Source organism: Oreochromis aureus, linkage group 4 (genome assembly GCF_013358895.1).
Source record: "Oreochromis aureus strain Israel breed Guangdong linkage group 4, ZZ_aureus, whole genome shotgun sequence".
Taxonomy (NCBI): Eukaryota; Metazoa; Chordata; class Actinopteri; order Cichliformes; family Cichlidae; genus Oreochromis; species Oreochromis aureus.
In genome coordinates, this window is record NC_052945.1 from 27,159,004 (window position 1) to 27,231,092 (window position 72,089).

Genomic DNA, 72,089 nt, shown 5'->3' on the forward strand with positions numbered 1-72,089 from the left:
CTGCCTAATAACAAATACACATGCAATGAAAATCAGCTTGTTATCTCTCATCAGTGTTAAAATAGTGTAAATTTAACAGACACTTGTTATCAGATGCTGAATTTATCCAATGCTGACAATTAACTCTCTAGGTTGCAGGACAACAGTTTAACTTTTGTGGGAAAAAAAGGATTCTGGTTTGACCAACCAGTGATCAGACAATAAATTTAGTTGTTAATATAGTAAATTGGGAGATGCTTTCTGCCTGATTGATGCAGCACAAGTAATTTACTGTATGAGGGAAATTCTATTTTTGTGATAATATTTTGAACATGCATTTCTGTTGTCCTGTCAACTTAGTGGGTTAATAGCTGATATGCAAATTAGTTGATGGTTCTTAGATTAATGAAAGGTGACTGAATTCTAGCACGAGTGAATGGGATGTGTTGGAGTTTGTTAGAGTGGAGACTCTAAAACACTGAGTTTCCTGTTGTGATGTGTGAGTGAATCCTGCACCCAGATACACAACTCTGAATACATGAGAACAAACTTCTTTTGCGAAATGCATGACAACATGTCACATGTTTTATGATGACGGGGAAAAAGGAAAACTAAATAAAATTTGTGGCCTAAATGAGTAAAAAGTACAGTCCTGGGGATTAAAATTCATAGCTAATGAGACATGAGGCTTATGTTGTGTGTTGTGCGGCTGATGGTTGGTTTGGAGTTTATCTAGCTGATGATTTTTTTTGTTGTGAAGTTGAGCCTGCCAATTAGTATGATGGTATGATAAATCATGCTAATGGTATGATTTACCCTCCTGAGATGAGGAGCATGTGTCATGACTTAATGAGGCCTTTTTATTTTGATACTTTCACAGTGCACTGAAAGTTTTGTTTGATGATCTCTGTTTGAGCAGATCTGCACGATTAGAACTGAAGCGCTATACGACACGTCGAGAAAATTGTTGCAAGTGAGTTTCTCCAAAAGATTACAATGGGCTCTGGAGAAAGCCACTTATATGGGACAATTAGAAAATAGGTCCCTACCCAAAAAAGGATTAAGCGAGATAATCCAATATAAAGTTCTTCTTTTCTTTTTGAAATGACGTCATTTTGCTGAGAAGTGGAAATGAAAATGCGACGATAATTTCCACTATCAGCAAAGAAAGAATGAATGAATGCATGAATGAATGAGTGAGAGAAAATAAAACTGACTGACTGGTAAAAGCGGACAGAAGCTGACAGACTGACTGACATCACTGTGCGAAGTTAACCCCCACCTGACAAAGGTGCAGATGAATCTATGTGTGTTTCTTTTTACAGGAGCGGAAAGATGACAACAACATCGAGGTTGCATGACGATTTAACTTTTTAAATGCCACTCTCTGTGTCTGTGCATCTACCAGGGGTGTTATTCACTACCTTGTGTTGCTCACAGAGGTGACTGTGAGAAAGTGTGTATACACCTGCGCAGCGCTAACTTTTCTACAGCATTACAGTTCTTCATGTGATTTGATCATGTGATTTATACCAGGATAGCTGGTTGATGTTTTTCTACTACAGGATTTCTGGGTTTATGTGTGAAGAAAACTGTGTTTACAGGTTATGAGTCAGTGATGCTGTTACACTGTGTTGTTGGGGAAATGTGAAGGTTACTTTGACGATATGAATAATATGTGAGAAATTTCCTGTGTTGAAACTAGTGTCACTTCTTTCCACAGCTATGGATGGCTAACTTTATGGTCTTTTTATAGCACCTCTGGAACCCTGTCAATTTGTGCCTGACCTCCAGGATTGTCCATGTGTGTTGTTGATGTTTGTTTTTCTAAGAGTGCATGTAGAGCAGCGGTCCCCAACCTTTTTTGCGCCACGGACCGGTTTATGCCCGACAATATTTTCACGGACCGGCCTTTAAGGTGTCGCGGATAAATACAACAAAATAAAACTAGTACCGGTACCGAAAAAAACAAGATTTATTCATAACACACGTGAAAAGACCCAGGAAAACTGAGTTAACGATAAAAACGATAACAAAATAACCCTGAAAACCGATAAAAACCCTGAAGACCATACATTTCACATCTGAGCCTCAACTCTCGCGGCCCGGTACCAAACGACTCACGGACCGGTACCGGTCCGAGGCCCGGGGGTTGGGGACCGCTGATGTAGAGGATTCAGCAGAAACGGACAAGTAACATGAGAAAGCAAATAAGAGATGCAGTGTTTGTGGAATAGTTTGATATGGGGCTCATTAGCTGGCCACTACTGAGCTCCTAGTGTTAAATACATGGAGTGACTTTGCTTAAGGGAAGTCACCGATTACATTAATGTTAACTGAGTACATGGGATGAGCCATGTCTGGGGCAAATTATGCCAATAATTGTAGTTTACTGATTTGAGAAAACCTGCACATAATACTTGTCCTGCTGATGCTGAGTGCTTTATTACTCTTATAATACATTTGGTTATAAGTGTGAAGTTTAATTTCACTTCCAGATCTTGTTTTCCAGGCCATGATGGTGTGTATGATGGCTCCAGGCGGAGCCAGATGTGAAGCAAACTTATTATGCAAAACACACTAACAGCTTTTACTGCAGGGTTATAGGTCCGGGGTGGTGCTGCTCCAGAGGGGGAGACGCCCTGATGTTGCCTGGGACATGATCTAGCTAACCTTTTTCTTTCAGACAGGAATCTAGGTTTGATGAGTTGACTCATGGGAGTGTCCATGCGTCAAGAGGAGGGGTCCAGGATTACATGAAACTATGTTTTCTAAACTATGTTTTTATGATTTTTGTGTGATTAACAGTTAGTCAACAGGTATTAAACCTATGCAAGTGGTGCATCTGTGTTCAGATGAGGCTTTGATGGCCTATAAGTGAAGCTCACTGAACTAAGGAGTGTGGTTTGATGATGATTGACATGCTTTCCAGATATAAGTTTTTCCTCCTAGCAAGGAAATACAGGTGCAGCAGTTAAAGTATTGCTGAAAGGAATCTCCTGAGAAATCTTCAGAGGCCCAGTGAGAAGCGAGAACCATTCCAGGCATAGCTGACAGTCCAGGCAGTGGTTGAGGTCAAAGGTCGAGCTGTTTGGGGCCCATCATGAGATCAGATTTCGGAGCCACAGCAAGGACCACGAAGCTGCGTTGGAATGAGAGCTGTGCCAAGGGGGCTTTCCAGAGGCCAACAGAGGAGATTGTGGACGACAGACGGGCACCTGAAGGATGAGGGGAGCGTGCCAAGCTCCAAAAGTGACAACGCAGGGGGAGTCCAGGATGGCATCATGATTCTGTGAAAAGCACAGGAGCCAGAAGCTATGGTGGTGATGACAGCAGTTTCCTATGAACATCACCTAATGCTGTGTCACTGTACTGTGCATACGATGACACTCTGAAGACTGCTGGGATCATAACAGCAGTAAGATAACTGGATCCGACACCCTTTCCACAGAGGGTTTTCTTGCAGAGGATGGACAATGGAGGAGTTATAAATATCCCCCACAGTACAGAGGCCTGAAGTGAGGTGATGGGGGTTGGCAGACGCCATAAAACTAGAGTGCTGAAGAGGTCTGCAGCTTTCAAGATAGCTGAGACCCATGTTGACAAACGGCAAACTCAACTGGTATGTTTGAATGTCTATTCTACATACATTTGGACTCTGGTCCTATGAACAGTGATGGAAACAACTGGAAGAGACATTTATGACGTCCTGCAGAACTTAAACCACTCTGCAGAGAGACATGTGATTTACATGTCTTGTGGAGGAGCACAACCAAGCTGGAGTGATCTTGAAAATGTTAATTTCTCTTTTGACCATTAACAATTCATTTGTTTGCTTGTAGGATGCAGGTTACCATTGAATGAGATTAATGAGAACTTGGATAACTGCTAATATATTTGTCAAACTGTGTACGTTTACATATGCTGAGTATAAAAATGGTTGCATTGACACTGTCAGGCATGAGGTGATCATAACTGGGTACTTTTCTAGCATAATTGCCAAAAGGGGGGAAATGTTAGATTTGTATTGTGATTGTCATTTATGCTTAGAAATATTTACTCATATATGCTTAGAAGTATATAATCATTTGTAGATTGAAAGAATGTCTCATCCTAGGAGGTCTGTAACAACTCTGTGTAGCATGAAGAGGGGAGTGTGTTCACTCCTCTTCAGAGTGTTCTGGCATAGATCACACACCTCCTAGGAGAGGTTGTATCTTCTCTTGCTGATATATGGTATAGCAAACACACGTATATCTGGTTAAGTATAAGAGCCTTTTGTTCAGATGTACCGCTAGACTCCTGGCACCAGCTTTGGGGAGTCTTCCTGGGGTTACATCTTGACCCCATACACACACAGATACTCACACACACACACACACACACACACACACACACAAGGTATTCTTTGTTCACATGCATACCTATATAAGATGTCATATGTTAATGAACCTATGCATATTCATGTAACCACAATAAAAGGAATGCTATGGGGAACCTGGCTGAGAGTCTGACGGAGGTCAAGTGGGTGGAACGACACTTGGCTCCAGGCAGGCCTCCCTCATGCATGAGTACTACAAAGAACTTTGCCTACTTGTGTCTTGTTTTTGCTGTGTAGCAAATTGTCCTGAACGTTCCAGCGAATAGGTTTATGCTACAAACCTATCATGAACAGTTTCAGTTTTACACATTTTTAGTTTGCTGAAAATCACAAGAGCTGTTTTACCTTGATTACTCACAAAAGAACTTTAAAACATAATGTTAGTGATTTAAACATTAAATGTGCGTGACAGAATGGTATATATATTTCTGCTTTGGTCACATAAATGCTCACACATGAGAGAAACAATCATTTTGAGAATATAATGAGAATTAAAACCAAATATATTATTGTGAACATTAATGAATAGTTTTCTGTTTTATTTTTAACGAGAAATTACAATATTTTTCTTTTTTATAGTTTCATGAAACATTTCTTTCGATAATGTGTTTATGTGTGTGTTCTATTCTAATTTTATTTAGATGTAAGGTGTAAGGTGTAGCAAATGAATATTTTATGTTTCTTTACGTTTCTGATTTGACATACGAACTTTAACTTCATTTAAATCATCACAGCATGTTTTAGCTTTTACTCAAATCTTAGTTTATTTTAACTATTGAACTAAGATGAGAATGTTTTTAAACAATGTTGTTTCTATTATTTATGGAATTGTTAATCAATGACAATAAAAAAGTGGAATTTGACCTCATGTTATTAATGATACGAGTTATAATAAAATTAACATTTCTCTTCAGTAGAGTATCATTTCCTGTTCCTGTTACAACACACAATGGTGTTTTTATGTAGCCTATCTGTTTAGTCAATTTAATTAAAAACTTACAGATGACTTCTGATTTTATAGGGTAATCTTAACATAAATATCAATACCACTGATATTTTTGGATACTTTTTCTTCTTTCTGAGGTAACTTAAATGATTACTTCCTCCAAACCATAATTTTAGACCATTAATTAATACTTCAATCTTAAATATGACGAACATATGTCTATTAATTGGCTATGTTCTAGGCTTTGGAGAGTTCATTAGTGGATAAGTGGATACATCTGAGATGACCGATTGTCCTCTGATATATAGGCTGCTGGCATCAGTCTCTCTCTCTCTCTCTGCATACTCTACAGACTTCACTGACCTACATAGTTATGGTTATTTTACTTTTGTTAAATAAACACTTTGCTAAAATATGATATGTGGCCACCTCCTTTTTGTCCCTCCCATGCTCTGGCAGTACAGATTCAAAATTGCCACTGTCAGCCAACTCTAAGCCGCTGGGGGGAGTCCTCCTTCTTATGGGGTGTATCTACTTTCGCCCCTTTTAGTCAATTGCAGTGTCACCAGGAGATGGTGCTTTCTTCAAAAAAACTTTGACTTTGATAGTTAGCTGTCGAAGTTCATCTTAGTATTATTTCATCATGGTAATGGAAGTAATCATCAGAGCTTCAAAATGGCTGGTGGTGGGGGTGTCAGCGGCTCAAATCTGGAATCCAGTTAACACCAGTCAGGGCCTTCATGGATCACATAACGACTAAACAAGCTGTTGTATTTGTTTTATTGGGGTTTCTTAAATTTTTTGAGTGTTTTGGGGTTTTTCTTTCTGTTACTTGTGTTCTCCAGGGCCCCGTTAACGTTGGTGGACGGTCTAGGTTCACGAGGGCCAGTTGAACAAATAAAAGGGTTACAAGTGATTTAAAAGTGACTGTAGTATGTTTCTGTCAAACCAGGTTGCTTTGGAATAGGGGCACCCGAGTTGTCTGGTTGGGTACGGGTATGTGGGGCTAGGCTGAGTTAATGTTCGACAGCATAGTGCACTCCGGGCAGCCGTTGTTCGCAGGTTCAAGCCCTGGAGCCCTCCCCTACTGCACCAGCAACAGCCAGACAGCTAAAACCATTCTTACAGTAGTAAGTATCCAGGTCAACTGTACTAGGGGGGGTCACAGACCCAGATCCCACTACCCCCTGGTCGTTCAAGGCAGCCTGTGCACTTCTATACCCCTACATAACAGGGCTAGTAGCCCCTCACACTAGGTTTAAAAAGGGGAAGAAAGTGAGCCTCTAAAGCACTTTCAATTGTTGAGATTTGTTTATTATCTGTAAAATTGGTTGAGACTGTTAAGTCTTGGTGTAAAACAGAAAAGGGGAAATTCAAGCTTTTGCTCCCTGTATTTAATTTTTTGGAAGTTTGAACATGCAAAGTTTTCACATTTTTTTTATTTTCTGTTGTTTTGAAATGGAGCCTGTGTAAAGGGGCATCTTTACACAGCCTGCTCCTGGGGTCTTGCCTGGCGTGATAGACCCCAGGCTCTATTGATCTTGTACTTAGGCTACGTTCACACTGCAGGTCTTAATGCTCAATTCCGATTGTTTGATCAAATCCGATTTTTTTGTCTGCTTGTTCACACTACAAATAAAATGTGACAGCAAACGCGCTCTAGTGTGAACCCTCAAAGCGGCCCGCATGCGCAAAAGAAGACGTCACACACAACGCGCTCTGTTTAGACCCAGACCAAAAAGTATTGTTTGACTGATGGCCCTTAATATAAAGACTTGTTTAGGACTTTACGTTTCCCAATTTTGCTTTAAGTTATAAAGTTATTTTGTTATTTACATATGGCCTAATAATTATCCTTATTACTGTTTTAGAGGAGCGGTGCTTCAAAGGATATTTGCAGATTTCTGTCAGAATCTGCAGATTATACAGTACAAATAAAATGTTCACGTTTCTCCAACGCTGTCTTCCCAACAGTTTCACTGGATGGCCAGGAAGCGTTCACGATGTCTTCTCCGGCGCTGATAATTGGCGTCTGTCTTGTGTTAGTGACATAAAAGATGGATTTAATGCGACATGACCGTTCAAACAGCAGTCACTTTCTAAAACATCAGATATGTATCGGATTCAGTACCACATACGAAAGCGACCCAGGTCGGATTTGAAAATATCGAATTTGTGCTGTTCACACTGTCATGCCATGATCGGATATGGGTCGCATAGGGTCAAAAAAGTCGGATTTGATGCGCTTTCGCCTGCAATGTGAACGTAGCCTTAGAGCTTGTTCCTGTGCTCCCTTGATTAGTGCCTTTGTTCTGTCTTTCAGTCCAGCTTTGTCCAGCCACTGGTAGGATGTCTGTACGTCAGCCACTTTCTCTATCTGCCAATGGTACATACCGGCCGATCCTTTCTATGATGGTTCCTCTTCTTGCTCCTCTTCTTTCTCGTGTGTCTGCTATCTAAGGTATTCACTAAGCACGTGGTCGGTTGTGGCGAACTTTCTCATATACTCATGGATGTTTTTTGTCTCCTCCTGGCCTGTGGTTCTGACTCTCACCAGTCCCCGGCCTCCTTCCTTTTGCTTAGCGTGCAATCTCAAAGTGCTGGATTTGGGGTGAACGCTGACCCTGTTGGATTCCCAGGTAATTTTAGCTGTCCGGTTGTCCGGGGATGGATCATGGGGGTGGTAGCCTAAGCAGAGGAGCCCAGACTTCCCTCTCCTGAGCCACCTCCTCCAGCTTGGAACACCAAGCTTGTCTGGGGGAACACCAAGGTGATCCCAGGCCAGGTGAGAGAGATATCTCCAGCGTGTCCTAGGCCTGCCCAGGGTGGGACACATGAGCGTCTGATAAATATCACCTTTTTGCGCCCCCCATATAACTCACTGAACTTAAAACAGTTTTCAAGTGCTAATGTTTGTTTTTATGTTAAAGGAAAAACACGAAAGCACTTAAAAACATTAATCATTAATGCGGCTACCCCTTCGGCGCCAGCTGTGGGCTCAAGGCTGGAGCTGAACAAAAACTCCCTGATAACGACTGTGTTGAGTCTGTTCCTTCCCATTCCCTACAAGGCCACCTGGGTTGGCTGGAAGACTGTGTACTTAGCCTGGCGGGGCGAAGGACACTGTCTCAACTGAACTATGGACACACACACACATACATATACTGATACTGATAAGCACTCACTGACGCATCACCCTCCCTATCCAACGCCACCTCCAACGCTTACCTCCCCCACGATGTGGACATCGGGTCAGCTGGAGGCGCAGTCGAAGATTGCAGCGGTCCCAGATCAGATGTACACACTGGAACACTTTCCCATGTTGCTTGTCTGTGTTTATTGTGTTATGGTGTGTTGATATCTGTGCATTCCTGTATTATCCTTTTGTGTTACACTTTTCGATGTTTTTTTCCTCGCTACCTGGCCTGACCTGTCTCCCCAATGTGATGTTTGTATTGGTTGTACGGTCGGCAAGGTCTGTCATCTCGGTTGTGGGCAAAAGACCTGCAACTGACAAATAAAGGCTATCTCGTCTCATCTCATTATCATCCTAGGAATCGGCAAGTGTTTTCATTCACTAGAGGGCACCAAATAGCTATAAAGATCTCTGCAGTCCATTTCTAAATACAAGCAAACCAAAATCCAAGATCATCTAAAATTATAATGCTGTAACTATTTATGACTTTTCTTTTTTCTTCTTTTCTTTCTCTTTTTTTTGTATTTTAATCAGAGGTTAAAAATATTGATGATTAAATTTTCCTTATGTGTTGACTGTTGTATTATTTGTACGTGTCATAAAAGTTTCATGCTACACCCTTTCAGGTTGCCACTGGATTTCTTAGGATCAAAATGAACTGAATAAAAACAAACAAACATAAAACAAAACAAACTAAAAACCCTACTCCGTCATTTGACTGAAGACAATCATAAAGGGTATTCACTGTATACTCATGATATACTTACATTTACTTTAAAATAAAGGAGTCTGAGTAAAAAAAAGTCTTCTTTTTTTCTTTTTGTCATTATGTCACTATATTTCTGGTACCTGAAATTCACACGGAAAAAATGTCTAAAATAATCTTTTTACCTCTTGAGTTTTACGAGAGATGGTGAATGTCACTAGGCCTTTAGGTTACATTTTACAGTTACATTCTTTGTGGCATATTTCATTTTGGGAATTATTTTTCATCATTACTGTAAGAATGAAATGCAGAAAAATGAACAATGGAAGAGAACAATGATAGTAATAGCATACCATCTTGAAAAGATGTAAAGTATAAAGCCAAGTCTGTTTCACTGATGACAAATAACAAAGGTAATCAACTGCTAAAATAAAATCTTCCTAATAATTTTCAGTCAAAATAAAAATGATCCTATATGTATTCCCCTTTCTTGCATGACATGACTCTGCAGTCCACTTGTGGGAGAGAACAGCTGACAAGGTAACAGCATTCATTTATGTGTTGACCCATTCATTGTATATATTGTATCAGTGGAGTGTGGCCACTTTTACAGAAAGGGAAGCAGAGACGATTCTCATCCTCATCCCCCCAAAATGCACAAACAAACAAAAACACATTGCTCCACTATTTACCCATTAAACATGATAAACTGAATCTGAATAAAACATACCATTTATACTGTCTGTCTGCACTCTGCATAGACATGATAATAGCATCATAATAACATCATAATCTTAAATCATCATTCATGCAACATGATCTGACTGCTCAACACATGGTGTGTCAAAGTTCTTTAGTAATTTTATTCTGTGTAATATGTTGGCTGTATAAAAGCATGCTGATAACAATACAGTTATTTGTAATCTTTACAACATAATACTTTGATCAGGGTAAAATAAATTTATTAGTACGTGGGTGTAGAAAAGCTTTTACTTGGCATAAAATCCAAAAATGTATCAAATGAATGAAGAAATTTTCTGACCTCACTGCATTTATTTTGATTTTTTAAGTGGCCGTGTATTGATCTGCTTTGACTCCAAGCTTTGAGTTCAGTAGTTGAATTTTGCTCATTATTATATTTATTGCATAATCTGCACTTTATTCTTGTACTTTAGATTTTCATATTGTAGCCTTATTTTTCTTGCTGCGTTGTACCGTTTGTACCGGTTCTCAGCCCTTTGGTTTCCCATACTACATTTTGACTTGTTCAGCTTCTGTCTTTTACTGTAATTTATATTTGCTGTTGTAATTGAAATAAAGGTCAGTTTTCTTTTGTGTTAGTTCTTATCTGAGTCTACATCTGGGTGCACTTCACTCCATGACAGGGCAGTGCTAACAGTTTCATTACCAGTATCATTACCAGTAAGCCCAACCCAAAATTTTCCCGTAAGTGACAAGGTTTCAAAGCGCCACATTTTTTTCTTTTGTTACCTTTGTGGGAGGGATTGGTCAGGGGCAGAAATATAGTGCGACATATTATCATCCTCTGATCTTACTCTAAATATCTCAGGGGTACTAGGAGGATTTCTGACAGGGCAGCCGTATCTACACAGAAATGGTGAGTTGATCAAGCAACAAATTTCTGTCATTGTAATGGTAGCCGTAAAAGAGTGTCATGCTGACAAGAACATGATCATTTTTATTAAAGCTTTATGAGAGACTGAACACGTAGTCAGCTGGAAAATCAGAGAATGTGCAACAAACAAACTAATCAAAACAAGGAATTTTGCTCTGTGCATTTTTAAGTCATCAAGGCTTCAAGAACTTCATGACTGGAAGTCAGGCTTGCTGAGAAACTGTCTCTGTGTTTCATTGCAGACATGTCATAGGAAAGGCACTAAAAATGGACTTTGTTCAGTCCATTTAATTTGTTGTTGCATAGCAACAGGAAGAATAGAGAATTTTATCTACTGACACACTGATACTTCCCCGATCAGTTTGTTATTATGGTATAAAGATTAAAAAACTTTATTCTTATCAACTTTATTCATCTTTTATAGCCACGATAAGAGACAGCGAATCTTTAAAATTTACCAGTAAACGTCTGTTGTGCAATTGGGTCATCCTAAGAAGTGAGAAAAGGAAAAAGTTGGCATGTTTGCAAACTACTATACTTGCAACAGTTCACTTTTAATAAAGTTCTTAATTTGTAAAACAAACAAACAAAAATATGTTTGTATTTTAATCATTTTACAAAAAAATCTTTCTATGTGATTTCATCTTTCTTTTTTCTTTCTTTCTTTTTAAATTACTTTGTCCTGTGACCATAATGGTAATAAAGCCGCTGGATGGAAGATAATAAAGTTAATGCAGCACCTGGAGGTGGAAAATATTCCAAAACCAACTGAACTACATCTGTGAAAGATAACAAAGGTAGTCTAACATTTTAACATAATATGAAAGGTTTGCCAAACAGATATTGTTGGCTGATCCTATGTTTTTCATCCAAGTGAGAATTTGTTGTATATTTTTTTCTGCCTTGTTGTATATTTTTCTCTGCCTCCTTCCCTTTGATACCATATGTTTGTTTTATCTAGCTCTGTATGTAATACTGCAGTAGTGCAAGTGTTTTCTGAAATGGGGTATTGGTGCATGGTTGCTCTTTACGTGGTTTCAGGTATGACCACTCTTTTAGTTGGAATCCCAGTAATGAAGTTTGCTACTCAGTGAGCAATAAAACTACAAGAAGACAGAGAGAAACTATGTCTGCATCAACTGCAGTTAGTAACAAAGGTAATATTTGTAATAATATAACAATTGTTTTTCTCTGATAGTGTCATTTTAATTCTGTAGTGTAAGTTCTTCTTTTGTTTGTTTCAGTGCTGCCTGACCTCACGTTTGTGCTAACCGGTGAGCGAAATGCCATTGACTTTGGACCGAGAAACATTTTATTTGACCATGATGAAGAAAGAAATGCCGAACAGTTTTCATCCAAACTATATGATTTGTGTGGCCGGCACATCTCAGTCATCAACATTCTTGGTCTGCAAGATATTGACAAAATCCCTTTAAACCAGGGAATTCATGCCTTTATCTTACTGGTACCATATGGTCGGCATAGCAGCCATTACACCTCAGGGGTTCAGTGGCTTGAAAAAGCTTTTGGGAAAGGATCTCTTCCTTATGTAATGACAGTTGTGACTCGGTGGCTGGGTGAAAAATGTGAAAGTGCACTGGCAGACCTGAAAGCTAACAGCAGATTTAGTGAAAAAAGATGCCACACGTGCACAAGAGGCATGACGGATGCCAACGAGATAATAGATCTCTTAGAGAAAATAGATGTCATGGTCTCTGAAAACAACCCCCACTGCTACAGCAGACTCATGCACGAGGAACATGAAGAGCTGGACCAAAAAGAAGAAATGGTCAAGAGAGGTGAGATTTTAATATGTGGCGGATTGATTTTGACACTTTATGAAAGTTTAGGTTCAAAGGGTTTGTATTTTTGTTTTTAATTATCTGAACATTTGGATGTTGTAAAGTTCAAAAGTTTGACTTTACAGCAAACTTTACCACAGCTGTCAATCAAAGCAGCCAACAGAGCATGGCTGCTTTTAGGGCCAGGGCCAGTATTGCAGATAACAATACCGATACTGTTACTTTCAACCTATAAAGGCAGCTTATGTAGAAGAGAGCAGTGTGTCATGGTTTATGACACGAATAATTGCACGTTTTCAAATTCTGAATCAATTTTAATGACCTCTAAATCACTGTGCCGGCTGCCCCAGAACCGGAGAGGCCCAATAGGTCTAGGATGGCTCGACTGATGTCAGTCAAGCTCCCTTGTAAGGCTGGCAGCAGGCTCAGAGCTGCTGTCTGCACCTCTCCTGACAGCAGTAGCCCTGACCAGCCTCTCCAGCACCCGGGTTTGGCATTTGGCCTGGTCCTAAAGCCTGGCATCTGCACTTCTTGCGCAGCTGCATGCTCCCTGTGCGCTGAGGCCATCTCTGCAACCACTTAAGTCTGCGTGGTCAGCACGTCCAACATTGCAAGCTGGGTTTTGGCACCACTTGTAAACCCCAGTCACTTGCAACACTCAGTACGCTTGTAAAGACCTTTAATTACTCCTGTGATGAACAGACAGCTTTCCAGTTGTCACCACACCACACCCCTTCTTCCTGGAACCAGCGGCACTGAAAAGGGAAGCTGCACCTCCCCTGCCAGCCTACCTGGCCCTTCCCCTCAAGTCTGCTGCCTGCTGCTCCCCTGCAGAGGAGCCAAAGACCACACCTCAGCCACAGACTTCTCACAGAATTATGTTTGAATTATAATTCATGTACAACAACTTATGTATTTGCCATTAACACACAGTTATTAATAGGTTATCGAGGTAACTTTCCATTTGCAAGTAAAGCTCTGACCTCGCTCTGACCTCATCTGCCAGCCTGTCCATCCCCACTGTGAACCAGAAGTGGCTCAGAGTGAATTTCACTCCTACTGCAAACTTTACCACTGTCTCCCTGTCCTCGTAGATGTACTGCAGCAGCCATTGTTTACATCCACAAAGAAATAGTGCAACTGCGTCTGACCTTCTCAACACACTCTTTACTTTTTGTCAGTACTTTAACATCGCTATCTTTCATCATACTAAACTGCTGTAACTCCTTCCTTTCCTTCCTCTCCAAACTGTATGTAATTACAGGATACTTACACCTTATTCGCAGGTCTTACAGTGTAATTGTTTCATTGTTTCCTGCAAAAACCTGACTTGTTGCCCACAAATTGCATCTACTACAGGGTACTTTTGCCTTTTTCTAAGGCCTATTATAGAGTGTTGTGAAATGTGTAAACAAATGGTGAAGCAAACTACTTTAGGCAGTTTGGGCCAAACCATTTCTACCAAAAAACTGAGAAGCATTGATCTGAGCTGATATTTGACGGTTTGGTTGATTTGCGAGGCTGCTCCTTTGTATTACAGTAAACTTTTAGTCATACTTTTTAGGAGTTATTGTGTTGTACTATACTTTGTTCCATATATTTCATGGTTTAAAGTAAAGAATTAAAGACAAAACCTTCAATGAGCAGGCACAGCACTATGCAAAAGTATTGAAACTGCTATCACTTCCTTCTATTTTGCTTTCAAGGAGTCAGACTTTTCTGAGATTTCTGATGGTCTTTCAAAGTTTTCTGTGCACACTGCCTGCTTCTTCACTCATTTTTAATCTTGTCTTATTTTTAAGGCATTTAACACTGGCCTATGAATCCTCAAAGCATAAAACCTCACCTAACTCATGGGATGAACCAGAGCGGTATCTGCATATAACAGACAAATAATTATTTTTAAATGATACTTTGTTACTAGCAGCTTTTTGTAAAAACTCCAGTTGTTCATATTTTTTTATTTTTTAATTGATAAAATTCCGAAGTTAACACAGTTTAATAGGCATAAAATAATATTTTTCCACCAACAAAGTGAGTCTAAAACATCTCTTCCAATGGTGTGCTGTGTGTCCTTATAAATTCTCAAGCATTTTCATCCTTGTTTCAATAAATTGTTGCAACTATTTTCCATTTTCCTAGCAAAATGGAAAGAAATTAATATGGCTCAACATCTTTGCACAGTACAGTATATACAAACGTTTGAGCAGTACTAAAAAAATTTCCATGATGTAGAAATACTGAATATTCAGGCCCCGTGTTATCTTAGTGACCTCCTAGTATTGTATCACCTCATTAGAGCCCTTTGCTCTGAGACTGTTGCCTTACTTGTTGTTCCTAGAGTATTTAAAAGTAAAATAGGAGGCTGTGTCTTCAGCTTTCAGGCCTCTTCTGTGGAACCAGCTTCCAGTTTAGATTTGGGAGACAGACCCTATCTCTACTTTTAAGATTAAGCTTAAAACTTTCCTTTTTGATAAAGCATACAGTTAGGGCTGGACCAGGTGACCCTGAATGCTCCCTTAGTCCCTTACGCTGCTGGGGGATTCCCATGATGTACTGACTTTTTTTTCTTCAGTCACCTTTTTCACCCACTATGTATTCATACACCTCTCTGCATTGAATTGTTAGTTATTATTAATCTCTGGCTGTCTTCCACAGTGGGTCTTTTGCCCTCTCTTTCTCCCCTTACTTGGTCGCTGCAGATGGCTGTCCTCACTGAGCCTGGTTTTGCTGGAGGTTTCTTCCTGTTAAAATGAGTTTTTCCTTCCCACTGTTGCCAAAGTGCTTGCTTATAGGGGTCATATGATTGTTACGGTGTTCTTTGTTTTGTTTGTATGATTGTAGGACTCTTACCTTACAATATAAACCACCTTGAATCAACTCTTGTTGTAATTTGGTGCTATATAAATAAAACTGAATTGAATGGAAAGGTGTATTTCTGCTAATCTGTTAAATCGTTGCTATTCTGCAGGTACCCTCAGAATGAATAAGAGTGGAAACAAGAATAAGGTCAGAAACTCACATTCATTGTACAAGGTCTTCAAGAAACTATTTATTGTTCTTTACAAACAGTAAATACAAACACTGATTTATCTACAGGATCTATTAGATGTTTCTGAAGAAATCTACACAATGAAACACAGTCAACGAGAAGATGAAAGACTACTCAGAAGACTCAACCTTCAAGACAAACATCAGCAGAAGATGTCAACAGCAGACTTTCTTAAAATAGGTCCTCCTGTGAAACAGGGCCGTGACACGTCTGAGAAAGATTTAGCTCTTACTTTTCTTAATAGGTTGTTGATGTTAGACTATAGAGCTAGATACATTCCTGTAAGACAAGACAATCCTGCTGTGGGAGATTCACAGTCTGTACAAATGTCTGACATTGAAGACACAGATGATGATGACTTCGATGCTCTATTTAGTGAAAGTGTAGACTCTGATGAATCAAAACAGTTTCATTTGCATCCAATGGATGTTCAGATGGCAGTGTTTCACTGCTCAGACAGTTTTCTGAAGCAGAACCTGGTTACAAAGCTATCACAGTGTCAGTACGCCTTACCTTTGCTTGTCCCTGACCCAGTAACAAAGGATGATGAGTGTCCTTTGTGGACATTCAGGCAGATACAAAAAACATGGAAGAAAACTCAAATCAAGGATAATTCACATGCCATGACCATGAAGACTATGCCCATTTGCAAAGCTGAGACACCCATGGTGTTTTTCTTCCGCCTGGGTTCACTTCCAATGTCGAAATCTCAGCTCATGAACACTTTGATCAATGACCGTCACAGCACCTTCTTCCACAGGAACTGCCCAGGTAGCACCAAATCTCGCCATCTGATGGATGGTGTGGCAGAGATTGCCTGGTACTGTCCAGCCGGAAAACCCAATGACTCCTTTACAGACTGCATTGCCTTTTGTAATCTTCATGGTGATGCTCTGTCATTTGAAAAACAGCGTGAGATACTGACAGAAAAATCATCAGTCACTGTTGTTCTTGTGCCGACTCTGGAAAAAGGCCAGAAAAGTACTGCAGTAATCCAAGACCTTTTCAAGTTACCAAAGTGGCTCATTATTCTCGTTGCTGATAATGATTGTGGTGCACTTCAAGTGAAAAAGAGAAAATACAAAATGGGTCTGAAAGACAGAAGTCAGTCAGATGTTTCTGAAGAACTGAAAGGAATTATCAGAAAGATTTTACACGAACCTGATAATACATCCTTCCAGCTTGAATCCATGGCCAAAGTCCCTGGAGTCAGTGTGGATGAAGATGATGAAGTCTGTCAAAAAGGGAAATCAGCTGCACTGAAAACAGTTAATATGCTTCAAGGGATGGAAATTTCAAAGATCAAAGATACGTTTCTACCTTGTCAAGGCGATCTGTGGCACAAGTGGTGCAGAATAAATAAAGAGCTGTATAACCTTAAAGGAAAAACCGAGCAGGAAAAAAGTCAGAAAGAACAGCAGCTGATGCAAATAAGACAAAATCAGCGCAAAGCTTCATGTAGTGAACTGATGAAGTCATTCACAGAAAGCCTCTTGTCTTTGCCATCAAAACAGAAGGAGTACTTCCTGAAATGGACTCAGATCTTAATAGATGCACTATCCACAGACGATCTCTCTTCAATTCTCCAAAGCTATGATGAAAAGTGGACTGAGGTCTTGACTCTGAAGAAGAAACACGACAAATCTGATCTGTTAACAAGCAAACAAACTGAGCTTGAACAAATATCCAAAACACTGCAGTCTGCAACCTTTGGCTTGGAGCACATCTTCAGAGAAATGGGACAGATCTATGAAGCCCATAGAGCAGTACAAGCAGAGAGTAAACACACTGAGTGGGTTAAATACCCTGAACTGGCTGCAGATCTGATGATTTCAGGACACCCAGTGGAGCTGATGGATGGTGATGCAGGTCATGTGCCTCTAACATGGATCTCTAGTTTTTTAGATAAAGTCATTGAGAAACTAGGTGACCAGAGAGTTTTTGTGTTGTCAGTTTTGGGCGTACAAAGCAGTGGAAAATCAACAATGCTGAATGCCATGTTTGGACTGAAGTTTGCAGTGAGTGCAGGCAGATGCACCAAAGGTGCCTTCATGCAGCTGGTCAAAGTGTCAGAGGAAATCAAGAAAGACTTCAAGTTTGAATATGTTCTAGTGGTGGACACTGAAGGACTACGGGCTCTTGAGCTGGAAAGTAATACTACTCTTCATCACGACAATGAATTGGCAACATTTACGGTTGGTCTGGGAAACATGACACTGATCAACATCTTTGGTGAGAATCCAGCTGACATGCAGGATGTCCTGCAGATTGTTGTTCAGGCTTTCATGAGGATGAAGAAAGTTAAGCTTTCCCCAAGTTGTGTGTTTGTTCACCAGAATGTGACAGATATCGCAGCTGCTGAGAAAAACATGGATGGGAAAAGACGCCTGCAAGAAAAACTGGACCAGATGGCTCAGCTAGCTGCTAAAGAGGAGCTGTGTGATGCTGAGTGCTTCAGTGATGTCATTGCCTTTGATGTGCAAAAAGATGTGAAATACTTTGCTCAGTTATGGGAGGGAAGTCCACCGATGGCTCCTCCAAATCCAGGCTACAGCGAGAGCATCCAAGAGCTGAAGAACCTCATCATGTCTAAGGCTAAACAGTCCAATGGGATTACTATCTCACATTTCAAAATCAAAATTCATGACTTGTGGAATGCCCTGATGAATGAACACTTTGTTTTCAACTTCAAAAACTCACTAGAAATTGCAATTTACAGAAAACTTGAGGTTGAGTATGGAAACTGGACCTGGGCCCTGAGGAGCAACATGCTGACTATTGAAAACCAGCTTCATACCAAAATTGAAAATGGAGAACTTGACAAAATTGAACGCAGTGATCTTTTTAAAGAGATGAGCAAATCATATGAAGCAATTAAAAGTGACTTGGTGACATACTTTGAGGATGATGGAGACAAAGAAATATTGGTTCAGTGGAGAGGCCAATTTGAAAACAAAATAAAGGAGTTCCAAGAGGAACTGGTGAGAGGAGCGATAAAAAAAGTGGATGAAATTATTCAGCAGAAGAAAGCTTGTAAAAAGCTGGATGATAAGAAAAAAGACTTTGAGAACAAACTGCTGCTAAAGAGCAAAGAGCTCGCTCATCAGTTAAAAGACAAAGCAAAAGATGAAGAGGAACTTCAAAAACAGTTTAACAGTTTTTGGAGTGATTGGGTTGAAAAATTAACCGCAGATATACAACCCATTGAGAACATTAATCTGGAAGACGATCAAGCAAATATTCTTAATAACCTTGGTTTTGAATGGGCTCTTATACTTAGCTGCAAAAGCAATGACAAATACAAAACCATATCCAACGTTGGTGATTATTCTGAATATATTTTGTTCAGCAAGCAGCAAGACACAAAAGAGAAAATGAAAGTCAAAAAACTACTTAAATATTTTGAAGATTGTGCTACAAAAGAATCTTTTCAATTTGAAGATAAACAATTAATCAGAGCCCTCATAAGAAATGTTGAAAAACAATCACTTGATATAATCAAGAGCAAACCTGTAATGACAAGAGGCTACAGTCCGACTTACTTACAAGAAGTGGCCAAAAATGTTCAGGAGAAAGTGACAGAGTTCAAATCAAACAAGAAATATGATTTCAAACAGGAGTTCACAGTTGATCTCTTACTGTATGTGTTTGACAGGGCAGCCGTTTGGCTTTCACAGTCTCACAAAAAATATAAAATGAGCAATGATGCACTCACTTACTTGGAAAGCAAGAAAACACAATACTACAGCATTTTCAGAAGCTTATGCAATGGAAACTCATCTGCTGTTGTGTTTGGAGAAATGATCTGTGAAAAACTGAAGGTTTCTATTGTTGAAGCGGTCTGCAACAAGACTGCCATTGATCTTGCTGGAGAGATGAGGTGCACTTTCCCAGCATTCAATGGGAACAGACTGAACTTAGAGAAACATTTGTTGAAGTCACTTGCAGAGAAAGAGGACTTCGATGCTTTCATCACCTACATCCAAAATCCGAGGAAGCAAGTCGAGGCTTTTATTGAAGAGAAAGTAAATGAACATATGTCAGGAGAACACAAAAATAAAGCACTCAAAATACTCAGGAAAAATGCAGGCAACATGGATGAGTTTGCCTATCAAGCTTTATTTGATGCAACAAATAACGTCAAAACACAAAGAGGAGACATCGACATGTGGGTAGAGGAATTTTCCAGTTTCCTTAAAGATAAACTGACTCTTGAATCTATCTCTTGTCAAAACTTCAGGGACATAAACAATTTTGAATTTCTTAAAGAAGAGATTGAGAAAGGTCTCATATCCATCACAGAGGAGATGAATCGGCTTTCCTTGGATAAGATGAAGGAATTCAGACTGAGACCTGATCAAATCCTCATTGATCAGCTGTGTAACTGCTGCTGGGAAACCTGCCCGTTCTGTGCAGCTGTTTGTACCAACACTGTTAAAGATCACAGTCCTGAAGACCACAGCGTCCCCTTTCATCGATCTTTTGCAGTTAAGGGCGCACAGTATCATAACAGTGAGGAAATGTGTATTGAGTTCTGCACAACAAAGGTTGCAAGTGATGGAAATTTTTATGCTGGAAAAAATACAACAAAACTAATTCCTTTTAAACAGTATCGGAGTGCTGGACCACCATATGCAAACTGGAGCATAACTTCAGATGAGTCTAAGCTGAAGTACTGGAAATGGTTTGTGTGGCAATTTCAGGAGGAACTGGAAAACCACTATGCTTTAAAATTCACAGGACGTGGTGAGATTCCCAGCGAGTGGAAGACACACACTAAAGAAGCTGCTATTCAAAGTCTGGATGAAATGTTCAGTACACACTATGAGTAAATTAGCGCTGTTCCAACTCTGCTGAAAATTACAGCAGCTGTGTTCATGCGACATTTTTGAAACTTAAACTGTATAAAATGACAGTTACATAATCTTACTGATTTAAATTTATAATGTGGGCAGTGAATAGGTGATTAGACCGGTACACAGAAACCTGCTTTACTGAAAGGAATGCTTATACAGACCAAGACGGTCATTTGGAGAATTTACAGTAGAAGAGAAATAAAGGTAAATGTATCAAGGTTACTATTAAAAGACGATATCACTGACAAAGGATTTCTGGAAGAGGAAACAGTTTTCATAAAGGAGAATTTAGTTTATTGATTATATTTAAAGAAAAGTGACAATTACGTGTTTGAATGATTTTATATTTTATGATATGAAGCATCGTTAATATAGAAAAGAGCTGCTATGTGATGTATTTGGTCAAAAATGACATTTTGATGAACTGGTGAATGTCTGCCTGTAGTCTGAATCTCTCTTAGATGATCTTGTCTTACTCATGTTACTGACCTGTTGCCAGTTAACCTAATTCATTGCAAAATGTTTCTTTTGAGTACCACTTAATTTAAAACCCTTTTTGCCCCATTCCCAAATTTTGTGAGACATGTTACTGCCATAAAATGTAAAAAGGGCCGATCGTTTTCTTAAAATGCTACATTTTGTCAGTTTAGTAGTTCTGCAAATGATTGCATTCTGTTTTTATTTGTTTTTATTTACATGTATTTACATTTACATTTATTGAATTGTTAATCAGTGACAAAACAAAATTTTACTCCATGTTATTTCTCGTCTGCATCTCTGTGTCTGTCGTGCATTTTCTATTTTACTTTGACAGTCAGTGTATTGAATTTTGTGTCCTCGTGTCTCGTTATGTCAGATTCGTCCCAGCTGTGTTCTCATCTGTTCCCCATCCTCTCATTTTCCTACTTGTGTATTTAAGCCCTGCGTCTTCCTTGTTCTTTGCTGGTTTGTCTGTTTCTCATCCTGCGTCTCCCCCTCTCGGTGCTCATGTCTCAGGCCCCTCATTCCCTGCCCTGTGTTTTGCCTTCCAGCCTGTTTTTCATGTACATTCCAAGTTTAATTAGATTTGTATTTCGTGATGTTCAGCAATAAAGCTGCCTTTTGAGTTTATGTTTTGCCTCCTTGAGTCTGCGTTTGGGTCCTCCCTTGCCTGCTTCAGACGGCCAGCATATGACACGTTCATTTAATCTAAATTTGAATTTAAATTTAATCTGTAGCTATTTTCTCACATAACAGCAGATTGAAACAATCACAACGCAGGAACTCCAGCAACACTTGAAGGGACGAGGAACAACTTCATTGACTGACCAATGCGTTTCGGCTTGTGGCCTTCATCAGGGTCATAGTAAAACATTGTAGAAGTGTGCTTAAATAAAAGACAGGAAACAGAAAGAAATTCAAATTAACCAATCACATCTTCATAGATAAACCAGCTGACATATAACAGGTTGGTATTGGTTAATTGGTTAAGTCACACCCAAGTAAATATACATAATACATGCATGAAAAGGTAGAGGAAATGACACTAAATCTCTCTTAAGTAGTATAAACAGCAAGAGAGAGAGAGAGAGAGAGAGAGAGAGAGAGAGAGAGAGAGAGAGCTTGCTTAGCAGCATCTTTACTCCTGGTACACTTCAGCACAACAACCTCCTTGTTCCGACTCCCCATGTAATTTCATCTTCCAATCAGAAGCTAAAAATTCCTGTACTTAAATAAATGCGAGATATCCAGCCAGGTAGATAAAATACAATACATTACAATTACATTATGCATAAACATTCAAACATGTAAAGATATAAATAACATATGAATTTATGTCATGGTCCTGGGTCAGTGACCCAGCGTTTTGTGTTTCATTTTGGTATCATCTTGTGTTTTGTGTTTATTCTTATTTTGTATTAAAGATTGGTATCCCATCAGATGCCCGAAGAGAAGAGCAGCTACAAACTCAGGTCGAGGAGAAGGGGACAAAGGAGAGTGGGAGTGGGCTCCTGTCTGGGTTGGAAGTAACAGGAACATTTTAAGGTTAAGGTTACTTTATTTATACCCATAGGTAAATTTGCTTTACAGAAAAATGATAGCATTTGGCATCCCTTCACAAACACACATACCTAATGAAACCTGACAAAACACATATGTAGTAATTAAACAATATGAATCAAATCAAAAACAATTCTTATTCAGTTCAGTGACAGTATCAGGGACAAAGCTGTCTTCATAACGCTTTGTCCTGCATCTTGGAAATAAAAACCTCCATCCTGAGGAAAGAAGCTGAAATTCACCCAATAGAGGATGGGAACCATTTATAAGAATTGATAAAGCCATCCTTTGTACCTGTTTAGAGTACAGGGAGGCTAAACGGGACTGTGATGCAATCCATTTAGATATATTCAATTGGAGATAAAACTCCTCACACCACTGAACCAAGTCATCAATGACTGGACCGTGGCTAGTTTCACCCTCTTTCAGTAAGCTGACAATAACAGAGTCATCTGCATATTTAATATTGGCCCTGTTTTCACATGTTTGCATAGAGAATGAATAATAAGGGTGATAAGACGCACCCTTGAGGAAAACCTGTGGAGGAGAACACTGGGTCAGAAGACAGAACCCTATTTATTCTCACTCGTTGTGACCTGTCAGTTAAAAAATCTAAAATTCAGCCCGCCAGGTTTTCCCTGATTTCAAACTGTTCTAAAAGTCTTTTAACTAAAATATGGGGCTGTATTGTATTAAAAGCAGAAGGAAAAATCGATGAAAAGAAGTCTTGCAAAAGTCCGTTTACTCTCGACATGTCTAAGAATCAGATTTAGTAGAGTCAAAAGCGTGTCCTCCCCTCTTCTATTGGGCCTATATGCAAATTCCATTGGATCCAGCTGATGTTCAATCTCTTCCATAATCATATTTCTGATGGGTTTTTTAAGACTTTCATCACAACTGAGGTGAAGGCAACAGGCCTGAAGTCATTGGATGACTAGATTTAGGGACAGAAACCACGACAGCTTCTTTCCAAAGAGAGGGCACATGTTGTATTTGCAAGGATTTATTAAAAATAACCTGAAATAGAGGACTGAGTTATTTAGCACAAGATTTAATTAGGCAGCCACTAATGGGCCCTGGCTCTTGTTCACATTAACTGTATGAAAGGCCTTTTGGACATTGCTCAGTTCAATGATAAAATGCTGAGTGTCTTTCAGTTTCTTTTTCAGTTCCAAAATATCCTCGCTAAAATCAGAAATACTAAAATTTGCATAAAACATATTCAAAGCGTTTGCAAAATCGCTGTCTGAATTAAAACCCTCTAAAATGATCTGACTGCTGCTCTGGGGATTTTGAAACCCTGCTATGGTTTTCATACAAGTCCAGGCAGACCCAAAAATTTTTGCAGCAAATTGGAATCCAAGATCTTGACTTTCAAGTCTTTGGTGGCTGTCTGAAAGTCAGTACAGCCTCCTCTTTAAAAGCCTGTCTCTTTTTCCTTAAACAGGATTTGATGCTTTTGGTGACCCATGGCTTTTTGTTAGGGTAAACTTTAACATGCTTACAGGGTATAATCATGTCTTTACAAAAAACTGCATGTGAGCTAGCCACATCCACCAAAGCGTCAAGATCATCTCCACAAGACTGAATAAAAACTTCCTAATTTGTACATTTAAAAACACTCCTGCAAGGTAAGCACAGATTCTTCTGACCATATGTCAACATCCTTAGTCCTTGTCTTGTCTCGTTTTAGGACAGTTTTACAAATGGGCAGAAGATGCACACAGTTATGGTCAGCAGATCCCAGAGGAGGAAGCAGGAGGGATTTATAAGCATTCTCCACCAATACGTAACAAAGGTCCAAGATTTTATCCTGTCTGGTAGGACAGGATACATACGGATACAAATTTCCCAAAGTTGATTTAAGAGAGACATGGTTAAAGTCCCCCATTATAAACTTTGGGGCATCAGGAGAGGGCGCCTGCAGCTTCTGCACTACCTCTGAGATGATGCTGCAGGTGGAGGCGGGGTGAGCCCTCGGGTGAATGTAAACTATGGTAATAAAAAGTTGTGGAAACTCACGATGGAGGTAACACAGATAAAAGTTCAATGTCTGGTGTACAAATACACCCTCTAACAGCGCAACAGTAACATTTATTCACATACAAGCATACTCTGCCTCCTTGGGATTTCCCTGTTACCTGTGTGTCCCGATCCCAGCGGGAAGGAGCTCCAAATCCGTTAATTGAAAAATCAATGTCCTGGTCCTGCTCCGTCTGCCATGTCGGAAAAAGCCATCACACAGCTGTTCCTGAAATCTTTCTGGAAACTGACGTTTCCCTGGAGTTCATCCAGCTTGTTCCTAAGAAACTGAACATTTCCCAGGATAACGGAGGGCAGGGGAAACCGACTGTCCTCTTGTCTCCTCAGATGCAATTTGACACCTCCGCGTCTCCCTCTTTTTCTCTTCCTCTCGTCACTTGTTCTGTCAGAGTCTCTCAGTATAAAATCCGGCATACATGAGGTGAGGTCCTTACCATCATACGGTACGTTAAGTTGTAACAGCTCCTCACGGGAGTAAACAATCCTCAGCTGACTCACGGCCTCACATGCATCATGGAAAACAAGCCAGCACAGTAAAAATCCAACCACAATGAAGAAGAAAGAATACATGATGTTATCTCACTGTTTGTGGAACATATATCACTTTGTAAAAACCTTCACTTATTTAACCAAACACATGCCAGCGATAAAAAAAAAAGGATAAAAATGGTGGTATCTGATATCAAGGGGTGGGGAAAAAAATGTTATATGGTTGGTAATTTCATTGTGTCTTTGTGAGCTGGATGTACAGTATATGCTGGCTCACTGAGGCTTGTTTGGAAAATTGTAAATCAAACATTAGTAGCTATTTTAATGTTTTTCTTCACATTCATGCATTGATTATCTTCCAATTTGTGGTGTCTTTTTCCTGCAGCTGAATAAGTGTGTGTTGCCTTTGAATAGTTGTATAACCCTGTTACAAGATAACCAGCTTGTAAGCTGGTGATTAACCTGGCTGTTACACATTTTGTTTATTGTAACCAACCAAAAATATATATGGGGATTAGGGTTAGGGTTAAAAAATCACTCTGAATCAAAGTAAACTTGTCAAAAAATAACACTGGAAGACTTTCGAGGAGGTAGGTATATATGCCTCTTAGGGTGATTTGATGTGACTGACGCTACATAATGTGGAATTACAGGGATTATTTTACATAACCATCATCTTATCATTGCATTAATTATCATTTCATCAAAGTGTTTATTGAAGCTGCTGGCATTATGTTATAATTTATATTATAGGGGTTATCATAATCAAATATTAACATGTTTATTACAGGTGCAGTTATAACTACTTTAAAATGATTGAGTTAAATATATATGTATCATAACTCATATGCTGAGTACATTGTTACAGTAAAATAGTAGCTGAGCAAAGGCCTGAATGTATTCAGCTTCTTGTGGTATTTGAGTTTGCTTAGTTACAGGTGACGGAAGGATGTCCAGTCCATGGTGACCTCAAAGGCCTTAGGTCATCACCATATTTGGAAGAGTATGCCACAAGGAGGAACCTCTATGTTGCATTTAATTCTTAAAATACATGAATGTTCTGTACATGCAAATTATGTGCTTGTAAACGCAAGAAGGGGCGTTACAATACCCTGATGTTATAAAAGCAATCTAGAGTGTATTTTGGGTAGAGATGTACAACTGTTCTGCAGTTTGCACCTCTCCACGCTGCGTGAATTCATTAAAAATCAATTGTTTGATTGACCTCTTCTGGACCATCATTGTTTTACTCTCGTCCTCAATTTCGAACCCGTAACATTTGGTGCATTGGCCGAGGGTTGAGTAGAGAGAGTTGGAGGTTGAGACTGAGAGGGTCCAAGGTGCTCAAACAGGCAGACACGAGTCAGTGGTCGAAGTGAGTGGACATAAGCCGGCTTATTCAAAGGTAAGGCACTACCTGTTGAATTATTTCCAAACAGTGCTGAATTGGTTCTGACAAAATTGAAAGTCTACTCACTGAAAACTACTGGAAAAGGTCTGTTTTGATTTTGGTGAAAATCTCATGAGAAATTGAAGTCGAAGTAATGATAATGTAAGGTTAAGTGACAGTACTGATTAAAGGAAAAGCAGTTGGACTGCTAAGGAAAGAATAAAGAGGATTTAGAATAAAGAGGATTTAGAATAATAGGTAATTGGTGAAGTTGGTGACATTAAAGTCTCAATTGATTATAAAGCCGGGCTTGGACACCGATATGGTGGGTTTGTGATTTTTTGGTGTCTTCAAAAGTAATTAAATTGTATAGAACGGAACTGTGGACAGTTCTAAGAAGTGCATTTCTCGGAGGTGACGCTCCAAATTTCCTGAGGACGCTCGGGATCTTCCTTGGATAGGGATAGTCCGACTTGGCATTTCGTGGAGAACTTGGGAACCTCCAAAATAGGCCACTGACTGGGTCAGTTTACCGTCCGGGACGGTGGTTTGCACTTTTTTGGTCAGTAGAAACCGGGTTTCGGGCGTGTAACTTTTAACTTAAAACTTCGGGAAGCCTGGGATGTGAAATGTCCCAAAAACAGAGCTTTTCGGCAGGGGTTGAGTTGGTTGGACGCTTTTAAATTGTGTAGGGTCTTAGATATTTGACCACGCCCGGGGCCGAGACTGGTTAAATTGATGACAAAAACTCAGGGAGTTTGTCCCTTGGAGGGTTAACTTAAAAATTGTCTAAATTGTGTAGGTTTTGAAATGAGAGGCCTAAAATCTGTGCAGTTGTAATCATAGGACGTCTGTGTAAATATATTAAGAGACTTGTCTGAGTCTGTGAGTCAGGCTGGTATTATTTTTAGACTGTGTGTGTGTGTGTGAGAATGCAAATAAGGCAGCTGAGAGGTCCATAGAGTATGAGGAAGTTTATAGAGACTGCTAGACATTGCTGATGCATGTACTTAAGACGCTGGTTTTGTTTATTACAATATGTAAGTAAAGTTTTATTTCTTGCCACGACTGTATGACTTTTGCGGGGTTTTGAGATAGGATACATAAACTGTTGATACTTAAGACCGTTACCTGGGTTCTGAGAACTGAAATTGAATTTGAGATAATTTAATTAATAAAGATGTCTGTAAGCGATGTGTGTGTTGGGGTGTCAAGTAAGATGTTTTAGGATTTTTAGATGGGTTCTGTTTCAGTTTGAGATAATATATACAGTTACATTTTCTGTGTGTGTGTTGTTGAGTGACAACATGCGCAGTTTAAATTAGGCGCTGTTCCTTCCTCTTTTAGTTTTAAAAAACACAAAGGCTGTGAGATTAAAAATTACTGTGAGTAACGGTTTGACTTTTGACTAGGAAATAATATGCTTACTTTTGGGTCTATGAAGATATTTGACCTCCAGTGATGTTATGAGAGGTTTCAGTTTTCTTTTTTTCTTTTTCTTTTGACTTGCTCTTTCTGATCATGGAAGGCATGTCCAAAATACTCGTATGAAAGCGTATTTTGTGTGATTTTAACTGTGTGAATGCTGTCAGTATTTGATTTGAGTGACTGGGTGATTTGTCTGAGTAAGTGAAAAGGGGAAGTTTGAGAGAGAGAAAGGCAGTGCGTGTGATTTATGGCGTCTGAAAGAGGTTAGAGCATTTAAAAGGTGTGTATGGAATAAAGGAGTGTGAAATATATTTCTTGTGTGATGAAAAGTAGGATGTGCTAAAGTTTGAAAGTGCTTTTAATTCAAGAAAACAAAAACAAAGGAGTTAGATTAGTTTGAGGAACAGGAAATATGGCTCTGTGTACCGAGGCTGCTGCAACAGGAAGTATGTGTGTGTGTGGGACAGGAAATGCATGCCCATAAAAGGGAAGCTCACGGTGACAAGTGTGCACCCAGAGTAGAGAGAGATTTAACTCTGGGCAGATGAAGCAAAAGGGAGGTTTTAAGATAAAAATGAATATATTACTAATTGTATGCTTTAGTGTGTCAATACAGGTGGACTCTCTCAACATTGCAATCTTGAGTTCAGCAGCAGAAAAGTAGATTAAAAGAATTGGGAGAAAATAAGCCAGTCTTTGGCTCGAAATTGTGCGGCTGGATCTCTCACTTTGTCCCTGAAGCGGAGAAGAAGTTCAAAGGACAGTCAATCGCCTGATGAAGACCGATAGAATATCGTGGACGTGAAGAAGTAACGGAAGCTAAAAGACAGTGCAGGCGAAAGCAGTAACACTGACAACGACTGATGAGTCCAGCAGCATGGAAGAAAGCACGTGATGCAACATGCATGCTGGTGAAGAATAGCGTGATATGTCTGCTTGAAGGCACTGACTGTCATATTTGCCAAGCTTGGAGCAATCTTGGAAGAAAAGACTGAAAAGATGACTGGAGAAGAAAACAGAGCAAATGAAAATAAGACTGAAGGAAGAGGAAATACTGAAAGATCAAAACAGAGAAGAAACAGACTGTGTTTGCTGGGGCTCTGAAGCCCGAACAGGACACTGTGAATGGAAAAGGACCAGTGAGAGATGAAGCTGGACGAGTTTGACTGCGAGAAGATAGGAGATGATTGGATTGAAATTGAACCCTGAACTCGGGATAGTTTAGGGATGTCCACCATATCACAACAAAGAGGTAGACAATACAAAAGGTAAAGATAATCAAAATAACTGACAATTATATTAATGAATAGAAAACACACATATACCAATTGTTACATGTGAGATTATTTTTGAAATGAATCAGAAGTGAGATAGTTTGAATCTAGACCTCAGTGAAAAGATGCATAAATTAAATATGAACATATGAAAATGCAATGAATACATAAGGATGCAATGAAGAAAACAGCTTACACTGCATTTACATGACCACATAACGCAAGGAAGAACACGCTTACATACATGGCATAATTGGTATTTTTGACTAGAAAAAGAGAAATGGGTCGTTTAGGCGTCCGTGATAATAATGAAAATGTTTTAGTTTGTTATTTTTAGGGGCAAGCAGACCTGGACCAATTCTCCACAGCAGCAGTCGGAAGAAAATTATAGGTTAACATCAATGGATATGTTAAGGCAAGTTTCTGGTTGAATTGTTCACAGAATGATGTGTCCAGGAACCTGAAAAGTAAGCCCTAACTCCTGGCTGAAGACCAGGAGTGCTTTTATTTAAGGTGGGAGATCAAAAGTTTGGGCTAGTAATTCGGGGAAAGAAAAAACTGACTGCTTAACTGGAGAATTGGGAAGGAGTCTGGGAGACTGCGAAGCCATAGATGCAAAATACCACACACAAACAGAAAATGCATTAACCTTACAAAGACAAGCTCATGAAGCTTGTCTAATCAAAGCTTGATGCATAGAGACATTGATTGAAAACCCGGCTAAGAACACAAGCGTATGCAATGAAGATCAGCTTGCTGGTTGTATGAGTGAGAGAATGGTGTGAATGTTTAATAAAATAAATGGAAATTAACAGAAGAAAAGTGATTAAAGCAGTTTTATAAGAGTGAGTTAGGAGTGCTTTTGCACTGATTGATAAAAGTAAGTGATTAGTATAGAAAGAAAATGAAAATAATTCAATAAGGTGTTAAGGTTTCAACATGCATTTCTGTTGAAGGTGCAGATTTGGACAAGAAATTTATAATTTAGTGTTGACACATTGTTATAACGTGTTTATATTTTAGGCTGAATCTAAGTATGGTGAAGTGTCTAAGGGGACATGGTTGTGTGTAAAACGGTGCAGTTTGGACAAGGTTTTCAGTGCGTTGAATGGGTGAAATTTAAGATGGTTTAAGATTTTTTGGGGCTGTTGTTTTTCATTTTAATAGAGGGAGTTTTGATAAACATGGACATGTCTAAAAGGGCCCATAGTTTTTATAACAGTGCACTTAGAAAAAACCTGTCAGGTGATTTTGTTTTGTACTTTGATGAGCTAACAATCAGCTCTCTTCTTCTCATTTTTGTTCTAAGCAGGCCTGCAAAAGAGTGGATAACAGCGCTGAAAATTCTCGGTGACCTACTCCAGATTACAATAGGCAGAGGAGAAGGCTAACTCTCTGTCTAAAAGGATTGCCGCGAGCCAATCCAGTCCAAAAGCAGAAAGAACTATTTTCTTAAAAACAAAGTAAAACAAATAAATGAGTTGATGTTGCTGAGAGTGAAGACTGAATATTTGCGAGATAGTCTCCACTGTCAGCAATACCTGATGGTAATGCGTGTGAGTGAATGTGTGTAAATGGATGGTGACTGGACGGACCAGGCAGACCATAGGTTGGACCGACTGGACACTGACAAAAGACTGGACTAAGGTTGGACACATGACTGATAATTGTTCTGTTTTTAACTTTTCTGTTATAACACAGGTTGGATCATAAGTGGAAAACTGAGTATAAAAGGTGATGTTCTGGTTAACACACAGGTTTTGTTTCCAGGACGTTTCAAGGATGCAGGCTGTGGATGGAGCCAAGAAAGGATTTGACATGATGATTAATTTGATTTCATTCCTTAAACACAGGTTTAAGCTCCGGAGCATTTATACATAATATGATAGGACTAAACTTTTCTTTTAATTGCCTAACCTGAGTGAAGGATTTTGAGTTTGTAACACATGAGATGTGTCACAAAAAGGGGGGTGTTAATATATGCGATTAGCTACATGAAATGTGCTGTTTTAGGGTTACTAAGCAAATGTCTACGTGACCTTTACCTAGTAACCTTTGTGATGATAAACTTGTTTACCGACTTGCTCTCTTGTAGAACATACAGACTTAGAAAAGGGGAACTTCAGCTCTGAGTTCTGAGAATAACCCTGTTAAGTGGACAGGAAACACGTCGAGACAGCAATATAGGGCAAATATGTTTGAGCTTGTAATTAAATGTGGGGCTTGAAAAGAGGAAGCAAATTTGGTACAGGACGTACTTGAGATGATCAGACGAGAGAAGGAGAAGGTCAGGAATAGTTTAAACTAAGATTGAGAAAGTAAATGGGGTAAAAAGGGGGTAGCTTCAGGGCAGTTCACAGCCTGGCGTAACGCAAGGTGCTGTCACACAGCTTAAGTTATTTGGGTGATTTATTTTATGACAAAATAATAAGGAAATATTGAAAATATACAACACGTTAAGGAGATCTCTTTTGTTATATGCCTCTCTGGAGCTTCTCTCCTGATGCTACTCCACCAAAAGAAGTTTATTCATAGAGACTATGTCAGCTCCCAAACAGACAACAACAAACCAAGACTAGCAAAAAAGAATCTGAATATAAATAATAATAAATACAGAACAATACAGAATCCAAATTTGAACCAAAGAACAAAATAGTGAAATGTGGATTATTGGGTTTTTCTCTGTATATATGAAGCATTTGTAATGTGTATCTGCTCATTATAATGATGAAGGCTTGTAGAGGCCAGTTTCTACTCACAAACAAGTGCTCAGCCAGACTGAAAAAATAGGAAGCTTTAGTGCACAAGGCATATTAATAAATATAGACACAAAAAGAGGAACTCCCCATATAAACAACGTTCAAAAAATGTGTGAAGTATAAAGTACCGAAATAACACTATATAAGACACAGCTGATGATTCTAATGTTAGAGAGCTCTTGCAACTGGCGTCTGAGCTGTGCAGAGGTCTCTCTTAAGACAGGTACTTACGTAGGTTAGCATAAGGTTGAGTCCAACAGAAGCAAGGCACCCTAAATGCGCACAGCATGCAGTAGGGGCTGCCAAAATAATATAGGAAACAGCACATGTAGGGAGAGGACACTCACTAAAAGTTCTAACTAACATAGTGTGGTGGCTTATGTGAACTTGCAGGCGTTCACTATGACATCATTAGCACAACAGAGACTGAGTAAAGTTTTAGATGCTCGAAACCTGACATTTACACATGAAGGAATCAATATGGCAGATTTAATGGGATGAGGAGGACCTAATTATTGTATTAAGACAGCAGAACTTGAAGCGAAAGTCAGGAAAGATTTAAAAGCAGGACCTGTTGGGATTGGGGATTTAGAGATTTTTTATTGCTATCATATAATCTGCCTTAGGATGACTGTATTAATAACGTGTTGTACAGTATTATTTTATGTTTGTCATAACAGTGATGTCTCTATTTACAGGTTGAGTTAATTTTATACACAATGCGTAACTGTGCTTGTTTAGAGTTGATGTTCCATCCAAACAGGTTTTAAGCTTCACTGGTGAGAGTGTCCAGGTGATACATGTTGAGGGAAGATGAGAACATAGCAGGTTAATTGCACGCACGCTTACAAACACACATGATTTAAATATAGGCCAGGCCAAAGGCCTGGACTTGATGCAGCTTTCAACTTTACAGCTCCTAGCTTGCAGGAATGGCGGGGAGTGTAATGAATGAATGCAAAACATGCTTACAGACACAAACATGACAGGGGTTTATTTTACAGGGTAATGGTGGACCACAGGTTGCTTTGTTTCTGCTTAGCAACTACTGAGGTAAATGGTGTTAAAGATAAATATGCAATAAGTGAACAGGAAATGTGTGAGGGTGAGCCGGGTGAAACAAAATGTTGTAGATAATGGAAACTTGTCTAACGGGCATTAACAGTAACCTTGGCATGTTATGTATATGCTTGAGGCCAAAAGAGGCGTAAAACCAGATAGAAAACTTTGAAGTGTGCTCTTTAGCGGAGAGTCAGGCTGACATGGGGATGGTGTGTATTTTACTGGGGTGGTGTTTAATAAAACTAAAAGCGTTGCTCACACACATAAAGAGTATTGAGATTAAATAAAGTTAATATAATGGATAGAGCCCAGAACAGGATAATACATAAGTGAAATCAAATGCAATGTTTGATTTCACTTTTATTGGGAAATAATCAGGCTAGAAATGTGAGTAACCTATGTTTAAACTGTGAAAACACTCTCCACATACTTTGAAACTGCGCAACTCTGAGTGGGCAATGTAATGAAGCAACTGTTACATATCTGTACTAAACTAGCCAACATAGACTCACCACAAAATGATGTAGGATGTTGCCCTGCAGCGGGGGCAGAAAATCATTTGCAAACCAGGGATCTTATGTTGATTATCATATCCTTACTTATGTATACACACACACACAGAAGGGAAAAATTTCAAAACAAAACAAAAAAACAACTTCCCTTATCCTGTCAAGCACAGGAGCAAAATAAAAATCTCTTTGGGCTCTGTTAAAATTTCTTTAGTAAAAGTGTAAAAGGTCAAACCTAAGAGGTTGGGCAACCCGGAAAGTCCCTCCAGTATCAGGAGTTAATAGTCAGGAAACATTTCTCACATTAACGCCTTATATCTGAAAAATGATTGACTGATAGATGTAGATTGACATACAAGTGCACATACATACACATGTGAATTTAGACATTAAAAGTGTAGAGGCATGTACACACAGATTGGCAAACCGGTACAGAGTCTAACTGAAGAGCTTAACAAAGCAGACGTGGCAGTAGGGTTTGTGATTTTGCCAGATATGATATTGTAAACTAACTTTGAATAATGACAGGAACCTTAGATGAACACAGTAGGTTAGTAAGGTGTAGCAGAGAGGCTGTTTGTTTTCTATCCCTTACAGGAGAAGATTTCCACCAGAGAGAGACCCAGAAGAGGAGCGGAGATTACCTAAGCATGAAGTGTTTTCAAGTGGGGCTGGTGTTTAGTACTAGACCACCTAGAGGACAGGAGGTTATTGTCTGATTTGCTGAGTCAGGGGCGGCAAGAGAGGGTCAGAGCGAAGGTAGTGGACCTGGGAATGGTGTAGTGACGTCTTTGGAAGACGTCAAAAGGGGAATTGTGGAATTACAGGGATTATTTTACATAACCATCATCTTATCATTGCATTAATTATCATTTCATCAAAGTGTTTATTGAAGCTGCTGGCATTATGTTATAATTTATATTATAGGGGTTATCATAATCAAATATTAACATGTTTATTACAGGTGCAGTTATAACTACTTTAAAATGATTGAGTTAAATATATATGTATCATAACTCATATGCTGAGTACATTGTTACAGTAAAATAGTAGCTGAGCAAAGGCCTGAATGTATTCAGCTTCTTGTGGTATTTGAGTTTGCTTAGTTACAGGTGACGGAAGGATGTCCAGTCCATGGTGACCTCAAAGGCCTTAGGTCATCACCATATTTGGAAGAGTATGCCACAAGGAGGAACCTCTATGTTGCATTTAATTCTTAAAATACATGAATGTTCTGTACATGCAAATTATGTGCTTGTAAACGCAAGAAGGGGCGTTACAATACCCTGATGTTATAAAAGCAATCTAGAGTGTATTTTGGGTAGAGATGTACAACTGTTCTGCAGTTTGCACCTCTCCACGCTGCGTGAATTCATTAAAAATCAATTGTTTGATTGACCTCTTCTGGACCATCATTGTTTTACTCTCGTCCTCAATTTCGAACCCGTAACAATAAATACAACTGAAAATTGAATCATTGAACTATGACAGACAAATGTGTCCAAATGTGTCCAAGGCACAAGGCCAATTTCACATTTTACATAATGTGAAAAGCTGCCTTCATGGTTGCCAACAATTTTGTCCAAGTAATTTGTTCACAAGATCGGTCCACTAGGTGGCAGCACAGAAAAATTTGCCCATATAATCAAAATTTTAAATTACAATATTTTTATGAAAGACAGCACGCTTTCACTTGCCGGTAGTATGTAGATATAGTTTCATCTTTACATTGTAAAAAAGATTGTTACAGTAGTGAAAACCTGAAGTTCACTCATGGTTTTTGGTGTCTTTTACAGCAAATACTGTCCGTGAACCATTGTGAGTCAGAAACAGTTTGCCACCATCAATCGTCACATGATACCTCCATCAATTCAGACCACCACCAACTCAGTCTGGAGGAAACTTTTAGACGCTTACTGGGTCATGCTGTTTAGCTTCTGTGTTCTTCATGATGCAAAAGCTGTCTGAAGCATTAGTAATTTGTATTTACTCCCACAGTATTTTTATATTAAAATTGTACTTAACTAAAGCAAGGCCAGAATATTTACTTCTACTTTACTGAGAGTTAAAAGTACAAATACCAAACAATAGAAGGTGCTCAGTTCATAGCTCAGTGCAGCATAATAGCAAGTAGTCTTTCACTTGACCAGCACAAGCCAGTCCAAGGGTCAATTTGATACAAATCTTTGGAATGTATTCTATTGTTTTGTTATCTGCTTTCACCCTGCTATTGTAGCACAGTACTGCTCATACATCACACATAGAATTACAAAGCTGTATTATTTTAAAACACATGAATGACCTGTCAACAAATTTAACATATTCACTTTGATATGATTCAAAGAAAGTGTGGCACACTTAAAAAATTGCACTTCTGTTTTAACACTTGTCCAGTAGTGGTGGGTTTAAAAAATCGATTTCCCTATTCAAATCAGTTTTTAAAAAAATAAATGTATTTTGCCAGAAACGCCAGAATTTCAGGTTAAAGCTCACGAAATGTGATGATGGACCCTCCCAAGGACGCACAACACGGTCGATGTGGTGACAGCGCTTTTATTGTGACAATAGTCCAACTGTGGTTTCAGCACACTGGCATGGGACACCACTGCCTCCTCGGATGTCACTGCAAAAATAAAGAGCCGAAGTTAATCACATCGCCTCTGAGTGGGAGCTCACTGTGCCACCCCTCCTCTGCAGCAAGCCAGAGACCACACCTCTGCCACACAAAAGTATTCGAACAACCACCAAACAGCTAAAACAGTAAATGATAGCAGGTTCCACAAAAACATGTAAACACACGTACCCCCTTCACCTGACAGCACGAACGCAGTCATGCCGGGTGCTGAAAGCCAACGTCTGACAGATTCTGAAGCAGCAGGTTTTGTCACTCTCTGATCAAAATTCACTGAACCAGCAGCAAAAGAAGATTAAAACTACACTTCACGTTTGAAAAACGTTGTCATTAACTCCCTCTTACTTTTCCTTCCTGTACAGCCCTCTCTCAGTGTACTCAGAGTCCAGTTTACCATCAAAAATCTCCATTTTCTGCATTATTCGCTTCCTTATTATGCACCAGTCTACTGTTGTGTACAGTGCTGTCGCTGTTTTTTTGGTTTTTTTTGGTTTACAAAAACGAGGAAGAAAGCCTAATTTCTGCTGTTCAAAACCAAAGAAATGCAAACTGTTTTTTAACAAAGTGCCAAATTACAAAACACTTAGCTCTGTGTCTAATGCGTCTTCATGTTTTTCTGCGTTTTATCCTCAGTTACTCTGACACAAAGGCATCTGCTGTGATGATTAGATCTCTGATGAAGTCTCACAAGTGTTAGCTTTGTTTTTATACATAGATATAAAAATATGGATATGTACCAATAAATGATCATAATTATAATATTTCTGAGTCAAAAGTGAATTAAATTAAATCACGGATCAAATCAAATTGGGACCTTTTGAATCGCATAAGTTATAGAAATCAGTGATGATACCCAGCCCTATTCTTCAGTACCTTAAGAAAAACCACACACATTTTGTTCATTTCCAATGAACAAAAGGTCATGCAGAGAATGTTTATTTGTCAAGCTCACAGATAGATGCAGCAAGAGAAAAGTAAACACATGCATATGTCTTTAAGAAAGTCAGCTCTATGGGCAAGTACGTTTTCTACAGGAAAAGAACTGTGTTGAGCACTCTGTAAGCCATTGAGAAGGTGACCAGCATGCCCAGGACCCAGGACAGAGCCCTGCTTGGCTGAGGCAGAGCGCCAATGTAGGCAATGGTGTGGAAGATCCGAGCGCCAGTGAAAATGCGAAAGTGAAGAAGAGCGACAGAAAGCTCGGGTCCAGTCAGAGCATAAATGAGGCCGACAATCACAAAGGGAATAACGTTCTCCAGGTCATTCTGGTGACACCTAGAGGACAAAACAAAGAGAGGTTTAGCAACCGAGATGGCCACATTATTAGTAACAGTAGGCAACACTAATTTACACAATTTATTATACACATTTATGTTTTTTGGCAGTGTCTGTCCAAAGAATATCAAACACTCCCTAAAACCTTAAAACAAAAAAAAACCCCAAAACAAACATGATATTTTCTTAACTTCTTTAGATGAATCATTGTTCTAAAGACACATCAGGATTCTGTAGTATCTGAATTTTAGGGCCAGATTATCTCACCTTCGAACTCGTTCTACATCTGGGTGAGTTTTCAGCAGCTTCTTCTTTTCCTCTGACGACTTTCTGGCCACATCCTCTTCATTAGAGAAAGACTTAAAAAAAATAGCCAGTGTTTATTTCTGGCTTTATTTCTGCCAGGACTTATCACTATAAACATGTCAGGTTGAAAGGGTCAACACTGAGAAGTGATGATGGTTTGGGAGCAATTCTTATTTAGTTCTATATTTTTCTTAAACCAACATGAGTCTTGTAAGTTTTGAACTTGCAGCTTTATAAAACCAGGGAAAAAAAGCAACTAAGCTAATGTTCCAGAGAAATACCCAAAATGTAAAACATGCTGGCATTTGAACTCACCCCTCTGGTGAAGCGGTTGTAACTAGTCATTGGCCCCATCAGTAGCAACTTCACAACAACAATAACTGCATATGTGCTGAAAGCCCTCACTACCTCATTTTCCATCAGCTCTGCCATCTTTGCTGATTTACAGCTGAAGAAAGAAGAAAAGAAGGAAGTTTGTTTACCTTCCTATTAAAGCAGTTTTACTTCAAATTCTAATCCATTTGTACTTTCTGTTTTGTAGAGGAGTATACCAACACAAAATACCACTGCAAAAAAAGGACTCAATCCAAAATAGTAAAAATGCAATTTAATTTTATGCTAAACTATTCATACGCCATTTAAGCATCAAATAGGACCGACTGCACTCATAACCATAATATAAAGTATATAAGACAGTGCTATCAGTAAGACTATAAACTCACTAAAATGCACAAGGAACAACTGAAGTGGCAAATATGAAAGGACGAGCAGTAGCACACCAGCAGAGCAAAAGCACCAAAACCAGTTTCAGTTTGACATTCTTTGTTGATTCAAAGCACACATCTTAACACGCCACTCATAGAAATCCACTGTTATCACGATGAAAAACAATTTAACAATTTAGGTTTTTAATTGTTAAAAATCATTGTTATACAGCTTACTTTGGAGTTTTTCAGCTTTACTTACATTAGCCGGTGACTCTGCAGAAACCAAGCAAGTCTGGATCTGTTGCACAACAAGAATTCCAACCTGTTACCCAGTTAACTCTGGGGGCAGGGCAAGTACAAAGGTGCTGTCCCAGTTTGCAGCAAGAAACATGGCCCAAATGCTGTGTGTTTTCTTTTTTCTTTATTTGACAGGTGATCCAACAGATATTCTCAGTGTCTTCTCTTACTGTCCCCCCTTCCCCTCTGTTTCTCTTTCTCCCTTTCTGTCTAATTGTCTGTCCAATTTGTAATAACTTAAAATAAAATAAAATAAATATATAAAAAATAATAATATAGATCAATCAAGTGGACCAATATGCCATTTCCATATTTTCTCCACTTGAAAAAATAAATCCGTTGGGCATCTTTCCTGGCCTTCAGACAACAATTTTGATTGCTAAAGTACCTAACGCGACAGGCAAAAAAACAAAAACAAAAAAACCCTCAAAGGCTAACTTCACATTTTACATAATGTTTTTACCTAATGTGAATAGCTGCCGTCATGGTTGCCAACAATTTTGTCCAAGTAATTTGTCCACAAGATCAGTCCACTAGGTGGCAGCACAGAAAACTTTGCCCATGTAATCAAAATTTGAAATTACTATATTTTTATGAAAGACAGCACGCTTTCACTTGCCGGAAGTATGTAGATATAGTTTCATCTTTACATGGTGCTCCGGGAGTATGCAGTGTCTGGCCCACTACGGGCCAGACACTGCATACAATCCTTATACAACATTTGCAAGAGCCATGGTTCTCAGCCAGAAAAGGGTGGAGTGCCCACTCCGGGTCAGAGACGAGTTATTGCCCCAACTGGAAGAGTTTAAGTATCTCGGGGTCTTGTTCACTAGTAATGGGAGAAGGGAGCGGGAGATCCACAGACGGATTGGCGCTACAGCTGTAACGATGCGGACGCTGTACCGGTCTGTTGTGGTGAAGAGAGAGCTGAGTGTAAAGTGAAGCTCTCAATTTACTGGTCGATCTACGCCCCTACCCTCACCTATGGTCATGAGCTGTGGGTAGTGAGCGAAAGAACGAGATCGCAGATACAAGCAGCGGAAATGGGCTTCCTCCGAAGGGTGGCTGGCCTCTCCCTTAGAGATAGGGTGAGAGGTTCGGCCATCCGAGAGGGGCTCAGAATGCTCCTTCACATCGAAAGGAGCCAGTTGAGGTGGTTTGGGCATCTGACGCCTCCTGGGCGCCTCCTGGGTGAGGTGTTCCAGACATGTCCCACCGGGAGGAGGCCCCAGGACAGACCCAGGACACGCTGGAGAGATTATATCTCTTGGTTGGCCTGGGTGTTCCCCCGGACAAGCTGGAGGAGGTGGCTGGGCAGAGGGAGGTCTGGGCTTCTCTGCTTGGGCTGCTGCCCCTGCGACCCGGCCCCAGATAAGTGGAAGAAGATGGATGGATGGAAATTGTACTACACTAAAGCGTGGCCAGTATAATTACTTCTGCTTCACTGGGAGTTAAAAGTACAAATATCAAACAGTGGAAGATACTCAGTTCATAGCTCAGTGCAGCATAACAGGAAGTAGTTTTTGACATGACCAGCACAAGCCAGTCCAAGAGTCAATTTGATACAAATTGACCCTGCTATTTTAGCATAGTACTGCTTATACATACACATAGAATTAGAAAGAGAAAGCTGTGTTATTTTAAAATACATGAATGACCTGTCAACAAATTTAACACATTCACTTTGATATGATTCAAAGAAAGTGTGGCACACTTACAAAGTTGCACTTATGTATTAATACTTCTTCAGTAGGCATGGGTTTAAATAATCGATTTCCCTATTCAAATCAATTTCTTTTAAATATAAATGTATTTTGCCAGGAATGCCAAAATCTCAGGTTAAAGCTCACGAAACTATTTCAACAACCGCCAAACAGCTAAAACAGCAAATGATAGCAGGTAAATGGATTTCACAAAAACATGTAAACATGCGGATCCCTATGCAGACATGCTGGGTGCTGAAAGCCGACATCTGACAGATTCTGAAGCAGCAGGTTTTGTCACTCTCTGATCAAAATTCACTGAACCAGCAGCAAAAGAAGATTAGAACTACACTTCACATTTGAAAAATATTGTCATTAATTCCCTCTTATTTTTCCTTACTCAGAGTCCAGTTTACCATAAAAAATCTCCATTTTCTGCATTATTCGCTTCCTTATTATGCACCAGTCTACTGTTGTGTACAGTGCTGTCGCTGTTTTTTTGTTGTTTTTGGTTTACAAAAACGAGGAAGAAAGCCTAATTTCTGCTGTTCAAAACCAAAGAAATGTAAACTGTTTTTTAACAAAGTGCCAAATTACAAAACACTTAGCTCTGTGTCTAATGCGTCTTCATGTTTTTCTGCATTTTATCCTCAGTTACTTTGACACAAAGGCATCTGTTGTGATGATTAGATCTCTGATGAAGTCTCACAAGTGTTAGCTTTGTTTTTATACATAGATATAAAAATATGGATATGTACCAATAAATGATCATAATTATAATATTTCTGAGTCAAAAGTGAATTAAATTAAATCACGGATCAAATCAAATTGGGACCTTTTGAATCGCATAAGTTATAGAAATCAGTGATGATACCCAGCCCTATTCTTCAGTACCTTAAGAAAAACCACACACATTTTGTTTATTTCCAATGAACAAAAGGTCATGCAGAGAATGTTTATTTGTCAAACTCACAGATAGATGCAGCAAGAGAAAAGTAAACACATGCACATGTCTTTAAGAAAGTCAGCTCTATGGGCAAGTACGTTTTCTACAGGAAAAGAACCGTGTTGAGCACTCTGTAAGCCATTGAGAAGGTGACCAGCATGCCCAGGACCCAGGACAGACCCCTACTCGGCTGAGGCAGAGCGCCAATGTAGGCAATAGTGTGGAAGATCCGAGCGCCAGCAAAAATGCGAAAGTGAAGAAGAGCGACAGAAAGCTCGGGTCCAGTCAGAGCATAAATGAGGCCGACAATCACGAAGGGAATAACGTTCTCCAGGTCATTCTGGTGACACCTAGAGGACAAAACAAAGAGAGGTTTAGCAACCGAGATGGCCACATTATTAGTAACAGTAGGCAACACAAATTTACACAATTTATTATACACATTTATGTTTTTTGGCAGTGTCTGTCCAAAGAATATCAAACACTCCCTAAAACCTTAAAACAAAAACAAAAAACCAAAACAAACATGATATTTTCTTAACTTCTTTAGATCAATCATTGTTCTAAAGACACGTCAGGATTCTTTAGTGTCCGAGGGCCAGATTATCTCACCTTCGAACTCGTTCTACATCTGGGTGAGTTTTCAGCAGCTTCTTCTTTTCCTCTGCAGACTTTCTGGCCACATCCTCTTCATTAGAGAAAGACTTAAAAAAAATAGAGAATACAAGTGTTTATTTTTTGCCAGGACTTATCACAATAATATATCAGGTTGAAAGAGTCAACACTGAGAAGTGAGGATGGTTTGGGAGCAGTTGTGCATTTCTTTATTCTTTAGTTATGTAATTCTTTATTTTTCTTAAACCAACATGAGTCTTGTTAGTTTTGAACTTGCAGCCTTATAAAACCAGGGCAAAAAAGCAACTAAGCTAATGTTCCAGAGAAATACCCCAGATGTAGAACATGCTGGCATTTGAACTCACCCCTCTGGTGAAGCGGTAGTATCCAGTCATTGGCCCCATCAGTAGCAACTTCACGATAACAATAACTGCATATGTGCTGAAAGCCCTCACTACCTCGTTTTCCATCAGCTCTGCCATCTTTGCTGATTTACAGCTGAAGAATGAAGAAAAGAAGGAAGTTCGTTTACCTTCCTATTACTTCAAATTTAAATCCATTTGTAGCTTGTGTGTCTTGTAGAGGGTGTATACCCAACACAAAGTACCACTGTGAAAATAACTCAATCCGAAATAGTAAAAGATTTTATGCTAAACTATTCATACGCCATTTAAGCATCAAATAGGACCGACTGCACTCATAACCATAATATAAAGTATATAAGACAGTGCTATCAGTAAGACCATAAACTCACTAAAATGCACAAGGAACAACTGAAGTGGCAAATTTGAAAGGACGAGCAGTGGCACACCAGCAGAGCAAAAGCACCAAAACCAGTTTCAGTTTGACATTGTTTGTTGATTCAAAGCACACATCTTAACACGCCACTCATAGAAATCCACTGTTATCATAATGAAAACTATGTAACAATTTTTATTTTTATTTGTTATCACTGTCATACAGCTTAGTTTGGATTTTTAGGTAGTTTATCAGCTTTACTTACTTTGCACGGTGACTCTGCAGAAAACAAGCAAGCCTGGATCTGTTGCGCAAGAAGAATCTCACCTGTCACCCAGTTAACTCTGGGGGCAGGGCAAGTACAAAGGTGCTGTCACAGTTTGCAGCAAGAAACATGGCCCAAATGCAAAACTCAAAGGCAGACGAGATAAACAAAAAAAAACCAACATATTTTTGTTAGGCAGTAGGCAGCAGTTCAAGTGTAATGCAACTAAACCCATAAGCCACAAAGTGACAGTGATGCAGAAAAGTTCACTTTCTATATGTCTGTGAAGGTTCAGAAAAAAAGTGTCTGGACCTTAAAGAAGTCTAGATGCTTTTCTTTCCGAGCTACACATTCTATACTTGAGTCTAATCTGCTGTGAAATCTCTTTTACTCTGCTGGAACTGCAGCTAGCAAAACACCAAACACACACCAAGAATGTTTCATCATTAAAATTAATTTGACTTTGAACTGCCAACAAATGAAAGAGATTTTCACATCTCATTTATTTGGCTGTTTAACTCTAATATTTAATGTTTAAATGTCTCAAGTTTTCAGACCTCAAATATGCAGCCATCAACTTGCTTGTTGTTGGTTTTACACATGGAAACATCTTTTTTTTTTAATCATAAAAATCTTCACAAATACACAAGATTTCATGTAAATTTAAAGCTACAACACCTGTATTTTAATTTACTGTCCAACAGAATTTTTTTGAATTATGGAAAAAGTAAATTTCCATTATTTTAGAGTATTTTTCTGGTGCAACTAACTAAATTTACAGACTAACTTCAAGTCACCAAAACCAAAGTAATTGCAAAGACTACATCATAACATTGCAGTCCTCTATTTTTTAAATAAACATCTGCCTCTGTAATGGGTGTGAAAATCTACTGAAAGTGAACAAGGCTAAATTGAACACAAACAGTGTCTTGACATGTATTTCCTCTTATAGAGGAGTGGCTTTGAGCCTCCAGCAAGATAAGTTTTGGCAGAGAGCCAACAGGAAACAGTGACTTCTCTATTAGTTTTACTTGATAGTGTAGGCTACCTGCTTTTGGCCTTCATAACTGCCTCAGTTATGTATAGCAAGGATACAGCAAATAGCTTTTCCAGTTTTGGTACATACTGATAGCATCACTCAGTTGCTAAAAAATTATGGATAACACTTGAAATCTGGTAATTGTTCCAGGGTGCCCAACCCTAAATCTAACCCAAAGGCAAGCAGAACATGAATCTTCAAATTTTATTAAATTATCTCCTAACAACCTTAGCAGATGATTTCTTGTAAGAGAGATGTGTTTTCTTATCTTCATTTCATCCTGTTGCTGGCAGTCCTCAGCCTGTTTATTCACAGTGTGAAATAGTTGGGAACAAAATCACGAAGCATCCCACATGCAACCGTTTACAGCCCGACAAGTTTGACGAGTGCTACAGATTACGTTCCCAAACCACAATTAATATAAAAGTTTTGAGCACAATGAATTTTCTCATGTTCTCTTTTACTTTTGTCATTATTTATTCAGTAGTAATATGTAATATGCATGCAGAGTTTTACATATTGGACCCTTCACATCCCATCAGATCTGTTAAAGACATGTGGGAGGAATTTGTTGGTGCTGAGAGTTGAACTGGCTCTTGGGTTAGACAGATGAAGAAAAAAACAATCATCACCACCATAGCTTCTGGTTCCTGTGCTTTTCACAGAATCATGATGTCATCCTCGAACTCTCCCTGCGCTGTCGATGGAGCTTGGCACGCTCCCCTCATCCTTCAGGTGCCCGTCTGTTATCCACAATCTCCTCTGTTGGCCTCTGGAAAGCCCCCTTGGCACAGCTCTCATTCCAACGCAGCTTCGTGGTCCTTGCTGTGGCTCCAGAATCTGATCTCATGATGGGCCCCAAACAGCTCGACCTTTGACCTCAACCACTGCCTGGGCCGTCAGCTATGCCTGGAATGGTTCTTGTTTCTCACTGGGCCTCTGAAGAATTCTCAGGAGATTCCTTTCAGCAATACTCTGACTGCTGCACCTGTATTTCCTTGCTAGGAGGAAAAACTTCTACTTGGAAAGCATGTAAACCATCATCAAACCACATTCCCCTTTAGTTCAGTGAACTTCATTTATGGAGCATCAAAGCCTCATCTGAACATGGATGCACCACTTGCATAAGTTTAATACCTGTAAATGAACTGTTAATCACACAAATCACTGCAAAAATCATAGAAAATATTGTTTCATGTTAATCCTGGACCCCTCCTCTTCACACATGGACACTCCCATGAGTCAACTCATCAAAACCAAATTTCTGTCTGAAAGAAAAAAGGTTAGCTAGATCATGTCCCAGGCAACATCAGGGTGTCTCCTCCTCTGGAGCAGCACCACCCCGGACCTATACCCCTGCAATAAAAGATGTTAGTGTGTTTTGCACAGTAAGTGTGCTCAACACCTGGCTCCGCCTGGAGCCTGCATACACACCATCATGGCCTGGAAAACAAGATCTGGAAGTAAAATCAAACTTCACACTTGTAAACAATTGTACCATAAGAGTAATAAAGCATTCAGCATCAGCAAGACAAGTATCATGTGCAGGTTTTCTCAAATTAGAAAACTACAATTATTGCCATAATTCGCCCCAGACATGGATCAACCCATGTATTTAGTCAACATTAAAGTAGTCGGTGACTTCCCTTAAGCAAAGTCACTCCACTCATTTTATCATTATGAGCTCAATAGTGGCCAGCTAATGAGCCCCATATAGACTATTCCATAAACACTGCATCTCTTATTTGTTATCTCATGTCACTTGTCTGCCTCTGCTGAATCCTCTACATGCACTCTTAGAAAAAACAAACATTAGCAACACACATGGATCATCCTGGTGGTCAGGCACAGGTCGACAGGGTCCAGAGGTGCTATAAAAAGACCATAAAGTTAACCATCCATAGCTGTGGAAAGAAGTGACACTAGTTTCAACACAGGAAATTTCTCACGTTATTCACATCGTCAAAGTAACCTTCACATTTTCCCAACAACACAGTGTAACAGCATTACCACTCATAACCTGTAAACACAGTTTTCTTCACACATAAACTCAGAAATCCTGTAGTGGAAATACATCAACCAGCTGTCCTGGTATAAATCACATGATCAAATCACATGAAGAACTGTAATGCTGTAGAAAAGAAAATGCAAATGTTAGCGCTGCGCAGGTGTATACACACTTTCTCACAGTGATCTCTGTGAGCAACACAAGCCTATGAATAACACCCCTGGTAGATGCACAGACACAGAAAGTGGCATTTAAAAGGTTAAATCGTCACGCAACCTCGAATGTTGCTGTCATCTTTCTGCTCCTGTAAAAAGAAACACACATAAATTCATCCACCTTTTTGTCCTGTCTAGGTGGAGGTTAACCTTGAGTAGTGGTCAAGTCTTGTCAGCTTTTGTCAGCTTTTACCAGTCAGTCAGTTTTTTTTTTTCTCTCACTCATTCATTCATGCATTCATTCATTCTTTCTTTGCTGATAGTGGAACCTATCGTCGCATTTAGTTTCCACCCTCAGCAAAATGACGTCATTTCAAAAAGAAAAAGAAGAACTTTAGATCGGATTACCTCGCTGAATCCTTTTTTGGGCAGGGACCTATTTTCTAATTGTCCCAAAAAGTGACTTTCTCCTGAGCCCATTTTAATGTGGAGAAACTCACTTGCAACAGTTTTCTCGACGACGTGTCGTATAGCGCTTCTGTTCTAATCGTGCAGATCTGCTTCAAACGAGATCATCAAACAAAACTTTCAGTGCACTGTGAAAGTAACAAAATAAAAAGGCCTCATTAAGTCATGACACATGCTCCTCATCTCAGGAGGGTAAATCATACTATTGGCATGATTTATCATACCATCATACTAATTGGCAGGCTCAACTACACTACAAAAGAAAAATCATCAGCTAAATTAATTCCAAACCATCCATCAGCCGCACAACACACAACATAACCCTAATGTCTTATTAGATAGAGTTTAATCCCCATGTCTGTGCTTTTCACTCATTTAGGCCACAGATCCATTTTATTCCATTTTTCTTTTTCCCCGTCATCACAAAACATGTGACATGTCGCCCTGTACTTCACAAAAGACGTTTGTTCTTATATGTTCAGAGTTGTGTATCTGGGTGCAGGATTCACTTGCACATCAAAACCAGGAAACTCAGTGTTTTAGAGTCTCCACTCTAACAAACTCCAACACATCCCATTCACTCGTGCTAGAATTCAGTCACCTTTCATTAATCTAAGAATGATCAACTAATTTGCATATCAGCTATTAACCCACTAAGTTGACAGGACAACAGAAATGCATGTTCAAAATATTATCACAAAAATAGAATTTCCCTCATACAGTAAATTACTTGTGCTGCATCAATCAGGCAGAAAGCATCTCCCAATTTACTATATTAACAACTAAATTTATTGTCTGATCACTGGTTGGTCAAACCAGAATCTTTTTTCGGAGAAATGATCTGTGAAAAACTGAAAGTTTCCATTGTTGAGGCTGTTTGTAACAAGACTGCCATTGATCTTGCTGGAGAGATGAGGTGCACTATCCCAGCATTCAGTGGGAACAGACTGAACTTAGAGAAACATTTGTTGAAGTCACTTGCAGAGAAAGAGGACTTTGATGCTTTCATCACCTACATCCAACGTCCAAGGACGCAAGTAGAAGCTTTTATCGAAGAGAGAGTAAACACGTACATGTCCAGAGAATACAAAAAAAAAGCTCAAAATATACTCAGAAAACATGTGGATGGGATGCACACGTTTGTCTGTCAAGCTTTGTTTTATACAACAAATAAAGTCAAAACACAGAGAGGAAACACAGACATGTGGGTAGAGGAATTTTCCAGTTTCCTTAAAGATAAACTGACTCTTTAATCTGTCTTTTGTCAAAACTTCAGGGACATAAACAATTTTGACTTCCTTAAAGATGAGATTGAGAGACGTCTTGAATCTGTCAGAAAGGAGATGAATCAGCTTTCGCTGGATAAGATGAAGGAATTCAGACTTACGCCTGATCAAATCCTCATCGATCAGCTGTGTAACTGCTGCTGGGAAACCTGCCCCTTCTGTGGAGCTGTTTGTACCAACACTGTCAAAAATCACAGTCCTGAAGACCACAATGTCCCCTTTCATAGACCTTCTGCAGTCAGTGGTGGACACTACAAGGACAGTGATGAAATGAGTGTCGAGTTCTGCACAACAAAAGTTGCAAGTGATATACGTTTTTACCCTAATCTAAGGTTAGATCCCATTCCTTTTAAAAAGTACCGCAAAGCCGGACCACCATATAAAAACTGGAGAATTACCCCTGATGAATCTAAACTAAAGTACTGGACATGGTTTGTGTGTCGATTTCAGAAGGAAATGGAAAAGCACTATCATTTTAAATTCACAGGGAGTGGTCAGATTCCCAGAGAGTGGAAAACACACACTAAAGAAGATGCGATTGAAAGTCTGGATGAAATGTGCAAACTGTGAGTGAGTCACCACAGCTCAACAATTATTCACAAATGAAACCACATAAAATGATAACGTTACATTAAAACATTAAAATATGGACTTTCAGTAGATTGTTCAAATGGTACATAGAAACCTGCTTAATTGAAATGAAATTTTACAAAGGTGAGCAAATAGAAACAACATCTATTTAAAAATGATAGTTCGAAATACAGTGAGAAATAAAAACAGATACTTTTATGTAAAATTTTAATCAGTTTGTCATCAGCAAAGAATTTTTGGACAGATAAAGTGTTTTCACACTTATTATTGTGACACACTGTAATGTGTGGTCACATTATGTGATTTAATTTTTGTATATTGTATAAGCTTTTAGGTGTAGTTTTGTTAAGGAAGGCCCTTAATCTTGTGATTTTTGTTGAAGATCCAACATGTGGTGTGATCCCTAGTTACGCCACAAGGGGGCACTTCCGCCCTAGTGAGATGGTTTAGTGTGACGCTACTGCTCGTCTTCAGATCTGGCAGAAGCGAGAGAGGAAACACACTACCTGTCGTCCATCTCATGATTTATCTGTTCTTTTCAGGTTAGTAAGTAATAAGGCCACACATGTGGTCCACATAATTTACCTGACAAATAAGGGTAAAACCCAACCAGCAGTTTGTTTTGCTGAAGATCTGTGTTCGTCTGTTTTGCTCATTGAAATGTGTTACGATCGAGAGTAGGAGCTAGCTTAGCTCGCCGCATGCTGGAGTAGCCGTCGGCTTTGTTGTTTTCTAAACTTAAGGCACCCTCTTGTAACAAAAGTACACCACTGCTCCTGTATATTTGAGTTAATGTGTTCACAGAGACAGTTGGATATGTTGTCACTGTTATTGTCTAAAGTTAATGTAATAACCTGTAATAATTCTGATCGCTCTGCAATGTTGATGTGGAGATTTCTACTATACAAATACGCCATTAGTATATGGTACAGTATTGGAATGTTTGCTTTATCAAACTATGTGTGGAAAAAAAGTGTAATTTATAGCTCTTAGTAACAAATAACAGAGATGACTGTTTAGATTTTTGTTTATACTATTTTAGTTTATTCTGATTTTGGGCTTTGGGAATGTGAGACAGAGATGTAAAGAAGTTTTTGCAACCTGTTGTGAACACATGAATGTGTTTAAATAAAGATCTGGCAGAAGCGAGAGGGGAAACACACTACCTGTCGTCCATCTCATGATTTATCTGTTCTTTTCAGAACCAGACATAATCTGTCAACCACCCTCTTGCTTGGGGTGTGTTACATTATATTATTAATTTTAAAGAGGCAGACAACGAGGACTGCTAAAATTATTGATGTTAGGAAGATTTTACATCATTAAATCACAATATGAAAATGTTTGAAGGTTAGCTCATATAGCAACATCTGTGTTGTGACTGAGTAAATGACACATTTTGAGGAAAAAAACTATTATCTTACTGTAAACGAATAAATTATTGTATGTTTATTTTAGCATTTGCATTTTAAATTAAAAAATGAAAAGAAAAATGCACATTTAACGTTGTTACATTAATTTTAATGATCAACATTTTTGCTTTTTTGTCATTGTAATTTCATTTTATTCAGCAGTTTTGAGCTATAATGTAAATAGCGCTTAATAATGTTTTTATTCATTGAGCTGTTAATCAGTGACAACACATATATTGACTTTGACCTCTTGTGTTACTAATGGATGGTTACAAAGAGTTGTAATGAACTTAATTTCTTCATACTAGGGTTCTTTTCACTTCTGAAAAATGTTGTCTTTGTAGATTAACGTATCCGTAGAAACCCTGCAAAAACCTAACATGTCACATTTGTCTGTATCATACCTTCCTGACAACCAGCCTCTTCATTGATGTCTTCTGAAATGGACATTTGGTCTACATCTTTTGACTTATTTGAGCTACTGACCTACTACGTCCTGATGTAATAATAGAGGACACCCTGTTCTTTCCATTCCATCTCATGTGTCTCATGTCTTTTAGCTCCAAAGAGAGAAAATCACAAAAAAAGTTCAATGTGAAGATTCCTTTTTACTTCGGTACCAGGAAGATATACACTATATTATTTAAGTATTTGCATTTTGAAATAAAGGAACTGGTTAAAACATTTTAAAGACTTGAGTGCTATATGTTTGCTGTTCATCTACCACAAATGTTTCTCTTCTTCTCTCACGGTTCTAATTCCTGGCCAACTCCTGTCATAACTCAATTCAATTCTCACGTCCTGGCCAGTTGTCCGTTTTCCCGAGCTGGAATGCTCAACCCAGTCACTATTCCTGATCATTCCAGCAGTTCCCCCATTAACCCACGTGGCCAAAGAAATTCATAAATATTGATTTTCAGAATTCATTATCTAATGAATTGCATCTCGACCCTGTGTGCAAAAGGTGATAACTGAATCCCCTTCAGCTCAGTTTTAGTTTCTGCTGTAGATCAAATGAACTGGACGAGCAGCCAACTTGAAGCATTCAGCTCAAGTCACTTTGCGAATCCAAAGAACCCCACAAAAAACACAAAACAAAATCCTATGCATATTAAAAAAAATATACGCATAGTTTACTCATAGAAAAATCTAGACACAGTTATAAAAGTGCAAAAATATCATAGTAATATCATAGTAACTGAGGCAAAGCAGGAGACAAACAAAGCAGGAGACAAACAACAGAAACAAATTTTTCGGGTGTAGAAGTGGACTCACCACACACTAGAACAGTTAACAGTTAACGTGAGCTCACATTTCTCTTTGTTACACAATATTCAGTGGGATATTGTTTTCAGACTAGCTGATGAAAGACCTCTTTTTAATTACAAAAGATAAATCAGGGGTACTCGCCTCTGTCAGTGCACCCCAGGGCAGCTGTGGCTAAGATGTAGCTTGCCATCACCAGTGTAAGTGGTAAATGGACTAATTCCTATAGAGCAGTTTTCTACTCTCCCAGAGTACTCAAAGAGCTCTATACAACATGCCTCATTCACCCAAGGACTTTTAAACTCACGTAATAAGCATTCACACACATTCACACTTGGAGGGCAATTTGGGGTTAGTATTTTGCCCAAGGGTATTTGGCATGCAGACTGGGGGAGCCAGGAATCGAACCACCTTCTGATCAGTAGCCGATCTGCTCTACCACCTGAGCCACAGCCACCCCCGAAGTTATAATGCCATGTTTCACGGGTAAAGGTTTTTCTATTATGCCCATTTTCTGCACATGAATTCAAATGCCTTTCCTGAAGATATGACAAAGCAGTTTTGGGCTGCCAACATAACAAACTTAAAAAGTGTGTGAATGTGTGTGTGAATGGGTGGATGACTGAATGTAGGGTAAAGCGCTTTGGGGTCCATAAGGACTAAGTAAAGCTCTATACAAATACAGGCCATTTACCATTTTACTTCCCAGAGTCTGACCTTCACAGGCAAGCTCAGTGTCCTCGTGCTGGTTAACACAGCGCCTGCAGAAAGTCTAAACTACTCACTGTGTGTAATTAAACTGAACTCCCTGAACTCATCCCTTATTTAGTTTTTCTTACATTAAACAATGGCATTAACTTGTGGATGGGCATCCCCAACAGTAGCAGGGGATGAAACATTCAAGGATGCCCAAAAAACCGAAAGTCCTTGAAGTTTTGACCAGTGCTTGATGAGTACAAGGACATGAGATGTCAGGATTGGTAAAGCTAAACAAAGGTTTTTCAGATTAGGTTTTTCTCTGTCTTTCTAAATGGAGGGACAGTAACTGTGTGTGTATATGTAAGTGTGTAAAAACTGCAGATAAAAATATTAACAGCAACAGTATTTTGTCTATATCCGCCTTTGTATAAATCCATTTCATGTAAACAGTAACATCGCGCACAGTGTGACGTCAAAAAAGGCACACACCTTTCACTTTGCCTGACTAAATCTCCATTTTCAAAAATCTCCACCCCGGCAGGAGTTTTTAAAAATCTCTGAAGAAAAAGCTACATTACTTTCATATATTGTTTTAGTAAGTATCCAAAACATACAAGTTTCATTTATATAATTTTTCAAGGGATCTTATATCTGTTTTCACTCTTGTATGCTTTTCATACAAGTTTCACACAAGACAGATACAAACTTTATAAGATTTATATATATCTTTCCCATATGGGGTCCTTGTAAGTGTATATCAGGGCCTTGTAAAGCAAAATTTAATATTTTGGTCTAGACAAGCCGAGATTTGATGTCCACATATGTGGATGCCAGGTCCTAGGAGGTTAACTTTCAATCACTTTTTTTTCAACCAAAATAAAATCAGTGGTGTCCTCTTCAGCTGGCCTGTCTTTCATGGGTTCCTTAGCTGTTATACCACAAGGCAGCACCATCTATTTTCATTACATTTACCAGAAGGAAGATTTCTCTACAGCTGATATCTCCCAAAACTGGGCAGCTCACACCAAAACATTTATATTGCCCGTTACTAAAAATTATTTTGTGAAGTAAGGTATGAGTAAAATAAGTTCCACCAAGTATTTTGTGCCATGGTGTCCACATTACCATTGGTAACAACTTTCACCAAATTTGCCAACTTCTCAGCCCCAGTGTTTTATGCTATCATGTTCTTTCACGTCTCCTCCGTGGACCCTTCTGATTCCTGAATGGACAGGAACAGAACTGCTACCAAAAAGTAGTGGGATCAAGCAAAACCTTTTGTGGGATCTCGCAAAAGTAACTCAGGATCTTGCAAAAGTAACTCAGGATCTCACTCACTCTCACTTTTGCATTGCACTGTAGGAGTGTGCAAACACTGTAGGATTGAGCAGCTCTCTCTGCAGCTGGATGCTTAACTTCCTGTCTGACAGATGCCAAGTGGTCAGACTGGGTAGCATCACCTCCTCCCCCGTCATAATGAACACTGGTGCTCCACAGGGGTGTGTACTGAGCCCTCTCCTGTACTCACTCTATGACTGCACCGCCACTGGCAATTCCAACATCATTGTGCAGTAGAAGTAGAGTAAGATCTCAAAATCATCTTTTGAGTCCAAAATACCAGCTATGAGACCAGACTGTAGCGAATTACTGCGGTTGGTGGGAGACTGTACCCCTGGTCTGCTGCCTACCCTTGAGTTTATATTTAAAGTTGCCTTAAACCAGGTACACCACTGAAGACTAGAAAGGTAAAGTTTTGTTTTTAGCATTTTAGGTTGGGAGTTGCTCAAAGTGAATCAGTGGCACCAAACTTGGCAGGGGATTAAGACATTAATTGATGCTTTCCTTGGGTGTGTCTCCCAGAGAGGTGGCCATCTCTGACAGTGAGACAAACAAAAGAACCAGAAGGAAAAAGAACAACAAAAGATTTCAAGCAAGTTGGCTAACTAACTGACTAACTAACTTTAGTTTTCTGGTAACATTTCACTGTGAACAGGCAAATGTTACATTGTAACTAAGTAAGTAAGTAAAATGTATTTATATAGCACTTTTCATGGATAAAAATCACAAAGTTCGTCACAATAAAACCAGAAGCATAAATAAAATAATATAACACAATGTAAAAAAAAAATACTTAAAAGCTCTTTGGAGAGAAATGTCTTCAGCTGCTTTTTAAAAGAGTCAACACAGCATAAAGACAACAGAAGTGCCTGAAAAGCCCGATCTCCACACATTTTGAATCTAGTACGGAAAATATTTATATATATACACCTAGTACTTGTATGTATGTGTGCATAAATAAGTAGATGTCATACAGAAGGTGGAAGCTGTGGCTCTGGGGACTAGCTGCGGACAGCTCCCCTCTCTCTGCTCTGTCTGAAATCCTTCATCGCTTTTGAAGCCTTCGAAGTATCATCACTGCGTTTATGTAGACAGTAATGTCATGATAACTCTATCAATGACTATCAATAATTCAATGCACTAACATCTGCACAAGTGCACTTTCTTGGTAATACATTGCACACTTCATATTTAGAAGAAAAGAAGAAAACTGCTGTTAAATTAGAACACAACACAGTATAAAGTTTATTTAACTATGTATCATATGACTGTACAGTGTTGGCCAAGTTACTTGAAAAGAGTAATTAGTTATCAGTTACTGATTACTTCTACAAGAAAGTAATCCCACTACTTTACTGATTACTTATTTTCAAAGGTAATTAGTTAATTTATCACTCAGTTACTTTTTAAAAACACGATACAAAACCTGATTACGTAATAAAGCCACAGACCTTTCAGCCCAATTCTATATTTTCTGCATAATCCATCATATAAAATTGATTCAAAAGTCTATTTTTAAAAACTGTTTTTTCACTTTTAATTTATGCGAAAACGTGTTTCCCGACTATGTTTGCTACCCTACCTACAATCCGTCCTACTCCGTAGTAAAATCAGCGATATTTGACCGTCCTGTTGCTCCCACTGAAATTTACATAGCCTATTTAAAATCTAAAACTTAACATTACCCGTAGCCTGCTGCTGTTACCACTGTCCTGTTTGAAATGTAATGAGAGAAACTGGTTATTTTGTCATATGTGTTAGGTGTAGGCTGTGTGCAGACAGGAATCGTGGACCCAAAAGTGCAGACACTCGGAGACAGACGTGAACTCAAAAAAACAGCTTTAATGCTGAACTAAAAAGGTACCAGAACTAAGACTTCAAACATAAACTCAGGCAAGCAGACAAAACACACAGCATAATAAACGGTAGATCGCGACAATGACAAACTGAAACACAGGGCTTAAATACATAGAGGGAGCAATCAGGGAATGGACAACAGGAGGGAAACACAGCTGGGGCAAATCAGAACTGACGAGACAAGGAAGCGTAAACTGAACACACTGAGATAAGACAGAGACCTTCAAAGTGTTAAGGTCCATTTTTGAGGACGAGAGAGATGGTGGAGATCGGAATAACACACTGACCCAGTCAGTTGGAGTCTACGAATGATTTTTAATGAAGCACACGCAGCATGTGGAGACCTGTACCCAGACAGCATCCAGATCTCATCTCCAAAACGTCAGAACACAGTTTTTATGCATCGGGGTATTAGAACGCCCCCTCTTGCGTCAGATAAACACAATACATGCATACGTCAACTCAAAACCACAATAACTTTTAACACAGTTTAAAAAGAACATTGTCGGCAGGTGCATCCGGTCACCATCCTGCCCGGGCTTATCTGTCTGGAACATCAGGCACACGTTCTGCACAAACTGTCACTCATGCAGACACAATTTTGCAGTCGCAAGCAAAACATGATTAAACTCTTACCTATATAAATGAGTCTATCTAATATGTGTGTGTGTATGTGGGTGTATGTGTGTGTCAGCTTCTGCTGCCCTTTGTTTCACCTCTCAGCTCCCCAGCTAGACCTTGTAACCTTTCCACTAGACAGAAGGCCAGCACGTACACAACTGAAACTATGTGTGTGTTTCAGGCTCATCCTTACATGTAATAACCTAATTGGAACTATATATGTAATATGTTGAGTAAATGTTTTAATCAAGAACCTCTACTAAAAGCTTAATCCAAAGATATAGATACATAAAAGATACTAAAGATTCATAACCTACTCAAAATACTTGCAGTCAGACTCTGCTTTCGGTTTCACTTCCTGCCCTGCACACTCTGCAAACCTGCAGTTTCCTGTGAAGACTTTTAGGCCCAGATTATATTCAGAGGTGAGCCTTTCAAATAATGCAATGTAATCTGCCTATAAACATTTTAAGATTATAGATTCAAAAGCATTTCGGGTTATAGATTCAACTCCACAGTTTAAAGTGGTTCTCACTGAACCTGTAATAAAGACTTATATGATACTGATATGTTTAAACATCTGAATGCAATATCCATAGTGTTATTAATAGAATGGTAATGATGATTATAAAAATAGCAGGAAATAATAGCAGCATAATATTTTACTACTTCTGACAAAAGTAAAACAGGAAACACATAACACAGACTGAACAAAAGACACAGACTCACATGCAGGCACTACAGAGGGAACAGAGACGTGGGACCAGGGCAGACACAGACACTGACTGGACACGGGGATATAGCGGACAGGGGAGACAGCAACTAAGGATTACACAGAGACAAACCATAAGACATGACTCTAACAAAAACCCAAAGACTAGAAATTATAAATAATATAATAAACCCAAAAACCCTGGGTCAACGACCCAGGCATCCTAACAATATGTGCATGTGCCGATATTGAACCCAAGGTACTAACTAGCTAACTGACTGGATGCCCATGAACCTTATAACTCCTGTTGTGTGTGTGTGTGTGTGTACAGAGAGACAGCCAGGTTCATATAAGATCAGATCAAATGATCCATCAATAAAGGATAATGTTGGATCAGTGTTTCAATATTTATATCCTTTATTAGATGTACATGTGGTTTGGTTATTTGCCTTTTGGTTGAAAGTACACTGAGAGAGGACTTTTTTATTAGTGCTCTTAATAGTATTTTTTTTTAATCCAATTGAATACAATCTATTTGTGTATGATTGTCAGTCCAAAGAGGGAGAGAGGAAAGAGGAGAACATGAGGAGAAAGTACAAGGTCAGGAAGAACCAGGTAAGAAAACAGACAGGGAGTACTAACAGGCAAAACAGAAATTGTTAAACTGGCAAAGAAAAATAAACAACTAATTTTACTCATACAATCTGGAAGTTGTGTTCTCCCTATATTAAAGCTGCTATACAGAATCTGCAAAACAAACTGGGTTGTCAGCCCTGGCACTGCATTACCATATTGAGCTTCAGTCAGAGGAAGTCACGGTTGCCAAAAACTCTTTGAAGCTCAAGAGTGAGGCTGGTGCCATTCCAGATATGTTAACATTGTACAATCTTCTGGATAATCAGATCTTCCCCACACTGAAAACTGTTATTCAGGTTGCCCTAACAAACCCAGTTAGCAGCTGTAGCTGTGAAAGGTCTTTTAGTGTCTTGAGTCAGCTCCATACCTGGCTGAGAAGGCCCATGGGTCAAAGCAGACTCCAGCACCTGGCTGTGATGTCAGTTGAGAAAGAGATGCTTGAGAGACTTGACCACCAAAATGTGATAGACAGATTTACCAACCTCAAGCTGAGGCGACATAGGTTAAAAGAAAAGAAAAAATCTGCAGAGCCATAGTAGTATCTGCAGTAAAGATCTCTTCATACATTGTATACATTGTACCATAGGCCAAGGTGTCTCAATTTTTCAAATTTTTTAATAGTATTTTGTACATTTCAAGGACTCTTCTATTTTTGGAGTGTATTTTTATGTATCTGTATTATATTATACATACACTTTAAAAGTGAATCTCTGTCCAAAAAATGCACTCAGTTTACTTTTTACTCACTGTGAGCATCATTCATTATTCTCCCGCAGTAGTTAAGGTTAGGATATGTTGGGGTTTTTTTTAATTCCAATCCATTCTTCTTTGGCAGTAGTAGTCTTTAGCAGCATTTAAATAACCTTTATCAGATTTGATGGATTTGTTACAAACTTTTCAAAAAAGTCTTTTGCTTTTCTTTCGCAAATGTGGGGATTAAATTGTGTTAAAATGTACAAAACAGTGATGTCATGTTTTGTGATGAGGACCCAGGCACAGAGAGACTTGATGAATTTAAGAATCTTATGATTCAATAAAGAAATTTGCAGACTTGCACAGAGAGGGTAAAATTATGATAACTGATAATGGAGATGAAGACAACAGACGATGAGGACAGGGAGGAACAGGGGTTTAAATGCACCAAGGAGACAGTCAGAGGGAACTCGGGACAACTGGAGACATTTAAGGATGCAGGGACTGACAGAGACAGGGAAGAAGTCTCATCATGACGAGTAAAGTTTACCTTGCCTGGATGGGCAGCTCTCTGGGTGCTCAGCACCCCCAAAGCTCTGATCCTAGAATCACCCCTGCCACCAACACAAAGAGGAGAGTGTCAGAGTTTTACCCCTGATACTGCTGGATAAACAGAAGCTCACTCAGGAACGAGGTCACACAGAGCTCAAGTTTTCACCTGCGAGAGGGAGCAGTTGTCTCCAACCCACTTCAACTTGCTTCCCCCTGCAGGCTGCTTTTATTGTTTACACATATGAATATTCATGAAGCTTGTTGCTGTGTTAACTAAGAAAATTACTATATATGGTTACAAAGTGTGTTGTGCAAGCGTGGTTATACGATGGTTATACGATGTGAGTGCAGCCCTCCCAGGATGTTGTCGTTATCTTGTCCCACCAGGTGGCTTCCTTGATTGAGTGCAGTCTGTTCTTCTCAAGGCTGCTTGTTCCATTTATGCAGGTCGTGCACATACTCATATGCGTGGGTTACATAGGGAGCAAACAAAAGCATTCTAGCTTTTTAAATGTCAACCTACAACACATTAACCCTAACAGAGAGAACCAGTTGGCTTAAATTTTAAAGATCAATCTTACTTACTGCAGATTGCAGAAACAAATATGTAAATATAGCAAATAACCTTTAAACTTTAAGATTTCTTAAAAAGAGCAGACCACTCAGAAGCTTAATATATTGAAGTTTAATATTCTTGACAATCCCAGGGAGTTAGGTTTCAAAGTGTTAGAGAATTGGACAGGTAAATGCATTACAAGATGAGGTGGGCTTTAATACAAAATGTAAGCTCTGGAAATGTAATTACAAATTCATATGTTCATAAGTTACTATGAATTTGTATTAATAGCATACACTAATAGAGTTATATTGTTGTTGTATATAATACAATTGTATACAGCTTTAAGTATTTATGGCCTTGTGATTTTATTTTCAAAGCTAGGGGCATATTTTAAACTATTATATTATCATACTCCCAAGTGGTCACACTTGTTAAAAAAGGTAAAGCATATTTATGTTATACATAAGATATCTAAACAAATTATTGCATAACTTAACCATAACATTATTATTAACAATAATAATAACAATAATGACATAATATATGAAGTAAGAGCAGCTTCTTGGGATAAGGAGGTTCAGGGGTCTTCATCTTCTTTATCAAGGAGAATCCCATATAAATGCCACTTTGGTAGAATCTCAAAGGCCCAAACTGTTATCAAAAAAAGAAGAAGAAGAAGAAGAAAATGTGATTTTATTGCATTAACTCAAGAAGCATCAGTATTTAGTGGCCACAAATAATATAAAATCTAATTATAAATTATCAAATCAAATATAAAATCTAATTACTATTTTGGTGCAGCACTTCTCTTAGAGTATTCTATGCTTTTATATGAATTCAAATTTAACAATTAAACTAGAAAATAAAATAGGGTGCACCATTCCTCCTCATGATATTTATCCTTATAATATCAACAGCACCCCACAAATTTGATTTGACCCGAAATTTAGCAGGTCAAAGGAGGACCGTATCTGACTCAAGGTGGTTCTATAATATTGTACTTCTCTATTTTGTTAGCAAAGTAAAGCAGGAAAATGAAAAAGGAGGTCAAATGGCATGAACTTGTGGATAGGCATCCCCAGCAGTAGCGTCAAGATTCAAGGATGCCCAAAAGAGAAAGTCCTTGAGGTTTTAGCCAGTGGTTAAGGAGAACAAGGTCATGAGATGTCAGGCTTGGTAAAGCTAAACAAAGGTTTTTCAGATTAACATTTGGGGTTTCTGTCCACACAGGGCCTAGATTTAGGAAGAAAAACAAGAAAAAGCATGCAGGATAGAGTAGGTGTCCCCCTCTTCTCATCTACTCTGTCCATGAGAATAAAGTATAACAATCCAGAAGAAGATTAGGCCCACCAACTGGAGTGTTATGGTAAAGGGTCAGAGCAGCACATTGCAATCACTGCTTAAGTGAAGCAGCCTGGGAGCTGCTCAATTTGAATCCACCAATCAGAGAGGCTGTGTACTTTTTCCCGCCAAAACAGGTGCACCTGTTTTTACACACACGCAGCACAGAGAGAGAGACAGGATTTATGCAGTTTGTTTCTCATAGTGAGGATTCCTCTCAAACAAATGGCTATAATTTTCTAACCGTAGGGGCTAGAACGGTCATTCTTACACCGTTTTGTTCAGAAGAGATGTGGGAATCTTAAAGTGTTGACAATTTATCATTAAAATATGAATTATTGAAGATATTTGACTTCTAATGCACCATAACTGAGTAGAGGCGAAGCAAAAACTGTCTTGACTTGCCCTCAAACAACGCTTTCTAACTCTAAATCTATTTGGAGTATCGATATCATTCTTTCACCGTAAGAGACAGCAGGCTTTGGTGAACAGTCATGGAAGTTTTCAGGTCTCTCTGGAAATCCATCAAAAAGATATGACGAGAGAAAAAAGTGGTTCATTTCCAGAGTTTGAAATCTGAAGAAATCTGAGCGAAGGACGAATTTCCTACCCTCAAACAAGTGTAACTCATCTCAGAATGGTAATAGGTGAGAAAAAAATTCTTGAATTATGAGCGTCAGGAGTGTCTGAAGATATATTGGCACAAGCCTCATGTCTTAACTTCGCTTAGTTAAGGAGATATGACGATTCGAATATGCTTCTCATTACAGAAATCAAGCGGTGATTTTGAACAAACTCTCCATTGACTTTCTATGGAGAGTTTTCAGACTTTGTGTTGGTCTGAGGAGATTTGCCAAAATTCTATAAATCCCACAACAATGATAGTGACATTTTCTGAAAGCCAACAAAAATACTTACGTTTTGATGTATAATTTGTGGGGCTTGAGGGGGAATTGAGCGAGTAGCAAGAAGTTGTTCGGACATGAAGAGAAGACTGCGAAAGTTACAGTGGCACACTGAAAGCCAAGTGCATAACAACCATAACAACGCATGTATTTTGTGAAAAATCACAAAGATGAAACTCAAAACTTAAAGAGGGATAAGAAGGGATAAGATGAAAACGGTAACAGATATGAAAAAGATGAATCATACATGAATAGCCAAATAATTTGTGAACATTTTAAAGTTTGAATGGTTGTTCTAGGCGAAAGTATGAGGAAGTAGTTAAGTTTAAAAAACAAGCAAGTTTTAGCAGAATTGCAGACGTTTCCCATTCATTTCAATGGGACAAAAAAAAGGAAAAAAGCGTAATATTTTAAAAAGTATAATAGTTATAAATACCAAAAGTCATAGCAGTCGTTAGCAAAAAAAAGCTGAATAGTTTAAAATTTGAACGGTGAAAATCGGACAAAAATTGTGGAATTAGTTAAAGTCCAAAAAATGTACGGAAGCAACTTGAAGAATAAAGTAAGTATAAAGAATAAAGAGAAACAGGAACTCAATAGTGTGGATGCCTTAAGCATCCACACAATCATTAGAGAAAAAATAACTTGTAACCATTTGACAGACATAAGATTATCTACAGCTACTTACAGTACCATTGCTCACCACTTTGAAAATTACAAGAAAGTCTGCCTGATTTGAGACAAATTATGAAGAAGTGAGGGATGGCTCAAGACTTTTGCACACTTCTGTATAGATGTGAATTTTCACTCTTTTTATAGCCAACACAGTACTGCTACTTATCAACTGAACATATCTGTTGAACACATTTACACATCACACAAAAACTTAAATTAAGCATCAAGATTACCTAAATACATCATTCTCTGCTAGACCATGGGTGCACACTCTGACGTTTTAAAACAAAAATACTACAACATTAAACCCACCTTTTATTAATCAGTTTCCTCACCCTGCTTCACCCGTGAAGATGTGCCTACATTATGAGTTAGTTACTTTCACTTAGATTTTTCTCAGAGAAAAATCTAAAGTGAAAGTAACAGAGCTAAAACCATTTCACTTACTGGAAAATGAAACCTTCTCACCACAATAGTGCAGAATATACTGGTGTACTTGTGTATTCAATTGTTTCAGTGAGCACACAGTAATACTACAAAAAAACCCAAGAAAAAATAGAGAAAATGCAGTGTGAATGCTTATACTGTAAAGCTTTTGTCTGACTTATTAAAAATAATATTTAAAATCTCCTAAACTGAAGCAATTTAACTGAAAATACTGAAAATATAAACACTCTCCAGGAGATATTTAGAGTTTCTGTCTGAATTCTCAGACCTTTTATCTGATTTAGTGCTTAGCTCAGATAAAATAATTATTATAGCTGATTTTAAGATTCATATAGATACTAAAAATAACAACATCAACATGGCATTTAATCTACTTCTAGACTCAATTGGCTTCTTTTAAAATACAAGAATCCACCCACCACTTTAATCACATTGTGGAATAGATTTCATTAAAAAGACTGACAAAAAGTCAGAGCTCTGTTGAGCCAGACATTCCTTTGACATTAACTAGTAATGACTTCATGAATTTCTTTAAAAATAAAATTTTAGCCATTACAGAAAAAAAAAAAAACTTTTAACCATTTCACAGACAAGATTATCTACAGCTACTTTCAGTAGCATTGCTCAGCACTTTGACAATTACAAGAAAGTCTGCCTCATTTGAGACAAATTATGAAGAAATGAGGGATGTGTTAAATTGTTAAATGTTGCCATAGTTGTACTTAAATTTGTAAACCTTGTCCTGAGCTGCATGTTCAGATATTTTTTTGGTTCCTCCCCTACATCCAGGTGGGGGATGCTATAGCTGCAGTGTTGGGAAGGTTACTTTTAAAATGTATTCCACTACAGAATACTGAATACATGCCCCAAAATGTATTCTGTAACGTATTCCGTTACGTTACTCAATGAGAGTAACGTATTCTGAATACTTTGGAATACTTAATATATTATCATGCTGTTTACAACTACATGAATGTCCTATTGCTGTGATTTATTACTGTTACTGAAGGTCCGCGGCTCCGAACCGTAGTAAAGGGACCTCTGGCTAATACGGTGGGTTCCGTGTCGGGCTGGTAGCCGAAAACTAGCTTTACTTTGTTGTCTGGGTCACTTTGCTTGCCAGAGACAGAGAGAGGCGTTGAAAGGCTGCTCCAACGGAACTTATTTTTTCCGGAGGAAAACACGAACACAGTGTACAGTTGAGTCTTAATAGTTTACTTACAAATGGGCTCCTCAGGCACTCTTCTTGGCTGCTGTGGTTATTATTATATTTACATGCTTCCAGCTCCCGTTTTTGCTCCGTGACAGCTCGGACTTTTCCTTTCTCTCCCTCCCTCGCTCACAGACACAACGTGTATGGTAGTCCATTCTCCCTGCAGCACGGACTACACTGCCCATCAGGCTACATGCTTTAGAGCTATGCCTGTAGCATTCTGCCTTTTAGCTTAGCACAACAACAACAACAAAAAAGCGCTCTCTCACCCAGGAAACACGCAGAGAGAGAGCGTCACCCTGTAACCATGGCAACCGTAACGCTGCCGCCTGGAACAACAGAACGTAGCTGTCAAACAAACCCAAACAGTCCTGACCCGCGACAATATGAAACAGGGAAGTACCGCCGTGTAATCCATTTATTTCAACAAAGTAACTGTATTCTGAATACCACCTTTTTAAACGGTAACTGTAACGGAATACAGTTACTCATATTTTGTATTCTGAATACGTAACGGCGGTACATGTATTCCGTTACTCCCCAACACTGTATAGCTGTAAGTGTTTAACTGCAGGCACATTCCATGTGAGATTCTGGTTTCCTTATCTGGGAAAGGATGTTCAATCCCAGCCATTTAGGGGCTCGCCTATGTCTAAGGTAATGAACACACATAAGTGTGTTCATTACATTCTACAAAAAGGTTCTTTGACGTATGATGGTTCTTTAAAGAACCATGAAGACATCTGAAGGACCATTTAAGAACCATAATTTTTCTGAGAGTGAGGTCGAGGGCAGAGGTGCTGCCAACCAGGCTCCCCTTGCTAGCAAGTAAAAACCGGTTAAGCTGTTTGTCTTGTTTTGTCCACAGGAATAAGTCTCTGAACCAGCGGGCATGCTAAGCGCAGACCCAACAGAATGGCTCAAGACTTTTGCACACTTTTGTATAGATGTGAATTTTCACTCTTTTTATAGCCAACACAGTACTGCTACTTATCAGCTGAACATATCTGCTGAACACATTTACACATCACACAAAAACTTAAATTAAGCATCAAGATTACCTAAATACATCATTCTCTGCTACACCATGTGTGCACACTGTCATTGAAGTTTTAACACAAAAATACTACAACATTAAACCCACCTTTTTATTATGTGTTCCTCACCCTGCTTCATCCGTGGAGATGTGCCTACATTATGAGTTAGTTGCTTTCACCTTAGCAGAAAAAGATAAAGTGAAAGTAACAGAGTTCTGGTTTGTATATTTAGATTTACAATAATAGATTACACAGCAGTGGGGAACAGATTTCATTACAGTAGATGTCTTTTTGAAAGCACTGTAACTAACTTTAAGGGCATATAATATCCACTGTTATCTTATTCAATACTTTGTTCCAACTCAGTGCAGACCACCTACCTGAACACTACTCCCACAGAAGTTGATGATCTTGCTAATGGTTTCACATCTTCACTGCGTACAATCTAAATACTATAGCCCCTCTGAAAAGAGAGCCTCAGATCAGAAGTACTTGACTCCCTGGGATAACTCTCAAAAGCACACCTTAAAGCAGATAACTCGTAGGCTGGAGAAGAAATGGCCTCTCACTAATTTAGAAGATCATTATTTAGCCTGGAGCCAGTTTAAGCCAGTTTGCTGCTTTAAAAATAAAAATCCTCAGTAGTAGACATCTTACTATTCATCACTTATTGAAGGAAATAAGAACAACCCTAGGTTTCTCTTCAGCACTACAGCCAGACTGACCAAAAGTCAGAGCTCTGCTGAGCAGGGCCGTGCAGAGATGTCCGAAGAGGCAGGTGCTCAAAGTTAAAAAGGGCACATAGAACCATATTCATCATCTATGGAATCACAACATACTATATCACTGTAATTGGGTGGGGACAATGCAAAGCAAACGTAGCCTATGTTTTACCTGATGGGGTACAATGTTGCTGTTGAGAGGTTACTGCTGCTCCTGATGCTGATAATGCTGGAGGACAGGGCTGTGTTGATCTGAGACTGTAGACATTAAAAAGTCCATAGGAGAGAGGGTAGCTAATTAAAGAAATGTAATGAGATAACAATTAAATGTAAAGACTGGTGACAGCTCTTGGAACCATAAGACAACAGATTAAAAACAATGTGGGAAATAAACTGAAACCGGAGTATTAGTAGGACTACAGAAAGGGGTCGTCATGGTAGGGTAAGAATGTAACAAAAAAAATCTATGCACATAAAACACACACGCACACACACATACACACGTGCATATACAGTTACATTTCATACCTTCTCCAGAATACTGTACATACTATGGCCACAAGTTTGTATCATGGTGCTGATGCAGAATCCTTCCCTTATTATTCATTCCTAGTGCTAAGTGATAAGATTTTAAAAAATAAATAATAAATATAAAATAATGCATTTATGATGATTCAATCTGTTTGACTATCTGTGCAGGCAGAAAGCCTATTAAACATTTAAACTGTAGAGATACAATAATTTTGCTGCTGAAAAATCTGCATTTTTGTCATATTTGAAATATAAATGTAATAATCTGTTTCTTAATGTATTTTCTTTAAATTACAGTTTGTGTTTTTTATATCGTAATTATAATAATCCATAATTATGTGGATATGCATACCAGAAAGGCAGGGGAACACCCTGTAACTTACTTTAAAACTAAATATGTTCCCTAAAACGGTTGACAGACTAAGACCCCTGTAACCCTTACCCAGTTAGTTAGCAGCTAATGACCACCACTAATTGAGCATTTAATAAAAGGACAGGTAATGTTTTGTCGCGCTTTTGCACACACAGCATGCTCATTTGTTTCAATTCGTCAGTTGCCACGAGACAGCTTTCATCGTGCACACAATAACCTAATATTCCTGTTGTTATAGACTATAGTGTACGCTGTACACCCTACTTATTGGTTTTTGTTGCATCAGTCTGCGTCTCCCAATTAATTAGTGTGCTTCCCCTACAGCTCCGCACCGCCCAGGCAGCAAAGAATGAGCGTGTGCTTTGCAAGCTTGTTCCACCAGCGCGCTCTGCTGCCAAAGGTGAGCTTTGGTTCATGGTTTTCATGTGACTGATGCAAGCCAGATCATTTTATTTAGCAAAATTGTGAATAATAGTTAAATGTTATTGTTGAGGGGCACAGGCAGGACTCCACACACAAACACAGACATAAAAAAAAAAAAAAAAGAATAAAATAAAGTTTAAAAAAATGCCTCATGAAAGGCCACTTGGGGCACCCATCACAAAATGGGCAGGTGCTCACGCCCCCTGCAAGTCCCTGGCCATATGCAGATTTCAGATATCATGTCACATTTGACCTCTGACCTCTCCTTCAAAGTCAATAGACTGTCAAAGTGATAAAAACTGCTATAGCTAGTTAAATCTATGTTTCTCACTGACATTTGTATTGACAACATACAGACATTTAGGGAATGATAAATGGGGTTTCTAATTATATTGTTACTTTGAACCTCTGACCTCTTCTGTAGGATTAAATAAGGTGAAACATTCATAAAATGTCTTTTATCTTTTAAAAATAGGCTTAAAATTGTGCAACTTTTGTTTGTTTTGGTAACATTTATTTTTATTATGACTTTGTTATGTACACAACAGTAACAGATTATAAGTGTTTAGATACATAACCGTTTGAATACATGTAGAATTCTCATTCATACTTTTAATATTTATTATTAAACATTTAAATGAATTTTATTAAAGAATGAAATAAATATCATGCATGTACTATATTCACATGAAAAAGGTTTCAAAATATCAAAGAAAACAAAATGAAAATATACAAAATACAGCACTATTCCCTTAATAGTATGTACTGCCCCGACAGCGAGTTGCCTTGGTGAAGGTTTGTGTTGTTGGAGTGCATCTTGCTGTTGTAAATTAACTCATGATTGTATAATATTAGTTGTCTGTATGCTGAGCCACTACAAATAAGTTAACAGTAAACAGTGCCCTCTACTGACTGAAATCACATATGGCGTTATTTAAATATAATCTCACACATCCTTTGTTTAGAGACTGCAAAGTAAAGGAGTTAGGGAACTACAGCACTCAATGACCCACATTTATTTCCAAATCTACAAATATATTGTTTTATATATTTGATTAAACCAAAATCTTTTGGTGTTTGTATATCATTTAACATTATTAACCTCTTAAGAACTGAGGGAAAAAACGCACCTTTCTGTTTATCTGTGTCAACTACAGAGGACATAATGAATAGGCTGAGTCTCAGGGGGAAATTTACATAATTAAAGTGATGATATTAGGAAAAAAAACTTTCCAGAGAAATAGGGGACCTAGTCATCATTATCGCAGTTGTAATTTCTGCCCATTGGTTAATTTGAATGATTTCTTTTGATAAAAATTTCCCTGAGATTTAAAATGTTAGTTTCCAGAGTGACCTGGGCAACAAGGAAGCAGACATTATGACAAATGAACATAAACACACAATGAAAATGCACACAAATTCAACTGGGATAGATTACTACTGGGTGGACACAATAGCACATCATATATAATACAAAATCTAGATCAAAACAGGAACAATTTAGTCTGTTTAAAGCAAATTCTACATTTGGAAATTTGGAAATCTGGTCTTTAAAATATAAACAAGATATTAGAGCAGTGGCATACAGTCCCAACAATGCCGCCTGACCACCCAACACCAGCGAATGACCTTCCAGCATCCGCGGATGACCTTCCAGTAGCAGCGGCTGACTGCCCAAAACCAGTGCCTGAAATTCCAAAAGCAGCGGCTGAATGCGCAGCCACAGTGGCCGACCACCCAGCAGCAGCGGGTGGCCAACCAAAGGCAGCAGTTCATCGCACGACCACAACGGCTGACTGTCCAAAAACAACGGCCAACCGTCCAACCGCAGCGGCCAACCTTCCAACCGCAGCGACCAAATGCCCAACTGCATCGGCCAACCGTCCAAAAACAGCGGCCGACTGTCCAACAAGCAGAGGCTGACTGTCCAACAGCAGATGCTGATCGTCCAACAGCAGAGGCCGACTGTCGAAGAGCAGAGGCTAGTTCTAATAATAAAGACAAAATACATTTCAATAAGGGTATAATACACTAGAGTAGCAGCACAATTATAGCTATATAAGAAAAATTAAAGAACATATCCGATATAATCTGTACAATGAGTAAATAAACAGCCAAACTGTTGTAAAAGTATTTCATGAACTTTTTTGAAATGCATAATGAGGTAAATTTGCTGGGGGAAGCATTGTGTGGCCAACTAGTTAAATTAGTGTAAAGAAAACATCTTAGACAACCCTCCTTGTAAGTTTACATACATGCAGATTCAGACAAACACAAACAGTTTCACTTAAGAAAGTTCCTAACTGAGAGAAGAACCTGCCAACACCATTCCAACAATCTGCATTATGCAGCAGTGCTCGCAGGAGTCTCGGTCTGGCAGCAACACTATGTGTGCTTGACACCCACACAAACACTGAAAATGGGGGGTCTTCCCCTGAGATGGTCAACCTGGAAGCGGCTGGGCGAGGGCGGGGCAGGACGTCCTTAGCCAGCTGCCACTGGCATTCCCCTGACAGGATCCAGTAGCCATAATTACTAATGCTTAGCTTTGACAGGTAGCAATAGCCACAAATACAAAAGTCGACAAGGTACTTGGGTAGCTAGTCCTGTATGCAGCAACACAACAACCGCTATTAGAGGAAAATATTTTCTCCACTAAAATATTTAATTACAGCATAATAGATATTCCTGAAACCCAGAAAACCCATGTTCATGGACTACTGTAACAGCTGCGTCATTGAACAGTTAAATGAATTATCCTGATCCTGGACTGAGTATGAGCTTCATGGGGAAGAAAGTGTTAGTGTGATTGGGAAGCTGTATTTTTTTATTTCTATGTGAAGACATGTCATTCGTGTCTTTGTTTCTATTTAAAAGCTATATATTCTGGTAGTAACTGGTGAGGATTGTTTGGTTTATGTATTCAAAGTAATAACTATAAACCAGTGCCTCAAATGTTAAACTAAGGAAAAAGAAACTGACCCCTACAATGAGGGGATCTGATATATAGTCAGGGGCATTTTGCTGACATGAAGTAAATCCTGTTAAAAAGAAATGGTCACTGTAAACATTCAAGCAAACCAGTTATGGAGTTAATAACATAAAACTTCTACTACATCGACTGCTAATTTCTACTGTAATTGAGAATTGGATGTTAAAAAAAATATTTTTTGGAAAGCCAAGAGCAAAAATCAGGGAATGTATTTATAGGAATTAAGTTCTCTCCATCATAACATCTCACCTTTTTGTTTTTGCTGAAAACCTGAAGATCTGATCTCATCCTCTTTTTTGTTTGGCTCCAGATGATCTTCCCCCTCTTTGTCTTCATCACACATCAGTCCACTGTAGCAGTGGGGATTGTTTTCAGAGACCATGATGTCTATTTTCTCTAACAGAGCTATTATCTCATCTTCATCTGTCATATTTCTTGTACATGTGTGGAATCTTTTTTCAGTAAAACCGCTGTTAGCTTTCAGGTCTGCCAGTGCACTTTCACAGTTTTCACCTGGCTCATGAGTCACAACAGTCATTACATAAGGAAGAAATCCTTCTCCAAACGCCTTTTCTAGCCACTGAATCCCTGAGCTGTAAAGGCTGCTATGCAGACCATATGGTACCAGTAAGAGAAAGACATGAAATGCCTGATTTGATGGGATTTCATCAACGTTTTGGAGACCGATCATATTAATGACAGAGATCTGCCGACCACATATATCATACAACTTGGATGAAAACTGATCCACATTGGAGTTCTCTTCATGGTCAAGTAAAATGTTGTTTGGCCCAATCTCCGTAGAATTTGTGTCACCAAGTAACACAATTGTGAGCTCAGGCAGCTCTGAAACAAACCAAACACAATCAGTAAGTTTAAAATGCAAATATAAGCTATAAAATACATATTTCTAATTAAAAATATTACCTTTGTCTTTATCTGCAGTTGATTCAGACGTAGTTTTAGTCTTGCCCTTTTCCTCATCCTCTTCTGGTTGTTGAGCATCATTCGCTGGATTGCACTAAGAAAAGGTATCAAATTCTTTTGGTCTGAGTTACAGTGTGTTTTTCCATAATTGTCATTGTACATGTACAATGACACTAAAGAGCTAATCTGTTCTTCTATTATAGGGCAAAACATTCAGTCAAAACATTTTAATCTCAAATGAAAAAGAGAGGTTCAAGTATATTTAATAAATGCTTAGTTGAATGAAAAAATAATAATTACTTAAATATGAAATGATAAAAATCTAGAACCACTCATATCACAATAGGATTTCAAACTAAAACAGTTAGGTGTGTTTTATTTACAGACAGCCAGACAGGTTGGGACTTGAGACAAACACAACAAACGCCCACATCATTGCCCTTAATCACTTTCTAAATTCAGGGTTCAGACTAAAACATTAGGTGTAAACTCACATTTACTCTGCATCCCGCAAAGATTATGTTTCTTTCTTTGTGTAAAAAGGCCAAAACTGGTTATCCAAACACTGAACAGAGAAACTTGAACTACAACACATACCAAGTTGGTGTGACTTTGTTATTTACACAGGATGCCATTATTGTACTAAATCTTTACATAGAAAATACTACATAGTAATGTTTAGAATCCTGTATTTATGACTCTGTTTAGTGAAATGAATCTTTGTGACAAATCTGACACCATAAACTAAATGCAGGTCACAACAGGTGTGTGGAATGTAGAGGTGAGGACCCAAATGTGGGATGCAGGCTGAACCAGTAAAAAAAAAAAACAACATTAACAAAAACAAACACAAAAAACAGCGATGAATGACAAGGACCTCCTTCTGGAGAGCACACAAGGGACCATACACAGTGTTCGTGACAATGAGGGCTGACGGGGAATGAGAGACAGGAGCGGAACGAAGCTGTGAAAGTAATTTCACACAGTTGAAAGCATGCAGCACAATCACAGAGGAGAAACAAAACGAACGCGAGCCACCAAAGTAACTTTGGTGGAAATAAACAAGAGGCAACTGCACTGACACACAAAGACTAACACTAAACAAGACCCAAATAAACAAGACCGCAGGAGGGCCAAAGTGCAAATACAGCAAAATGAGACACAGGGAGGAAAAGTTAGGACAACAAGTCAAAAAAAAAAGAACTGAAGCAAAATAAAATAAAAGTTAAACTAAAAACGTAATAATGATAATTAAAGATGAATCCAAAACTCAAAGTGCCACAAAATCCTATTACCATGACGATGTAACTGTCTGTAACTGTGAGATAAGGACATCTGTGAAATTCCTTTACCTTGGTGTCAGCTTCTGTCTCCTCCATCTGAGCTGCAGAGTCATGTAAGAGAAAGAAAAACACAGATATCTTGCAGTAATAGGAACAAAAGCTATTTAAAAATGAAACACATGACAAATGCACTTCACTATTATAAGAACCAGTGTGTAAATATGCACCGGTGTGTAAATTTATCTCATTTATCTGACTGCCGTGTTTCAGAGAGAACCCTTTATTGTTTTTTTTGC

The 72,089-nt window shown here is 38.8% G+C and overlaps 4 protein-coding genes and 1 pseudogene across 5 annotated transcripts in view; 2 read left to right on the plus strand and 3 right to left on the minus strand.

Moving 5' to 3' along the window:
- The first annotated feature begins 10,710 nt into the window (after positions 1-10,710).
- On the plus strand, positions 10,711-21,597 carry LOC116311578 (interferon-induced very large GTPase 1-like). The gene is made up of 6 exons (XM_039610783.1): positions 10,711-10,826; positions 11,550-11,641; positions 11,886-12,001; positions 12,089-12,643; positions 15,618-15,655; positions 15,746-21,597. The coding sequence occupies exons 3-6, from the start codon at positions 11,971-11,973 to the stop codon at positions 20,528-20,530; spliced, it is 5,409 nt and encodes a 1,802-aa protein (XP_039466717.1). The 5' UTR covers positions 10,711-10,826; positions 11,550-11,641; positions 11,886-11,970; the 3' UTR covers positions 20,531-21,597.
- A 15,501-nt stretch (positions 21,598-37,098) lies between these two features.
- On the minus strand, positions 37,099-38,883 carry LOC116311547 (microsomal glutathione S-transferase 1-like). 2 transcript variants are annotated; one of them, XM_039610666.1, is made up of 4 exons: positions 38,728-38,883; positions 38,077-38,209; positions 37,723-37,814; positions 37,099-37,455 (listed from the first exon to the last, which is right to left on the minus strand). In XM_039610666.1, the coding sequence occupies exons 2-4, from the start codon at positions 38,191-38,193 to the stop codon at positions 37,209-37,211; spliced, it is 456 nt and encodes a 151-aa protein (XP_039466600.1). In that variant the 5' UTR covers positions 38,194-38,209; positions 38,728-38,883; the 3' UTR covers positions 37,099-37,208. The 2 variants fall into 2 exon arrangements, with proteins under 2 accessions (XP_039466600.1, XP_039466601.1); XM_039610667.1 differs by lacking the exon at positions 38,728-38,883 and adding an exon at positions 38,484-38,502.
- Positions 38,884-41,387: 2,504 nt separating this feature from the next.
- On the minus strand, positions 41,388-43,144 carry LOC116316569 (microsomal glutathione S-transferase 1-like). Its single transcript, XM_031735149.2, has 4 exons — positions 43,033-43,144; positions 42,395-42,527; positions 42,027-42,118; positions 41,388-41,764 (listed from the first exon to the last, which is right to left on the minus strand). The coding sequence occupies exons 2-4, from the start codon at positions 42,509-42,511 to the stop codon at positions 41,518-41,520; spliced, it is 456 nt and encodes a 151-aa protein (XP_031591009.2). The 5' UTR covers positions 42,512-42,527; positions 43,033-43,144; the 3' UTR covers positions 41,388-41,517.
- Positions 43,145-45,668: 2,524 nt separating this feature from the next.
- On the plus strand, positions 45,669-48,558 carry LOC120440032 (annotated as a pseudogene).
- An 18,538-nt stretch (positions 48,559-67,096) lies between these two features.
- Positions 67,097-72,089, minus strand: part of LOC116311577 (GTPase IMAP family member 8-like) — a 5,645-nt gene continuing 652 nt past the window's right edge. Inside the window, exons 2-5 of the mRNA XM_039611737.1 lie at positions 71,863-71,894; positions 70,511-70,604; positions 69,833-70,429; positions 67,097-68,579 (exon numbers count right to left, since the gene is read on the minus strand). Coding sequence (XP_039467671.1) covers positions 68,161-68,579; positions 69,833-70,429; positions 70,511-70,604; positions 71,863-71,889 — 1,137 coding nt within the window. The 5' untranslated portion in view covers positions 71,890-71,894 and the 3' untranslated portion in view covers positions 67,097-68,160. The remainder of the gene's footprint in view (positions 68,580-69,832; positions 70,430-70,510; positions 70,605-71,862; positions 71,895-72,089) is intronic.

Excerpts from the sequence above, each read along its gene's own strand:
- LOC116311578 (XM_039610783.1), top strand. The coding sequence starts at position 11,971 with ATGTCTGCATCAACTGCAGTTAGTAACAAAG. Across the intron at positions 12,002-12,088 it reads AACTGCAGTTAGTAACAAAG|TGCTGCCTGACCTCACGTTT; the intron begins GTAATATTTGTA and ends TGTTTGTTTCAG. Across the intron at positions 15,656-15,745 it reads AGAGTGGAAACAAGAATAAG|GATCTATTAGATGTTTCTGA; the intron begins GTCAGAAACTCA and ends ATTTATCTACAG.
- LOC116311547 (XM_039610666.1), bottom strand. The coding sequence starts at position 38,193 with ATGGCAGAGCTGATGGAAAATGAGGTAGTGAGGGCTTTCAGCACATAT. Across the intron at positions 37,815-38,076 it reads ACAACCGCTTCACCAGAGGG|TCTTTCTCTAATGAAGAGGA; the intron begins GTGAGTTCAAAT and ends ATTTTTTTTAAG. Across the intron at positions 37,456-37,722 it reads GATGTAGAACGAGTTCGAAG|GTGTCACCAGAATGACCTGG; the intron begins GTGAGATAATCT and ends TTTGTCCTCTAG.
- LOC116316569 (XM_031735149.2), bottom strand. The coding sequence starts at position 42,511 with ATGGCAGAGCTGATGGAAAACGAGGTAGTGAGGGCTTTCAGCACATAT. Across the intron at positions 42,119-42,394 it reads ACTACCGCTTCACCAGAGGG|TCTTTCTCTAATGAAGAGGA; the intron begins GTGAGTTCAAAT and ends ATTTTTTTTAAG. Across the intron at positions 41,765-42,026 it reads GATGTAGAACGAGTTCGAAG|GTGTCACCAGAATGACCTGG; the intron begins GTGAGATAATCT and ends TTTGTCCTCTAG.